General features: G+C 37.7%; 2 protein-coding genes and 2 long non-coding RNA genes across 8 annotated transcripts; 2 read left to right on the top strand and 2 right to left on the bottom strand.

Annotated features, from left to right (window-relative positions):
- Nucleotides 1–8,298: 8,298 nt before the first annotated feature.
- On the bottom strand, nt 8,299–8,723 carry LOC120105990. Its single transcript, XR_005508237.1, has 2 exons — nt 8,447–8,723; nt 8,299–8,410 (listed from the first exon to the last, which is right to left on the bottom strand). It is a non-coding gene; the product is annotated as an uncharacterized LOC120105990 (long non-coding RNA).
- Nucleotides 8,724–28,563: 19,840 nt separating this feature from the next.
- On the top strand, nt 28,564–32,813 carry LOC120105992. Of its 3 annotated transcripts, none has more exons than XR_005508241.1 (5): nt 28,568–28,918; nt 31,309–31,698; nt 31,887–31,948; nt 32,029–32,140; nt 32,298–32,813. It is a non-coding gene; the product is annotated as an uncharacterized LOC120105992 (long non-coding RNA). The 3 variants fall into 3 exon arrangements; XR_005508242.1 differs by having other exon boundaries at nt 28,589–28,918; nt 31,309–31,453; XR_005508240.1 differs by having other exon boundaries at nt 28,564–28,918; nt 31,309–31,948.
- Nucleotides 32,814–34,366: 1,553 nt separating this feature from the next.
- LOC103698581 (polyadenylate-binding protein 7-like) lies at nt 34,367–45,418 on the top strand. Its single transcript, XM_008780614.3, has 10 exons — nt 34,367–34,715; nt 35,910–36,028; nt 36,106–36,299; nt 36,514–36,773; nt 36,899–37,005; nt 37,111–37,300; nt 37,389–37,678; nt 37,810–37,959; nt 44,709–44,897; nt 44,987–45,418. The coding sequence occupies exons 1-10, from the start codon at nt 34,526–34,528 to the stop codon at nt 45,182–45,184; spliced, it is 1,887 nt and encodes a 628-aa protein (XP_008778836.2). The 5' UTR covers nt 34,367–34,525; the 3' UTR covers nt 45,185–45,418.
- Nucleotides 45,419–51,923: 6,505 nt separating this feature from the next.
- LOC103698577 (protein argonaute MEL1-like) lies at nt 51,924–58,438 on the bottom strand. Of its 3 annotated transcripts, none has more exons than XM_039118805.1 (22): nt 57,902–58,438; nt 57,556–57,761; nt 57,154–57,312; nt 56,925–57,058; nt 56,722–56,831; nt 56,379–56,485; nt 56,114–56,252; nt 55,896–56,012; nt 55,642–55,755; nt 55,481–55,552; nt 55,027–55,146; nt 54,766–54,937; nt 54,550–54,671; nt 54,336–54,467; nt 53,965–54,107; nt 53,826–53,888; nt 53,683–53,746; nt 53,017–53,152; nt 52,871–52,944; nt 52,666–52,760; nt 52,519–52,550; nt 51,924–52,389 (listed from the first exon to the last, which is right to left on the bottom strand). In XM_039118805.1, the coding sequence occupies exons 1-22, from the start codon at nt 58,370–58,372 to the stop codon at nt 52,271–52,273; spliced, it is 2,901 nt and encodes a 966-aa protein (XP_038974733.1). In that variant the 5' UTR covers nt 58,373–58,438; the 3' UTR covers nt 51,924–52,270. The 3 variants fall into 3 exon arrangements, 2 of the variants coding, with proteins under 2 accessions (XP_038974733.1, XP_008778834.3); XM_008780612.4 differs by having other exon boundaries at nt 51,924–52,426; nt 57,902–58,437; XR_005508239.1 differs by lacking the exons at nt 51,924–52,389; nt 52,519–52,550; nt 52,666–52,760; nt 53,683–53,746.
- Nucleotides 58,439–60,317: the final 1,879 nt, after the last annotated feature.

Raw genomic sequence — 60,317 nt, 5'->3', positions numbered from 1 at the left:
CGAGTTTGCTAACAATCTTAAGAAGGCAAGCCACTACTAGCGGAATCAATTGCTAAGGTCTAATATGCACCATTCATGCAGTAAATATTTAAAAATATCCATGAGCAATTTAATATATAATTTTCTATGGTTAAAAAAGGATCTATAATTTCTTGAGCATCAAAAAGTAGATGGTTTTTTAATGCAGAATTTACATCTTTTTCCAAAACCAAGTAATCCCTTTTTTCTGAAAATATATATAGTGCCTTTTTCTATTATTAGGACAAACTAGCCCTATAACTCAACTACTAACCGATTTGAATGTTTGCCATCCATTTAGCAATGACTATGGCCTATAATTGTTTATAGGATTATTTTATCGTAATAATTGAAAAATAGCTGCTACATGTATTCAAACATGTAAAAATCCCTCATTTTTGTTGTTGTTGTGTCAATATCCTGTTCATCATCATGCATCGAATACCCTATCATTCTTGTTATCATGACAGAACGAAGGCTTGTGTATTGCTGGCTCAGCCACTTGCATCATCAATAGTAGAGGTTGTGCATACAACTTTTATGTTCACCCTAACCAAGATTAGAGTGTAACCGAACAAGATTGAGCGATTGAAGACCTTATAATAACCACAAGAACTTTAGAATGCTGCTGAAGGTATTTTTAGGCTGTAAACATACCAACTTGAGGGTTGAAAACCTTGGTAGATGGTTTTGCATCACATCTTCTTCAAGATAACAAGAACATTATACTGGTTGGATGGATGGTTTCTGCTTGAACTAACAGAAATGGTAATGCTAGACCTTCTTCACTAGTTATTGTGAGATTGTTAGTTGCACCAACGTTGTAGACCAAAAACAAACAAAAGACAACTAAACTTTGTGGTTATTCCTGTAAACTTATTTGAATTAGCTAGTAAAAACGATTGTTCCAAATTATGGAAATTGGCACAGCCCACCACTGCCTCAGCCCTAGAGATCAGTCTCCAGAAGTTGCAGACTTGTACTAGCTACCGATAACACTGTAGAAAGAATTTTTATTCAAGCAGAGCTGTATATCCATAAAATGCTGCAGAAGCCTGCTAACCTTCCAGAGTATTAATTATAGCCCCAGCATTCCCTAATTGTCATCCATAATGGGAACAATCATCATTTCTATGCTGCCTTAGATAATTAGGCTCTGTTTGAGGGAGCTGTTGGCAGTAGAGCTTTTGAAAGTAGAGCTGTTGGAAGTAGAGTTGTTGGAAGTAGAGCTTTCTGAAGTAGAGCTTTTATAAAAATTTGTTTGCTGTTTGGTAACTATACTTCTAAAGTACTGTGGTACTTTAACATATATTTGGTAAACAAACTGAGAAAGTACTTTTGTATGACAAAATTACCATAAAGGACATTGTATAGTATTATACAGTAGAGCATAATAAAATATAACATATATTAATATATAAATATATGATATAGTATAATATTACTGTAATATAATATAATATTATTATAATATAGTAATATAACATTGTATACTATAAAATAATAATTTAATATAATATTAAATTATTTAACATAACATATCAATATATTATGATATAATGTAATATAATATAATATTTATAGTATAATACAATAATAAAGGTATAAAATATTATAATTATTAGCATACATTAATTTTTCATAATATAACATAATATTAAATTATTTAACACAACATATTAATGTATTATGATATAATGTAATATAATATTATATTTATAGTATAATACAATAATAGGAAACAAGAATATATCTTTTCTTGTACATAAGGGAGCTTGATCCATGGCTAAGATTCTTTGTTAGGGCTCTAGTAGATTTTAGATTTATAAAGGGATAAAGTATGTAATTGTTATATTTTATTATGGATATTTTGATCCAAAAAATAGCTTTCCGATAAAGCTCAAAACAGCTTTTTTGGAAATCTCTAAAATAGAGCTTCTCCCAAAAAGCTATTTTTAGCTTTCTGAAAAAACTAAAACAGCTTTCCAAAATTTTTACCAAACACCTTTTTTCATCTAAAAGTGCTTTTGGAGGGCCAGAAAGTGCTTTTTGGCCCTCCAAAAGCTCCCCCAAACGGAGCCTTACTCTAGAACTATTAAGGTCTTGAGATTGTGCACTCGGTGAGCCATGATGAGATGGCCTTTGGCGCCATAACTGCAAGTGTTTCTAAGTTTTGGTGGAAGCCTTCATTTCATTCCATTTTCATCTCATTGTGCGCTTCTTGTTCATTATGTGTCTCTTGAGGTCTTGGAGGAAAAACCTCAATCACCATATCCACCAACTCATGAACTTTCCCTATGCCTTTAGCCTCATCTTTTGGTAGACGCTTCTCACAAAGCTCTATAATCTGCAGGGGCAACAAGCACAACCAAAATTGATGAAAGATTCAAGAAAAGAAAATCAAGAATAATCATTGGAATACCTTGTGAACCCCGCTAATGCAATGATAACAACTCATCATGATTTAACATTCAAAGAACAGGCAAAAACTTTTCAGGTGGTCCAAGGGATCAATAGTCCCATCATAGATCTCCAAGGTATCTTGAACCAAGGAATGGGTTCCTCCATAATATTTATCGAGAATGGAGGGTCAGTTGTGCAATTAACTTCATCCTCGAGCTCAGCATTCCAGCCTCTTAAGGCCTCAAGATGTCGATCCATCTCCTCAAACCCACGAAGGAGGTCAATCTCCCTCCTGGAGTCCTCTCCGAACGGTGGTGGGACGAATGCCCTAGCATTGGTCCCTGTTGAGATTGCGAACTCGAGGACCGACATCGCCTCACTCGCCCTGAACTTCATGGATGAGAATAGGGACTGTGTTGGGCCCATCATGGACTTCAAGCAAGAGAACCATGACTCGGCTGCACTAGGTCCTCCTGATCTTCGGGTGCATGAGTCTGCTATGACAGCAGCTGCAGCTGTAGTTTCTCCTACTGTTGATTGGAAGTTGTCCACTACAGGTTCTTGTAGTGATAGCAAGCATCTAAACTTGCCACATAAGCAAATGGAACTTTTCAGTGGTGAGGAGGGAATCAAGATGTGGCTCTTGCTAAGGAGGAGCCTTTTGAGGCTCTATAAAGAGCTGTCGGACTCCATGGCTGTATCCTGTTGGGAGGCTGCGATCGTTACTTGAGTTCTCTTTGATTTTATGGTTGTGTCATCTACTATATCGATCAGACCTTTAGAGACGAGATCAAGGCCCTCCTTCCAATGCCAATTTGTTGTCGTTGAAAATTTGTTCGACTTGGGCATCGAGTTGGTGGTGGTCACTAGAATTTCTGACTCATTTGCCATCTAGATCAGAGAAATCAGAGAGGATTGCTGCATGCCTCTGCAGCAATGCTCTGGTGGAGTTGGAAGATGGAGGAATAGCTTCGGGTGGTGCTCCAATGCTGGCTCTAACTTGAAATAGCAAAAATGAGGAAGTCAACCTAATGGAGTGCATCGGGCAGGGGACCTTTTGATGCTTAAGTCAGACATGACTCTCAGAGAACAAGAGAAAGCCTAAGAAGAGTGCAAGGTAGTGCAGAAGAGTCAAAAGAGAACTTACATGGAAGGCCCTTAGGAATGCAATATATAGGCGAGGACGAGAACCGTGTCGCCAAGTAGTTTGAGGGATATATGCTGGTTGATAACTCAATAAGTCGCGTATCTCGCTCATAAATCTCTCTTGCATTTCTCAGTAGCAAGATTTGCTTGGGTGCCATGTTTGTTGGGAAATAGCAAATGATATGGCCGAGTTGTTGCTATCTATGGAGAAAGCTTGAGATGCAGTGGACTCTCTGCATGCCCTTTGGATAGGCTACATGATAAGCTTTAAATGGTCACCTTATAGCTAGGTGGTGAGCTTTCATTGGTTAGTTTGTCTTGTTAGTGTAGGTCAGCTCTGAGATGTATTAGTGATCATGTCAAAGCAATGCATAATGAAATGTTGCTGTTTAGCTTAAAAACAATCATTCTAATTCAAATTGGCCATGAAACTTGAGCTTAAAGAAAAATATTGTTTTCTTGTTTTAGTCATTTTGGGTAAACTAGATATCTACAAAGTATCAAGTGTACAAAAAAGAAGGAGTTTATGGCTACCTCTATGAGCATGCTCAAATGGCACGGTAGGAAACACATAAATGTTCTCATTAAACCTACAAAATTATGAAATGGAAGACAAAGTTTTCATGATGAACCAAAAGGTATGAGAACTTAAATTTCCCAAGAATTCATGTTAGAGGCCTTATTAGATGAGTTGTAAGGTATGAAACTTATTCATATGAAGCACATACAGCAATTATATAAAATTTCTAGGCTATAAAGGCATAAATTGGACAATTTTTAAGAAAATCCTAAGAACTAGAGGCATCAACTAGGGTTTAAATATTAGGGTTTAGTGATGGGGAAGAGATAGAGAGGGACAGGAGATTGGGTCTCATACCAATGGAGATCAAAGAGATCCCAGATCAATACAGATAAAGGTGAGCAACAAAGTTGAGGATGCAACCAGCAAACTTGATGTTGATGTTGTAGGGACGAGGAGGTAGGGTAGCAGTAGGTGCCACTCTATGATGGCTCGAGAGCAAAGGCTTCCTGTGGAAAACTGCTCACTATGGATGGTGTGATCATGGAGAACCGCTCGATGTGGATGGTGTGATCACAGAGACCAGCACACAAAAGAGTGATGGGAGTTGCTGGTTGAAAGTCTGAAGTCTATGAAAGTCTAGGGCATACAATCCTTTTTTTGGCAATAGAAGTCCACATGGGAGTCCGCCTCATAGAGTCCTGAGAAGGAGTCCAATGGTCGTGGATGGTGCCTTCCTTTTGGGGCATTCTTTTTTTTTTCTTGGTAGCAAGAGCAATGCTGGATGGGAGTCTGCCTCATGAAGGAGCCCTATCATGGAGGAGGGAGTCCCAAACCCAGCAGAAATCCGATCCGTCTTTATGGAGAATGGGAATCTCGATACCAGAAAAAGTTTGAAGGAGTCCGTCTTCATGAAGGAGTCCGTCTTCATGAAGGAGTCCATCTTTATGTAGGGCTACGACAGGGATACCCGCTGTCTCCACTGCTTTTCATCATGTGCCCGGATTCATTGTCTAGCGCCCTCCAGTGGGCTGTCGAAACTCAAGTACTACAGGCCTATAGGCAAGGGCTAGAGTCGATTTAGATCTCGCACCTGTTATTTGTAGATGATTGTTTGCTTCTAGCTCGGGCGACAAGGCAGGCGGCAACGGTTATCCGGAGGATCCTCATGGATTATTGTGCAGCCTCCGGCCAATGGGTCAATCTAGCCAAGTCAACTATTTGCTTCAATCTAAGAACCAAGCCTCAGGTGAAGATATTATGCAGATTTTGGGAGTGGGCGAGCAGGAGGGCACATTGAAATATTTGGGGGTACCTATCACCGGCCGCTGCCTTCGATGCAAGGACTACTCCTCTATTAAGCAGAGCATTAGACACAGGCTTCAGGGGGTGGCAGATGGATGCTCTCTCTATGATGAGTAGTGTCACGCCCCCGTCCCGAGATTGCGGGCTGGGGGGTCGCGCCAACCGCCGCACACCCGTAGGAAACTCTCCCCACGAGCATACAAGGCATCTAAACCAAACACCTCAATTATGAAATTCCAAAATAATTTAACAGAATAAATTGAAATCTTATTCCATTGACTAACTCAAGTCATAATGTCTCACAAGTCTAAATATGCAGCGGAATAATCATTTACCAACATGCAGAAACCTAGTTCTTAAAATAATAAAAGTCCACCAATCATAATAAATGTCCATAATAACAAATCAACTTAAATAACCCTAATCTAAGATAACTTGTGCCACAATCCTTCTAGTCGCTCTCCCAATTTGAATCCCCAATAGACTAGTTCTCAAAATCTGTAAAACAACAAGAGATGGTATAATGAGCTAGACAGCCCAGTAAGTAATGAACACTCTAGCTAGATAAATCAAGCAATAATATGTGGAAAATAAATAAATATGCAGTTCCAAAGTATAAGTCAAATATTTCTTAAATTCAAAAGATTCTTTTCGCGGTTTCAGGATTCTTTCACATATTCAATTTATCATGTCGATCCTGGACTATGACCACATGTTCCCTGTGGCAGGGTCATCAACACCGACTAATCTTCTTGCGGTGAGTCCTTCAGGACAGTCAATTGCCAACGTATCTGCCCCCATTGGCGGGCTCCTCAACATAGCCAGGTCGATAGTTCAGCTTGTTCTCTATTTCATATTTCAGTTATATATAAAAAAAAACATACAATGTCAAAACCAAATGTCGTTCATATCTTAATTTCTTTCAATTTATCAGATTCAACTCAACAGCTAGGAACTATGACCACATGTTCCCTGTGGTAGGGTCATATCACCGACTATTCTTCTTGCGGTACCAATGTATTAGCCCCCATTGGCAGGGTCCTCAACATAGCCCGACTGCAAGTCTGAATCTATTTCAAGTCATAATCTTTTCTTATATTATGTTTAGTGTTCCAAGCCAAAAGATACAATGTCAGAGCAATTAAACACAATTCAAATCAGAAGCAAATACGTTCAATCATAATCATATAATATTCTAAAATACACATATAATCCATGCATCAAACTCGAAATCATGAATAATTCGATTCGTGAAACATATATATAGTTTGCTGATAAATCTAGAAAAGAGGTTACATCACTTACCTTGCGAACGCGATCCACAATAAATCTAATTAATTCCGCAAATCCCTCGCAGAACCTAATATTCAAAAACCATTTTCTTCTTTTAAAATTCATCACAATATATATATACAAAGACTTAAATTTTTAATATCCTCCCATGGGTGGCCCTGCAAGAAGTGCCTAGCACTCCGAGTGCGGGTTCATACCCGTAAACCACCCCCCTCTCTTATTCATTTTTTTTTCTTTTTCTTCTTTTCTTTTTCTTTTTCCTTCTTTTTTTTTTCTCTCCTTTCTTCTTTTCTCTCCCGACTCCCCCCTCTTCTCCTTCGGTGAAACAGGGGGTCCCGTGACCCCCCCTTCTTCTTCTTCTTCCCTCTCGGTCGGACTCCGGGGCAACCATGGTGGCCGGCCCCGACGACGGCAGGAGGCGGCGGAGCAAGCCCGACCACCCCCGGTAGCGAACACGCCGACGGCTAAAGCATACAGCCGAAGCAGAGCATCCCGTTTTGGGCCAAAATCCGGCGATCGGCCGGCTCAAAACCCCCATACACCATGGCTAATCACCAAGAGAGGAAGAGGAGAAGGCCTTACCTCAGCCCCGACGCAGGTCCGACGACTTTCCTTTCCGGCGGCAATGAAGGAAAAAGGGTCATCCATGTTCTCGGCTCTCCCTCTTCCTCTCTCTCCGGAAACGCGAAGAAGACCCTCCCCCTTTCTTCCTTGGGTGTGGCGGTCTCCTTCGGTGGACTCAAAGGAGAAGGAGAAGGAGCCCTAAAACAGGGGCTCCTTCTTCTTCGGGATGGATCCCTCCATCCCGTTGCCTCACGTGCGCCGCACGTGAGGCCAAAACTTGGGACTGGGCCGGTCAAGTGGACTGGGCCCAGTTCCAGGGTCTCACATTCTTCCCCCCTTAAAATAATTTCGTCCTCGAAATTAACTCACTTACGGCTTCAAATTTTGAAAGTATAAAAACATCATATCATTCCCGAGCTCCTAAACAATCCCCATCTCGAAATGCAGGCTCACAAGATTTTGGCAAAATTATGGCATCTTAAAACTTAATCCTTTCCATCTATGATTCATAGCAAGTTCTTTTGATCTCTTTCAAAATAAGACTAACCTTCCAGCCTTGGATTAAAATGTCATAATTCCTTTTTTTTTTCAAGAAATTATTTGCTCCAGATTAATTCTACATAGAAATTTAATCGGTTAAATGTAAGTAGGAGAAAGCTTTAGTATCAAATGCTCCTCATTTTTTTTTCCCATGATATAATGATTAACCTTTGTCTTATAAAACCTCAAGCCCTTTCAAATAGCCAGATTAACAATGTTAGAATTAGGAATAGGAGATCCATGTTAAAACTTTCCAGATCTAAGTCCAACCAAGTAACCATCAATCCGTTAATACTAAATTTAAGATGCCCAAGATTCTCCCAAGAATTGTCAACAATAGAAAACCCCACTGATGAAAATTACATAGCTACCTTCAGATTATTCATAGAACCAACAACATTCTTCTCTACTAGAAGACTAACCTCAGTCTTCCAATAGTTCTACTTATCAATATAATTTCATCTTATCATAAGAATAAGGTCCAATACCTCCAGATTTGGTTCTTTTTATAGATGATGTAAATCAAACTTCTCTCTCTCATAAATAAAAATCAACGTCTTAATTTTGAATAAGAACATCAAGTTTCTTTGTCAAAATATCAACTACTCTTGATTAATCGATCTATCACAAGATTAGATCATAATAACTCTAATCCACCCCTAGTGGAATATTCATCAAAGTCACTTGACAACCTCAAGTTCTTTCAAATAGAGGGTTGATATTAATTGAAGAAGTACAAGCTTCAGATTTAGGAGGAAATAGGTCTACACCAAAATATTCCAGATCCAAAATCAAAATCGATGATCTATTAATTCTAGTCTCAAGATGTTAAGCATTTCCTTAGCATGACATAAAATTAGAGAACCTAAGATAGTGCAGCGACATCTAAAAATTCAAAATCAAATCAAGTCTTTTGTTATTAAAACTTGCAAATTAAAGGGATAATACTTCTGACCAACTTAGAAAAATAGTTTAGACCACTATGCTTTCGCTGCGCACTCTGATTTAAACCACCATTTTTTTTTTTTGAATTCACTAATAACTTTTTTTTAATCAAAATACTACCTTGTATTTTGAACTAAGGAGATCCAAAATTTTAATTTTCACGTAAAGCCTAGAAAGAAATCTTTAATTCTCGTCCCCTACTTTACCTCAAGCCATCCGTCTAGATCCACCCTCGGGTCAAAATTGATTGAATCTTAATTCTCTTATCAGTTCAACTAGAGGATTCTAAGTCAAACTCCACGTAAAATCAACCAGAAGAATTCTCTCAATGCTCGTCCAAATTAGAAGGCGTTAAATCAATACAAATGAGTAAAACCAACTCAACCATCTCTCCTAAAGTTTTCTTCATCGAGATCTTTAGCATTTATCAAAAATCCTTCATCATAACCATGTAAGCCTCTAAAATACAAGTTCTTTATGCAAATCTAGATTTTATCAGCAACCGCAACAATATTGACAAAAGACCCTAGATCGGCTTAAATCCAACTTTGAATTGAAGTTTTATATACATCACATAGTCTCCGATAGACATGAACAAGATCTATTATTTGGATCCAAAGACAATAATTTAAATTAATAATAATCCACCGAGATGAATACTTTACAATCTCCAATAAAATTATTTCTTCAAGATTGATAATTATTTCTTAATTCTGTCAAAAGAATAAGCTACAAATTTAAGAGAAAAGAGATCTAGGCTAAAACATTCCAAATCCAAGATCAGCTAATGCAAGAACCATCAATCCTAGACTTGGGATGCCAGATTTCTCTCTCTCTCTCTCTCTCTCTCTCTCTCTCTCTCTCTCTCTCAACAGATAGAAGAACCTATTAATAACATGATAATATCCAATCAAAATCAAAAACACTATTCTTTTCTTTGACAACGAAATTCTCCTTAACAAGGAAACCCATCAGAAAATATTTTCCAATCATAGAGTTAATATCGTTGATGTTGCCCAAGGTGACAACCCAAGAGGGGGGGGTGAATTGGATTTTCTAAAAATTATGTTCCCTAATTTTTACTTTGAATTAAATGCAGTGGAATGATAAGATGTTATTTACTTAAGCTCTAGGCAATTACAAGTAAAGTAGTGGAAAATTAAGCTAGAGCAATTATACTATGGCTTTAGGGTGCAATTGATCTAAAATTAACTTATAGTTGTATGATCAATTTTAATCTATGTGTATAGTAAGAATGGAGATGAAGCTAAGCAAATTCTAAACAATCACTTATAACTCTATAGAAAACAAAGCTAGAGATATTACACAATCAAGAATGAATGTAAGGCATGAAAGACAAGAGATAAGGCATCACAAACACAAAGATGTATAGTGGTTCGGTGCACCCCAGCACCTACATCCACTCCCCAAGACCTCTTGGGAATTTTACTATAATCCCTCAGATTACAGCCGGTTGTTTTACAAGCTCACAACCCAACTTGTTGTTTTGCGAGATCACAACGAACTCGGTCGGTTTTCACAGGCTCACTGACTAGAACCAACCGATTGTTTTTCCGGGTTCACAATCAAACCCAGTTGGTTTTCCCAAAGGCTCACCAACCACAACCTTACAACGATTGTTTTCCGGGTTCACAATCAACCCAGTTGGTTTTCCCAAAGGCTCACCAACCACAACCTTACAACGTTGGTTTTCCCTTTGGCTCACCAACAAACCTTAACCCCTTGATTCAATTCCTTGATTGAATCAAGTTACAAGATATTAGAACAAGAGTTTAAATCAAATACAAGCTTCTCAAATAAGCAAATATAGCAAATATAAACAAGTAAAGTAAAGAGAAGAAGCCCTCAAACAAATTTGTAGATGAAGGACCTCGGCTTCTTCTTTACTTGACCCTATTCTGATTTTGCACGGAGTAGAGGATCACCGAGGCAGCACACAGTTGGAGAAGAAGCTTTGGGATTCACTTGGATGCTCTTCTTCTCTCTCTTTTACTTTGAATGGCCCTTTTGTGCTTTTGAAAGATTTCTCTTGTAATCTCTTTGAAATCTCTTTCCTAAATGTTCTCTCCCACTTCCATACCTTCTCCCCTAGCTCTCCTCTTGATTTTATAGCTTTAGATGGCGTGAAAACAAAAATCTAGCCATTAGAGACAAAAATAAAGCCGTTGGAGTCAAGAAAAAACTAGCCGTTATGCTTCCCAGCGTGCTAGAGTCAACTCGGCTGAAGCAGGAGTCGACTCGGCTGAAGCAGGAGTCGACTCGTGAATAGTAGTCTGCCGGCACTGTAGCTGGAAGTCGACTCGAGCACTGTAGCGCTGAAGTTGGAGTCGACTCGAGCACTGTAGCGCTGAAAATCAACTCTCTGTCTTTTTGTCTGTTCTCAGTCGGAGTCGACTCGTAGAGTCCCGGAGTCGACTCGTAGAGTCCCGGAGTCGACTCGAGCACTGTTCCTTGAAACTCCAGAGTGCCAGAGTCAACTCTGAACTTCCAGGAGTCGACTCGAGAACTATTCTTTTGAATCTTTCTTTGAATTTGCTCCTCCAACTTGAATCCTTTGAACTTGAAACTTGGGCCTATAAAGTGTAGCTTTCTTCCAACTTTTCTTGAGAGCTTTTGAGGTCTTCTTGTATTTTTCCAACTTGCTATGTTCCTTGCAAAACAAATTATTTTTCTTCTTGCAACACAAACATTAGTATTTATACTTCAAGATTTTGTGATCATCAAAATCAATCTTTAAATCAATCTTTGGGTCATCAGTCTCCCCCTTTTTGATGATGACAAAACTTGGAGTATATGCAATATAAAATATATTGTGTTCTAGAAGTAATGCATAGCTAAGTTGTTTGAAGTAGAAAATATATATCTTTAAAATATACTTCATGATAATGCTTTAGATTTAATCAACTTAACATAATCAACACATAAAGCATTATGAGCATATACTTAGATATTTCTCCCCCTTTTTGACAACATCAAAAAGATAGTGAAACATTAAGCACAAAGATAAGAATACTCAAATATTTCTTTTTCTTATTGTACTCTGATTTGCATGTCAAATTATTGCAAGAATATGAATCATATAACTCAAGGCAATAATGTTAGAAAAAGATTAATGAGCATAGACCTGAGCCAATTAAGATAATTTCAGAGAAGAACATATCGAATGTGATTCCAAGGATAGTTTTCAAATCAAGTGTAGGTGGAATCTTTCTTAAGTTAATTCAGGAAGTACCACAAATGATATTCAAGGAAAGCACGAATGGAAATCTAACCTCTCTTCAATAATAAGTATGAAAGCTTGTTCATTTAAGATCTTTTGCCCAATATATTAAGTATTTTAGCAACATGAGAGCAATTTAACTAATTTTCAGAGTATAAGAGCAATATATTAAGTATGATTGCAAAGTTCTTTTATGATGTAAAAATATTGTGGCATAAATACCAAAACATGAATTCATGCAATTTATGATATATCTTAGAGCATACATAAAATTCAAAGGTTTGAAGGTTCTTTTAAAGCTCTTTTAAAGACATTATTCCTTTAAAAAGAAGCACATTTTGGTACACATAATAATGGATTGGCACGAAATTGAAGTTCTAAAGAACAAGCCAATAAGAACTCATTAGTGAATTCCAAAAAGAGATTTTCTAAGAGATACTCAAGAAAATTCAACACATTATTCTCCCCCTTTTTCATTAAATTAGAGGCTCTTAAGATCAACTATTTGAATTGCAATTTGGTTCATGATTGATGCATAAGATATATTAACCAAATAACAAGCCTCAAGGTTCCTTCTGAAATTTTCTTTCTCCCCCTTAATTGATCGTTCCATTTAAGAGTTTAGAATTTGAAGATAATGTTCAATAAAATTGTCAATCTCGAAAATATATTTTCTATAAGTTTCAGCATATTTTCATAAGACTCAAGGTTTGAGATAAGACAACCTTTATAGAACTCATCTTAAGATATAAGCATGTCACGCAATATAAGGAGGTTCATCAAAATCAATCCATAAAATATTCAAGATATTCATCAAATGGATGTAGCCTTTTGCATTTAGATTGAATGTCTAAAGCTCCCCCTCAAAAGATGCATTCTTCTTTAATCATTCTTTTCTTTATTGAATTTCAGATTTTGATGATAAGCATGAATAGAACTGAAATTCTATGATATCGAGAATGTAGAGTGATCTAGAATTATTCAAAATTTGTAGCAATTACTCTTTCTAATCCTTCAAGAACAAGTTATGCTTTCTCTTAATCTTTGAGAAAATGTATAGAAATATTAATTAGAAAATGATTCATTTGAAGCTCAATTTCTCTCAAAAGCATTTACATTTTCTTTCTTTTAAGAATTATTTGAGTGAGCTGAAATATTTCTAGCTTTAAGATTATTCACTCTTTTTTTTAAAAAAATATATATATATATTTTGATGGAAGTCTTTAAGAATGTAGGAGAGAAAAACATATAGATGATCATTAAAGTATATATATTTATAGAACTCAATTTCTTAATCATAGTTTTTTTTTTGGCAATGTATACATGAAGCACAATAAATTTTTTCAATATCAAAATAAAATCATATATTTAAAAATATTTGTTTGCAATCAAGATCATCGAAAGACACATCATTTAGACCAATATTAGTACACTTTAAAGATAAGAAATGATATGTTTCAGATGCGTATCGGGGCAAGCAATCAAGGCATCAGAATTATTCTATTTTTCTTAAACTGTAGTTTTATCTAGAAATTCATATTGAGTTTAAGCTTTTATACAAAATCAGATTCTGAATTTCATAAGAATTCTCAAGGAGGCTTTCAAAGTTGTAATTTGAGATATGTATTTTCCACATTGTAACTCATCTTGAATTATTACGATTGAAAACACATATTTCAAATATATTAGAGCATATTCAGAATCTTTGTATTTAATGTTGAGTTTTGGTACGAATTAGAACATTATATACCAAATTTAGGCAAGTTGAAGAATAAAATAAAATCCATTCATTTTGCCTAAATAGAGATATCCTTCTCTTCTCCTTTTTACAAATTTATTCAACTTTCAGATTTTAAAGATGATTGTGAACGAGAAATCTGAAATTTCTTTTCAATAATACCAAAAAAAAATTTATGTAGTATTTCAAACATTCAATCAAATTGTCCAAGCATGGAGCATTACAAAATATTGAGAACCCATAATTCAAGACATCATGCCACATGCAAAATATATTATATGTTAAGTCATGCATTAAAATATTAAGAACAAGCATGTCAATGATCAAAATCAATTATTTTCAAATAAACTCCCCATATTTAAATATAATCTTGCACTGATTTCATCCTTAAAGTGTGTTTTCAAGTGATTAAAAATTTGACTTGATTCTTCTTATATACTTTCATTTACTTTGTCTTTCATTTTTACTTTCTTATGCTTTATACTCTATTTGCTCCCTATCCGGTGGAGTTGGAAGGGGCACGAGGTACTACCACTAGCCTCCCTTTTGTGCCGTCCCTAATATACCCTACACCGAATAGTTGGGTCAAATAGTGCCGGGTACTACCACTAGCCTCCCCATTGGCACCATCCCTATGATGAGCAATATAGAAAGGTTAAAATGTTCACTTCAAACTCTCCCTGTTTAAGTGTAATTAATTACGGATTTTATCCCTTCCAAAAGAATGCTCACACAAGTCTCACAAATGTGCCGAATATATTATGCTTGTTTTGCTTTTCCTTAAGATTGGAGTATTTGCCTTTACTTTAGATTTTACTTCTCTTGAATAATATCCATTATCTTTTCTTTATCTCTCTTTCTTTTTGTTATTCTCAAGTAATTTACTTGAAAGAGCAGAATAAAGAAATAATCAAATGTATCATATAGAGGTATATCATGCAAACAACATTTTCATTATGCTCAAGAATTCATAGCTTCTCACAAGTCATTTTAAATCAAAGTTTTAAGCATATACTTGTGTATTTCATGGTTATGATATAGCTAAAGAAATATTTTAGTTTGAGCAAACCATGAAACAATTTCCAAAAGCATAAGTCAATTAATACATATATGGACATGATATCAAAAGATTAATAATTAAAAATTTTAATCATGCCATAATAAGATTTAAAGTTATTGACTTTGCTCAGCTAATTTATGAGAGAGGTATCTAAAATTACCAATACATTCTGCATTCTTCAAGTCAAATACCTACTAGATTTCTTATGTGTAAACTTTTGGCTGAAGAAGGTCCTCTCTCTTGTTTGCATGTGAATGTATATTGTACCTTACGTGGAGGTGTCCTTCAAGTTGAAATCTCTCATTTTCTTGCTCAAGGATCCTGCATTATTAACAAACTTCTTTTCTTTCTTGAAAGAAGGTCATTAGTTTCTTCAAGATACAAAACATTCATCCAACATATTTTTAACTAGATGACTCAATATAAGATATGACAATAGTTGAATGTTGAGTCACTTTACTCAAGAGATTGCCTAAATATAAGCAAGCACATATCACTTGAACTAAAGAGATAGTTTCATTAACCAAGATGGTTCAAGGACAAGCATGTGAGGCAATAGAATGATTCATCAAGATCAAATCAATTTTTTATTTTTAAAATCAATTTAGCTTAGATTCTATTTGCTTAAGATAATTATCAATAAGGCATGCTAGCTAAGTTTTGATCAAATTGCCTTAAACAATTATTTCTATCAAAATTCAGATTATGATTCATTTGTTATCAATAAAATATGATTCATTAGAGTTAGATTGAAGTCTTGCACAAGGACACATAATGAGCATACAATCTGGTCTACTAGCTGTATGATAAAATAATTATTTTATCATGCTTCAATACAGCTTTAAAACAATAAATCTACTTTGCTCATCCTTTTCAAATTCTACAAGATGGGGTCATAGACATACCTTCTTCATGCCAATCTTCTATAAGAGTTTTCTTGTGGACTAACTTTGGTCAATGAAGATCCCCTTCCTTGTTTATCTTAATTTGGAGTTCGAGAAAAAATGACAATTCATTCATTACACATATTTCAAACTTACTTTGCATGAACTTAGTAAAATCTCCATATAAATCTTCATTAGTAGAACCAAAAATGATGCCATCAATGTATGCTTTGAGCAAGCAAGATATCACAAATTCTTCCTTTTAATGTATAGATTTATCATTATTACTTTTTATCAAAAAGTTACTCAAGCTTTTATATATCATGCTTTTGATGCTTGTTCCAAATCACATATTGCTTTATCATATTTGTAATGAGTATTTTCAAATAAGGTGGTTATTTTACATAGATCTTTTTTAATGAAATAACCACATAGGAGTGCATTCTACACATTCATTTGACAGAATATAAAGTTCATAAAGCAAGCAAATGATAATGGTGATCTTTACTTCTAATCATGCAAGAATTTCATCAAGATCTATTTCATCTTTTCTTGATTTAGTCTTTTAATAGTTATCAATTTTTCTTCATTAAGTGCATTTCTGAAAAACTCAATTTGGTTCTAATTATTAACAAGTTTTCAGATTGTTATATGTAAAAGATTATCCATATACATATATAATTTGATTTTAGTATCTTGATAATAAATCATTAGTCTCTCATAAAGAATAAAATGAATTGATATTTTTACAACTAGAATCTTTTCATTGAATGTTCTATATGCATTGCTTGATGATATCCAAAGATAGAAATATCTTTATCAGATTTGGCATTATTTTCAAAAGATCATATCAAGCATAACATATACTACTGAAAAATATGAAAGATATGCAATAGATCATTTTTTTTATTATTTTATTTTTCAGAAGATCAAATGGAGTTTTCATCAAAAAAATAGATCTAATAGAAACCATATATATGACAGGCAATGATGATAGCTTTTAACAAAAAATTATTTAAGTAGATGACTATCATACAACATTGCCTTTTTCATTTCTTCAAGGATTCTATTAATCCTATTTTACTTATGGTGTTCTTGGTGCAGAAACAATTATATTCAATATTATTTTCTGTGCACAGCTTAATACAAAATTGGTTTCAAAACTATGCCATGATACTTCTTTATTTTCATAATTTGCAAACCTTTTTCATTTGAACCCTTTTTGTGAATTTGTGCCAATGTAGAAAATATTTCAATTTGAGTGCCAAGAACAAAACTAATGTAAGCTTTTGAAAACTTAGTAATGGAAACAACATCTTTAGATTTAGAAATTGATTTTTGTTTGTTTCCTTAGTTAACATGCATAGTAAACTTTGACCTTTCAGAAGATAATCTAAGTAAGCCAATGGCACGGTCTTTTGAGATTAAGTACATACTAGCATGAGTTGATTTTATATGCCAAAGATGGTTTCTTTAATCTTGGTATTCATAGTGCATATATTCAAAGGCATACTAAGTACACATTTTCATATCTATGATCGATAAACAATAATGCCATGGATCAAAACTCTCAATCAAGCATATAGAGAATTCATAGAGTTATTCTTAATAAATTGATTAATCATTTAGCAACTTATCCAATAGTGAGTAAAGCATACTATAAAATGAAGTGATTTGATTATATTTCCAAAAGTATTTTCTATATCACAAAATTGATCAATACTTGCAATTCATTTTTTAATCAAATACTAAAGCAAAAATAATGATGAGATGCAAGGGTTACTGATTTCATTATTATTATTTTTAATTACTTTTCATAAGTATATTTTAAGTTTCATTTTTTTGACGTGTGTCTAGAACACCCATTTGTATGAAAGTTCTATTTGTTCCATGGGTATCTTGGCACACCTACATCTACATCCTCATATTTTCATTTTGGGTACCTAAGCTTGCTTGGGTCCTTGAGAGTTAGGACATATAGTTTCTTTTGGAACCCAAATTTGTTTAATTGTAATAACTTTACCACTTGATTTAATTATGTTAGAACGATAGGTAAAGTTATTATGCCCATTCTTTTCATGTTTGAAATAAGTTATCTTATTTAATGGTTTGCTTGGTGAATTGATAACCTTTTTCTCTAGAGATTTATTGTTAAGTAAAGGAGTCAAGCCAAGTTTTGATTTATCATAAGCAACATATTGGCTTTCAAACATCATTTTTAATCTTTCTGAACTTACAGTGAATTTATTAATAAAAGATTTTAATTGGTTAATTTCTTTACTTAAGTTTTGATTTTCTTTAATTAAACTCTGATTTTTTTGAATCAATTGTTCTAAATTTAACCTTAAGCTTTCATTTTCAGAATTTAGTTTATCTTGTATTTCATCACTAGAATTTCTTTCTTTTGAAATTTTTAGATTTATTTTCTTAAGATTTTTATTCTTCATAGCTAATTTTCTACATTCACCATACAAATCATGAAAAGCATTTAATAATTCATCATAAGGAAATTCTTCGTGAAAATCATTTGATGTAAAGGTAGATTCAGATTTTACCTTATCTTCTTGTGCCATGAAGCACAAGTTAGTTACCTCTTGTTGTTCTTTGGAGCTAATATCATCATTGTTGCTCCTAGCTTTCATTTTCTTGTTTGACTCTTCCTTGGTCAAGGCTTTCTTCCTTTTTATCTCTTTCTTTCTTTCATCTAGCTTCCTCTTCTTCTTTGTCTTTAGGAAGCTTTTGAATTTTTTTGTTGTTCTTTCTTCCTCGAGTCGACTTGGGTTTACTTGGAGTCGACTCGACTGACTTGAGAGTCGACTCGAGATCTTCGGGAGACGTCTCGCTCTCAGAGGCCTAAAAGATGATTCTCTGTCTTTTGAACTGTTCTGCCTCGGAGTCGACTCGGGCCTTGTTGGAGTCGACTCGGCTAACTTGGGAGTCGACTCTGAAATACTTGGAGTCGACTCGTTCACAGGATCTCCAAGACTGAGTCTCTGCCTTTCAGACTATTTTTCTCTAGGAGTCGACTCGGACAAACTGGGAGTCGACTCGGCTAATGTGGAAGATTCTGCAGTCTCATTGTTAGTATGCAATTGAAGCACATGTGAGCTAATCTGAGATTTATCATAAATATTTCTTAAAGTATCCCAGATTTCTTTAGCAGATAAGCATGCAGAAATCTTATGAAATATAGATTCATGGATAGCACAATATAGAATGTTCATAGCATTAGCATTCAATTGTGCTAAGTCTTTTTCATTGACAGCTTGAGAGAGTGTGTGAGGGCCATTTATAATGATATTCCATATTTTATAGTTTTGTGATTGAACAAAAATTTTCATTCTAGCTTTCCATTGAATATAGTAAGTTCCATCAAAAGGTGGAGGTCTGTTTATGGAAAGTTCCTAGGCAAATAATGTATTATGTGGGGTTGTCATAATCTTTAGCTCTAGTCGGTTAAGACTATAATTAATAGAAGAGCACCTGCTCTGTTACCACTTGTTGCCCAAGGTGACAACCCAAGAGGGGGGGTGAATTGGGTTTTCTAAAAATTATGTTCCCTAATTTTTACTTTGAATTAAATACAGTGGAATGATAAGATGTTATTTACTTAAGCTCTAGGCAATTACAAGTAAAGTAGTGAAAAATTAAGCTAGAGCAATTATACTATGGCTTTAGGGTGCAATTGATCTAAAATTAACTTATAGTTGTATGATCAATTTTAATCTATGTGTATAGTAAGAATGGAGATGAAGCTAAGCAAATTCTAAACAATCACTTATAACTCTATAGAAAACAAAGCTAGAGATATTACACAATCAAGAATGAATGTAAGGCATGAAAGACAAGAGATAAGGCATCACAAACACAAAGATGTATAGTGGTTCGGTGCACCCCAGCACCTACATCCACTCCCCAAGACCTCTTGAGAATTTTACTATAATCCCTCAGATTACAGCCGGTTGTTTTACAAGCTCACAACCCAACTTGTTGTTTTGCGAGATCACAACGAACTCGGTCGGTTTTCACAGGCTCACCGACTAGAACCAACCGATTGTTTTTCCGGGTTCACAATCAAACCCAGTTGGTTTTCCCAAAGGCTCACCAACCACAACCTTACAACGATTGTTTTCCGGGTTCACAATCAACCCAGTTGGTTTTCCCAAAGGCTCACCAACCACAACCTTACAACGTTGGTTTTTCCTTTGGCTCACCAACAAACCTTAACCCCTTGATTCAATCCCTTGATTGAATCAAGTTACAAGATATTAGAACAAGAGTTTAAATCAAATACAAGCTTCTCAAATAAGCAAATATAGCAAATATAAACAAGTAAAGTAAAGAGAAGAAGCCCTCAAACAAATTTGTAGATGAAGGACCTCGGCTTCTTCTTTACTTGACCCTCTTCTGATTTTGGAGTAGAGGATCACCGAGGCAGCACGCAGTTGGAGAAGAAGCTTTGGAATTCACTTGGATGCTCTTCTTCTCTCTCTTTTACTTTGAATGGCCCTTTTGTGCTTTTGGAAGATTTCTCTTGTAATCTCTTTGAAATCTCTTTCCTAAATGTTCTCTCCCACTTCCATACCTTCTCCCCTAGCTCTCCTCTTGATTTTATAGCTTTAGATGGCGTGGAAACAAAAATCTAGCCGTTAGAAACAAAAATAGAGCCGTTGGAGTCAAGAAAAAACTAGCTGTTATGCCTCCCAGCGTGCTAGAGTCGACTCGGCTGAAGCAGGAGTCGACTCGGCTGAAGCAGGAGTCGACTCGGCTGAAATAGGAGTCGACTCGTGAATAGTAGTCTGCCGGCACTGTAGCTGGGAGTCGACTCGAGCACTGTAGCGCTGAAGTTGGAGTCGACTCGAGCACTGTAGCGCTGAAAATCAACTCTCTGTCTTTTTGTCTGTTCTCAGTCGGAGTCGACTCGTAGAGTCCCGGAGTCGACTCGTAGAGTCCCGGAGTCGACTCGAGCACTGTTCCTTGAAACTCCAGAGTGCCAGAGTCGACTTTGAACTTCCAGGAGTCGACTCGAGGACTATTCTTTTGAATCTTTCTTTGAATTTGCTCCTCCAACTTGAATCCTTTGAACTTGAAACTTGGGCCTATAAAGTGTAGCTTTCTTCCAACTTTTCTTGAGAGCTTTTGAGGTCTTCTTGTATTTTTCCAACTTGCTATGTTCCTTGCAAAACAAATTATTTTTCTTCTTGCAACACAAACATTAGTATTTATACTTCAAGATTTTGTGATCATCAAAATCAATCTTTAAATCAATCTTTGGGTCATCAGTTGATCATCTTAAAATAATTTAAACAACCAGTATTCTCATAATTTACTAAATTACTTCCAATCAAAATCCCAATCTATATTGTAATTTGAAAAGATCTAAAATTTCAAATTCTCGGTAAAGCCAAAGAATAATTCTAGAATTTTATCCCAAATATATTCTCCATCTACACAGGAGTTTCATACATGATCCACATACAGTTTTCAATCCTCAAAAAATATTTTAATCAAGCACTGTAAAAAGGTTTCATAGCCCAAATCTTAAACAACTTTATATAAATGGATCTTAATTTGCCTCTAAAAAAATTATCTTCAAAATTAAGCAAAATCATAGTATACCTCCATATCAATTTTTGAGTTTACAAGTTCACTTAAATAATAAATAATCACAATGCATGATAATATTCCATGACTAATACTCTTTCACTTAATTTAGTCAAAATCCAATTAATAATATCTTGGAATACAAATTACTCCATCAAGAAAACTCTCAAAATAGTCTATTCATAATTTGGCTATAAACACAGTTAGCTAGCATTTTGATTTCAGTATCACAAAATTCAGATAAGATAGCACAAATTTACCACTAACAAAAGTAAACAAAGATATTGGTCTTCTTGCCCCATCTCTCAAGCTTTCCGACAAATTCTTAGAATCCTAAAAGCTAAGCTCTGATATGACTAATCATGATTCCCAAGTAATCTTAAACCTAAGCTCTGATACCACTTAAGTTGTCACGCCCCCGTCCCGAGATCGCGGGCTGGGGGGTCGCGCCAACCGCCGCACACCCGTAGGAAACTCTCCCCACGAGCATGCAAGGCATCTAAACCAAACACCTCAATTATGAAATTCCAAAATAATTTAACAGAATAAATTGAAATCTTATTCCATTGACTAACTCAAGTCATAATGTCTCACAAGTCTAAATATGCAGCGGAATAATCATTTACCAACATGCAGAAACCTAGTTCTTAAAATAATAAAAGTCCACCAATCATAATAAATGTCCATAATAACAAATCAACTTAAATAACCCTAATCTAAGATAACTTGTGCCACAATCCTTCTAGTCGCTCTCCCAATTTGAATCCCCAATAGACTAGTTCTCGAAATCTGTAAAACAACAAGAGATGGTATAATGAGCTAGACAGCCCAGTAAGTAATGAACACTCTAGCTAGATAAATCAAGCAATAATATATGAAAAATAAATAAATATGCAGTTCCAAAGTATAAGTCAAATATTTCTTAAATTCAAAAGATTCTTTTCGCGGTTTTAGGATTCTTTCACATATTCAATTTATCATGTCGATCCTGGACTATGACCACATGTTCCCTGTGGCAGGGTCATCAACACCGACTAATCTTCTTGCGGTGAGTCCTTCAGGACAGTCAATTGCCAACGTATCTGCCCCCATTGGCGGGGTCCTCAACATAGCCAGGTCGATAGTTCAGCTTGTTCTCTATTTCATATTTCAGTTATATATAAAAAAACATACAATGTCAAAACCAAATGTCGTTCATATCTTAATTTCTTTCAATTTATCAGATTCAACTCAACAGCCAGGAACTATGACCACATGTTCCTGTGGTAGGGTCATATCACCGACTATTCTTCTTGCGGTACCAATGTATTAGCCCCCATTGGCAGGGTCCTCAACATAGCCCGACTGCAAGTCTGAATCTATTTCAAGTCATAATCTTTTCTTATATTATGTTTAGTGTTCCAAGCCAAAAGATACAATGTCAGAGCAATTAAACACAATTCAAATCAGAAGCAAATACATTCAATCATAATCATATAATATTCTAAAATACACATATAATCCATGCATCAAACTCGAAATCATGAATAATTCGATTCGTGAAACATATATATAGTTTGCTGATAAATCTAGAAAAGAGGTTACATCACTTACCTTGCGAACGCGATCCACAATAAATCTAATTAATTCCGCAAATCCCTCGCAGAACCTAATATTCAAAAACCATTTTCTTCTTTTAAAATTCATCACAATATATATATACAAAGACTTAAATTTTTAATATCCTCCCATGGGTGGCCCTGCAAGAAGTGCCTAGCACCCCGAGTGCGGGTTCATACCCGTAAACCACCCCCCTCTCTTATTCATTTTTTTTCTTTTTCTTCTTTTCTTTTTCTTTTTCCTTCTTTTTTTTTTCTCTCCTTTCTTCTTTTCTCTCCCGACTCCCCCCTCTTCTCCTTCGGTGAAACAGGGGGTCCCGTGACCCCCCCTTCTTCTTCTTCTTCCCTCTCGGTCGGACTCCGGGGCAACCATGGTGGCCGGCCCCGACGACGGCAGGAGGCGGCGGAGCAAGCCCGACCACCCCCGGTAGCGAACACGCCGACGGCTAAAGCATACAGCCGAAGCAGAGCATCCCGTTTTGGGCCAAAATCCGGCGATCGGCCGGCTCAAAACCCCCATACACCATGGCTAATCACCAAGAGAGGAAGAGGAGAAGGCCTTACCTCAGCCCCGACGCAGGTCCGACGACTTTCCTTTCCGGCGGCAATGAAGGAAAAAGGGTCATCCGTGTTCTCGGCTCTCCCTCTTCCTCTCTCTCAGGAAACGCGAAGAAGACCCTCCCCCTTTCTTCCTTGGGTGTGGCGGTCTCCTTCGGTGGACTCAAAGGAGAAGGAGAAGGAGCCCTAAAACAGGGGCTCCTTCTTCTTCGGGATGGATCCCTCCATCCTGTTGCCTCACGTGCGCCGCACGTGAGGCCAAAACTTGGGACTGGGCCAGTCAAGTGGACCGGGCCCAGTTCCAGGGTCTCACAAGTAGAGTGACATTGGTGCTGGCGATCCTCAGCTCGATACCGATATGCCTACTATCGAACACCATCATGCCGTTGGTGCCTCTGAGGTCCCTGGAGTAGCTATTCGGAAACTTCATCTAGGGTAGGAGGGAGGGCAGAGGTGGCATCCACTTGGTATTGTCGACTGGTGAGGTTTGGTGGATTGGGTGTGCACTTATTGGCGGTGAGGTGAAAGATTCTAGCGGTGAGACTTGCAGCCAAGTATATCCTGGAATTGGACATGGAGGAGTCTATCAGCCATGTGCTTCTCAGTTGCCCTTGAGCAGTGCAAGTTTGGAGAAGGGCATCATTTCCCATACCACGGTCCATGGGGTCGGCTGAGGAGCTTTTATGCCATCTGAGGGAGGCCTTGAGGAGACCAAGTTCTGCTGAGTGGGGTATCACTTGTGCTTACTTGGCTTATCACATCTGGCTGGAAAGAAATACTCATTTTTTTGAAGGTAGGAGGACATCCCGAGGGCTATGGTGGATAGAGCTCTTCTACATACTGCAGAGATCATCAACACCACCATGGCAATTTCTTTCAGGATGGCTAGGAACATCTGGGACTCCCACTTTACTGCGACAGTGCCCGAATTTATGCTTCTCTTAGGAGCCCCCACCCTCTAGCCATCTCAAGGTGAATTTCGACGACAGCATGTCAACAGATGGAGACAGAGGAGGTATAGATTTTGTGATCAGATATCATAATTTCAGACTGATTGCTGCGGGAGGGCATCGCACGGCGGAGCTCAGGGTAGCTTGGGAGAGCATCACCTTCGCGAGGCATATTCTAGGGACTGATAACATTTTCCTAGAAGGAGACTCAGTGACGGTGGTTGAGTGGATTCAGGATGAGGAGTAGAGGGATGATGACCACCCACTGCTCAAGGATATCCACAAGATAGCGAGAGACTGTGACTCATTTCAGATTGCTCATGTGTATCGGAAGGCAAACAGGGCTGCAGACAGGGTCACCTCCTTTGCTACTCATCACTCAAAAGAGGTCCTTTGGGCATGCTGTGTTGCTCCCCTCCACCCTTAGTCCATCTCCTTTTCCTCGACTCTGTTGGTTGTACTCATACTAAAGCAGTGTGAGCAGTCGTTGTACCAAAAAAAAGTATTTTTTTATTTTTTGAGATGGCATGTATGGAGGATGGGAGTCCCAATCCTAGCAGAAGCCCAATCTGCCTTCATGGAGGATGAGTGTCCCGACCCCAATAGAAGTTTCGTGTTTTTTTTTTATTTGAGATGGCATTTGTATGTGATGGAAGGTTGGTTCTGGAAGATCGAAAAAATAGGAATGAGAGGTTGCATGGCTAATTTATTTAAATTTTTTTAATTAGATTAAATTGTAAGTATATTATGAAATACTAAGGACTTGTTTGGTTTGTAAAAAGAATTTTTTTGCATACTTGATTGACCATTGAAAAGTTGCACATTCCAAAGTAACTTATGTTTGGTTGAGCATTTATTTTCTTAAGAAAGTTACATAAAATATTTGTTATGCCCTTAATAAAGAAAAATACCTTACCACATTCTATCTAGAAGCTTAAGAGCATTTTTGAAAAAAATAACTCCAATTCCTAGCTGGTGGAAAAGTGACTTTTTTATGTCCCACATGAATTTTTCTTTCCAATGAAATATAAAAATGTATTCCCATGGAAAGCTACTTTTCTAACTCTCCTTTGAAAATTCTAATGAAACATGAGGCATGTCTCTATTTTTTGTTGACAATACTTTCCTTTGTCTTCCTATGAACCAAATGAGTTCTAAAGGTAACATTAGGGAGATAAAAAAAAGTTGCCGACATAGTTTCTAACACCGAGAATGCTCAGGAACCTCTGATTAGGATCCATATGCCCCTCCTTTCTCTTCCTCCTCCTAGGCCTCTTTTTAGGATTGGCTAGCATTAATATTATTTTATTGCTGATATTTTCATTTATGCAGGCTAAACATGCCTTCAAAATTTATTTCTCATTTATCGATAGAGAACGTAAGAATATTCTATGAATTTCTACCTAGCATTTTATCATAAACTGCGGCAAAGTCTAATTTCCTAATATTTTTTAGAAATATGGTTAAATTAATGTCGTGGATGCTAGAATTTCTTGTAGCATGATCACTAGAAATTTTTGTTGACATTAACCAGTGATTGGTGTGGCTGACAATGTGGTATAAATTACTTAGATAGATGATTTCATGGCCCATTGATGATGATGTGGCATTCTTTTTCTTATTGACACTGCTGTCAACATATAGGTGATGATAATGGCATAACAGCTAAAAAATTTTATTTTGATGATGCAGCATATGGGTGATGACACAGCATATAAGTGATGATATAGCATATAGCACATGCCTAGTGGGTCTTTTAGTCTAAAATATTCAGTAGCTGAGTATCACATCATCACCTATATACCATATCATATCCTATATAACACATCATCACCCTTATACTATGAATTATATTTTAGGTCCTCTAAGTTTCGCAAATATATTTATCTGGTCCTTATAATCTAAAAATCTCTAATTAGAAGGAGGAAGGCAGCATGATTGCAATCTCGAGTGGGAGAAGTTGACAATAGGCTTGAGCAGCGAGTTTAACGATGAATGAAGGGCAAGGACCCAATGGAAAAGGTTGGGGTGGAGTGGGCGTAGCACTATGATGAAGGCGAAACAGAAGGAGGATGTCTGCATGAGGAGGAAGCAAAGGGCTTGGATCGTCATGAGGGTGGGGAGCTCGATCATTGTCGAGGGTAAAGGAGGAGGTGGGGGAGGGGGGGATGGGGGGTTGGGTCATCTCGAGGATAAAGGAGGAGGAGGACGAGAAGGAGGGGGAGGATGAGGGGGCTGGATGTTGACGATAGGGAAGAGGCCTAGGAGGTGGAAGAAGGAGGGGCATATGGATCCTAATCAGAGGTTTTCGAGCATTCTCCGTGTTAGAAACTATGGCTAGAATTGGCTAGAAAGGCCACATTAAATCACACTTAAAATTTGAAGAACCTAATTAGAGATTTTTAAACTTAGAGGAAGATAAATATAATTTATGATATATGGATGATACGGTGGTGTATGAGTGATGATGTGGTACTCAACTTTTGGGCAGAAAATTCTACTACAACACGTGCGATGTGTTGTATCATCACCCATATGATACATCGCCTATATACCACATCATCAAAATAAAAAATTTTCATCTATTATGCCATAACATCACCCATATGCTAACAGTGGTGCTAACAAGAATATAATGGCACATCATCACCAATTGGCTACATAATTATCTAAGTAGTTTATGCCACGTAATCGGCCATGTAATCATCAGTAAATGCAAGTAGAGATTTCTGGTAGGAGAGTGGCTGGAATCGGGGGAAGGATGATAATAAAATATTGGCAAAATAGTAGGGACCAAATTTGAGCTCTTTGAAGTTTGGGACTTATTAAAAATCTGACCTAAACTTTGAGGACTAACACCATAATTTATCCTATAAATTAATAGAATATGCTATATATTGATTGTTACTATACTAATTATGATCAATACATTTTAAGATATAGATAGATTATTCACTAGGTTTTAATGATTAGGTCATAGTAAAAAAATAGTATCTAGTATTAAAACTGTTCATTTTTTCACCCACTTGATGTCTAGATAAGAGATCACAAAAATACATAATTTTTAATTCTCGAGCATTTGTTGTAGTGTATTTCACAATGAATGATTTGAATTTTTAATATGAATGGTCTATTATTGATTTTCAATTAGTTATGCTTTTCCAAAGATTTAACACAAAATACATAGTCAATTTATGTAGATGCACTTATGGTTCCTAGTTAGTTTGTTTAATGTTAACAAACTGTTAATGGGATATTAACACGTCATTGGCCTACTAACATTTATCTAAAACTAATCATTCATTTCTTACTAAAATTCTATGTTGCATAAAGCATTCGAGCGTACTATCTTTGATAAAACTTTCTTTACAAACATGAGTTATAATAAATTTGATTGCTCGATTACTTTATATTGATTTTTTGTGTTTATTATACAAAGCCCCGTTGGTAATGGTTAATTTTATTGACTTTTTTTTATATTAACTTTGTTAAGAGATAATGCTAATAATTAATTCATAATGTTCTAAATATCAAATTAATTGAATGATTTTGTTATGTTCTAGGTGTACCTTATTATAGTCGTTATATATATATATGTGTGTGTGTGTGTACGTACATACGTACGTACCTACATATTGGGACTTCCAAATTGATGAATCACCACATTCATAATAATTTACCACGTCCAAAGCATTTATAGATCTATTTCAAATATTGTATATGCTGATTGCCTAGGAATCACTACAGTAAAAGTGTGAAAAGCCGACGCTTAAATGCCGACGCTAAGGGAAAGCGTCGGCATTTCCTGCTCCCGCGCCAACCTTTTCCGACGCTCTTGGGGAGCGTGGGAAATTTGAAGCATTGGACGACGCTTAAACGCGTCGTCGTAGACTTGAGGCTAAAACGACGCTTATAAGCGTCGCCAAGGCCCCCTTAATACGCAGCGCCCGACCCCAAGCCCGCATTCTTGCCCTAGCTACTCCCGATACCCCTTGCCTTCGTCTCCGGCGCTGCCCTTGCCTTCGTCTCCGGCGCTGCCCCCATCTCCCTCCTCTCCGGCGGCTGAAAGCCACGAATCGGACTTCCTTGACGCCAACGGCCACGTTCCAGAAGGCCTACCTCCTCTCCGGCGTCGACCGACCGACCCCAACGCGCGCTCCGCCCGAGGTAGTTTCTCCTACTCCATTCTCTCCCTCCGTCTCGCTTGTTCTCCTCCTTCTCCTCCTTCCTCAACACGCTCCTTCTCCTCTTCTTTTGTATAAGCCTTGATCGAGCTTATTTAAGTGTTATTTTCTCTCGAGAGCTCTTTTCCGATCTGGTGCCCTGCTATCGGAACCCTTTCGCTTTAACGCACCGCTCTCCTCCTCGGCTAGGGCTCCGGCGATCCGGAGATCTCCGTCTCGATCTCCGCCGGCGTCTCCCTCGTCGGGTCCCCGTTCCTTCTACCGATCGGATATCGGCTTGCTGTCTTAATCGCCGGCTTGATCGCTAGCTTGCCGTCGGAGAAAAGCTCGTCGGCGGGCGATCGAGGTCGCGCTCCTCTACTTCCTGGTAAATTGACTTCGTCTTCTAGTTCTATCTTTCTATCTCGTTCGGGGTGAATTCTTGATGCTTTCAATCTCATATTTTCGTTTGCTCTCTTCGCTTGCATTCTCTTCCTGTTCTCTGTCACTTTCTCTCTTCCTGAGGAATGCTCTGTTAATCAGAGCTTCTCACTCCTCTTCTCAGCACAGAGAATGGGTTGGGGGATCTTCTGTAATTGATCTTTTGAGGCCCTGCTATTGGAGCATTGGGATCTCTATGTGCGTTGATAGTTCTAATCTCAGGGGCTTCTCCCCCCGTTTTGCACCAATCAGTAATTCTATCTGTTTCCTTCTCTCTCCCTCTCTCCGGTTTTTTTTGTTTCTGTTTTTAACCCTTTGGAGTTATAGTAGTTGTTATTTGGAGAATATGTCTTTGCGAACTTTTCTATTGATTGATGATGGATTAATTTTTATCTTGGCTTCGTTTCTGCATTTTGAAAAAAAACGAGAAATATTTATTTCATGTGTTTACAGTTTGTTGCTTGTGTTATGCTTTGTTTTCGTAATTTACCGTGGTGACATGCTAGTGTTACTGCTGTAATCATAGTGGTAAGTGGAAACGTACTAGTGTTACTACTATTGTTGGAGTAGTAACATCAAGTATAATTAATATTATTACTATATGTTGCTAAAACAGCGGTGGCTTTATATGCTTGTCTTCTATAATTTTGGATCAAAAGAATAAAATTGTGATGATCTTTGAGTATTATGTCCTAAATAGAAATCATACGTTAATTATTACCATTGTATTTTTGAATCATGTTGTATAGATAGTTTATTGAGAAGTGAAGGTTTAATTAATAATTGAAATACATATAGGTTATTCTATAAATTTTGTCCCCTTTTTTTTTGTCTGGGCAGTCGCCTAATCGCTTGTATTGCCTAGGCTATAGGATGGTCCATCGCCTAGGGTTGCCGAGGCTTTTTGACAAATACGGATAGTTCTTACTTGGTGCTTTCCGAATTCAAAAGCTATTTTAAAATGCAGATAACATTATCAGCATTCTCGTTATGTGGTTGGATGGTTGCTTGTTCTGTAGGTTCATTGGCACTTAGTGCTTGAATTAGGAAGGGTTGTATGACTTATGCTTGGTTATCATAGGGGTTCGAGTTAAGTTTCATGTAATTGGTTAATGGATCACCTAGTTGCCTGAGAGCTGCAACCATGATCTTTCAACTTTTTTCCAACTATCCAGGGTTGAATTTATAGAACATATACTTGCATGATAAGATTGGATTTTTTTTTGCTTGTGTAAAAGACCTGTAAATTTCTCATGGAATCGTTCTACCATTCATACATGGCTCAGGCTTTCGATAAGCAGGTCCAGATCGTTCAAAGAAGGAGACATGGTGCCTATGATCCGAAGACCTATTGTCGTCGCTCGACGCTCGCATGGAAAATGGGATCCTAAGTGGGATTTCTTTTATGGAAGCATGAAAATGAAATCTATGACCCATCTCTCTCTTATTTGCCACTGGTCTTGGACTGTTATATATCAGCTTATAATGTGGTCTAAATTTTGCTTGTTCTGGCTCTCATTAAGATCAGTAGATATTGTAAAATTATATTACTTGGTTTTGACCTTCTAAAGGCTTCGACTTTTTTTTTTTTTGTTTTTTAAATAATTCATAGCATTGGTAAAGCGTAATGTCTAGAGTTGTCATTATAGCAAATCTGCTCTCTTAAGAGCATGCTGCCTGGGTTTGTATTCAAGATTGCAATACTTGGCATATTCAATTGAAGGTGTTGCAAAGTATACATAATTATATATGGATGAAATTATAGTTTATCATTTTTGAAGCTTGGTCTTTTCTTGAATTTATCAGATGCATATGTGTGCCCAATGTGATTTTGGAAATGTAAAATGCCCATCTATATCAGAAAGTATCCAATTCCTGATCTATAGAGAAAGCAACGGATGCTGGAATTACAATTAATAAAATGCATAAGTGGTTCTTCCTCCTTTATTCTCATTCATTAAGATAAAGTTAAACCTAAAATTTACTATTTTTTTATCATATATCATTGAGTTAAATAAGTTTCCCTAAACTTGATTGTTCAGATGGATATAACCTGATTTTTTTTTGTTAGTTATGCAAAAGATCTAAATATCTCTGTATGAGATGCAATCCGAAACCACCTGATTTTGCTTTATGTTGACCTTGAAATGCCGATGACATCAATGTGTTTGCAGTCTTTTTCAGCCTGCTTGTTTTAGTTCTAATGTACAAATCTTTTGGTAATGTGTAGGAAAATAATAGATTGCATGATCATTAGTAACAGCTTTTTTAATTCAATTTGCTGTCACATTACATGTAAAATCTTAGGCTGCTGAAAAGTTGATACTGCACATACAGGTTACTGGTATTAGTGAAAAAACTGCCAGCAGCTTTTTGGGCACCTGAGAGTCAAGAAATTGCATAGAAAGCACCAGCAGCTTTGGAGCACAAGCTTGCAAAAGGAGATTTTTGGAGCAAGAACTTGCTGAAGAAGAAATTTAAGGTTTAACACCCATTTATAATTTACTATGATTAAATCTTGATGCTGCATGTATTTACTTATTGATGCAAAGCTAGTTTATATATGAAAACTTAACACTCTTTTTTGAGTGAGAGAAATTCTCCAGATTTTTGAGTGGCTGAAAAGATGAGTGTTTCTTATGGGAATAACTTTGAGGTGCCGTCCCTATTCCGGGTTTTGTGAATGTATACTTTTTCTCCAGATTTTTGGTTCTCTGCCATAACATGGTATGACTTTTAACAATGTGCGGTGAAATTCTTACAAATTCTAGCTTTTAAAGGTTATGTTTTCCTCTTTGGAGTTTCAGTTAATTTTCGGCCATTGCAGCAATTTCAATGAATATTTTTTTATTCTTTTTCCTCCCTTCTGGGATCTGTGCATGTCAGACTGATTCATTTTTTTTTTTCCAAAGCAGAGCTTTCTATATCAGTTGTGCAAAGGAGTTGCCCATTGTCATAGCCATGGTGTGCTTCACAGGTTGTATTCTCATCTCGATTCGGTTTCCAAATATGTCAAGCAGGAATTATCTGCTATATGATGTTATACCATGAAAACAGGGATTTGAAACCTCAAAATCTTTTGGTTGACAAAGAGAAAGGCATCTTGAAGATTGCTGATCTTGGGCTAGGAAGAACCTTTACCATCCCTCTTAAGAGCTACACCCACGAGGTCTTGCATTATCAGCCTTTATAACTTTTTCTTATCAAGAAATCAACTTCAACCTAGTTTTGATATTTTTCTTAGCTGCGTTGGCTGACTATGATACATTTGTTTACTTATGCTTGTTAGTTGGTCTCTGCTGAATTAGATTCTTTTTTGTTTGTAGATTGTCACACTTTGGTATAGAGCTCCTGAGGTTCTGCTGGGAACCACACACTACTCAACTGGAGTTGATATGTGGTCAGTTGGATGAATATTTGGATGAATATGTGGTCAACATCTCCCCGGAATCATCGTCTGTCGGGGAGTCAATTTGCTCTCTTCATTTTGCTGCAAGGGTTAATTCATGTGAGATTGGGATTCCCGTCGCCAGACCTAGATGCGTCCTTCAGACTCGCGCTTGAGCTATGGTTAAGCAACCTGGCAACTACTGTGCATCCTCTTGCTCCATATGATTACCCGTTGCTGCAGCCGTTATGGCATATTTAATGACTATTAGGCTTCTAACATTGTCTGTCTGTAACCAATACCAAGGAAATGAAATCAATGTTGTGTTGTTGTTGAATTTGTAGAGGGAAGGCATTATGTTGATTGTGGTAATATTCGTATCAAAATTCCTTCTCACTGACGTTATCTCTCTTATAATTGAATCAAATTTTTACATGAACGATTCCAAAATCAATTCAGCTGGAATGGATGAACAGCTTTTCTTTTCTTTCCTTGCAGTCTTTGATCTCCAATGCAGCTATATGGAACTTAAAAAATGGGCATTTATGAACTAATGTATACAGGTTCTGAAAAAGAAGCCAAAGAAGGGCTCAAAGAATTTTGTATACAGGTTTAACATTTGTTTCTACGAATTTGTAAAAAAAAAAAATGCTATTGCCGACGCTTAAAAGCGTCGGCAATAACTCTCCCGGCACAGGTATACCGAAGCACAAAAGTATCGGTAATACAAGAACTACCGACGCTTAAAAGCGTCGGTAATAGACCGACGCATAAAAGCGTCGGAAATAACTCTCCCGGCACAGGTACACCGAAGCACAGAAGCATCGGTAATACAAGAACTACCGACGCTTAAAAGCGTCGGTAATAGACCGACGCATAAAAGCGTCGGAAATAACTCTCCCGGCACAGGTACACCGAAGGACAAAAGCATCGGTAATGCAAGAACTACCGACGCTTAAAAGCGTCGGTAATAGACCGACGCATAAAAGTGTCGGAAACATTGCCTTTGCCGACGCGTTTAAAAGCGTCGGGTTATCTGCCGACGCTGACGACACGCGTCGGAACGAAAAACTTCCACGCCCACCTGCCCGACGATTTTGTCACGCTTTTGGTCGCGTGGGGAGGAAAATTTCCGACGCGTATAAGCGTCGGTAAAAGCTCTGCAAAGCGCCGGAAAAAACTGCTTCTTTTGTAGTGAATCTAGTGCTCATTAAATCAATATATTTTGAATAAAACAAAATACCACTTAAAGTTCTAGGGGATAATTAAACACTGTATGCCATAAGAAAACCAAACCCCCTCAATTTTGTTTAATATATTTATATAACTTCGATATGCATTGAAACTTGAGCATTGTTTCTTTCACACACACACACACACACACACACACACACACACACACACAGAGAGAGAGAGAGAGAGAGAGAGAGAGAGAGAGAGGTTGATCCCCTGCCACACCGCTATCTCGCTCAGTCGTAGGTGGCAGAAGAGAATTGGTGTAATTTGCAAACATTTGGCCATTCACAAGGCCCCACATCAGATGGCTTACGCATTGCGCGTATATCAGTCGTAAGGTAATTGCACTTCGTTAACAATTTTTTTTTTTATTAGGTGGATGGGAGGATCATGTCCTACAGCACTGAGCTAATTGTCTCTCGGAACACTGGGGCTTCGTCACCTTCTTCTAACGGTGATGCAGGCCCGGGAAGAGTAAAACTGGAAATAAAAATATTTGGTGCCCAACCCTCGATTAACAAAAAAAAAAAAAAAAACGATTGCCACGTGCTGCATGGAGATTCGTAAGGGTGGCACGATTGGGCCCCATAATTTTATTTAGAGGTAAAAGAGCCGGCGAGAGTGCGAGGGAGGTGGCCAGTGAAGTGGACCTGGTCACGGTCACCCCAGGTTTCCGTCCCCGTGTATGTCGGAATGCATTAATTATTGTTAATTATATAACCCCTTTTCCCCTCTCCAAACTCCCGCGCCCCATGCAAATCCACCCACCTCTCTCTCTGTCTCTCCCTCGGCCCGCCCCCGATCGAAGCTTAATCCTAATTCAAGAATCCACTGAACAACGACTATAAGCGAGCGAGCGAGGCCCATTTTCTCTATCTCTCTTCTCTTCTTCTGTCAATAGATCTTTCTTTCCTCTCTCTCCTCTCTCTGATGGCGGTGGTTCCGACCGTGCCGTCGCCGGCGCTGTACGTGGGGGACCTCCACCCGGACGTGACGGACAGCCATCTCTTCGATCTCTTCTCTTCGGTGGGCGCCGTCACGTCCGTCCGCGTCTGCCGCGACACCGTCTCCGGCCGATCCCTCGGTTATGGCTACGTCAACTACATTTCATCCCAGGACGGTATGCGTTGCATCACTGAATCGGATCGAAATCCGACCTCTCTCTCTCGCGGATGTTTTCTTTCTCTGTTTATCGATTTCTTTCTTCTATTGCCTTTTGTTATCGATTGATCTTGTTTCGTGTTCGGAGTGATTTGGATTCCTTTAACTTTTTGTTCTTGATAATAGAATTTAGTTTCTATTTTGTTTCTGATGCTGTTGGGATTCTTCGGTTTTAATTTATTCGAGTTGGATCTAATCCTCCATGATTTATTGGCTCTTGGTTGAATTCTTCCAACAGTCTTTTTCATGATGTGTAATTTCGTTTGATTCGAGATGCAATTTTTTTTTTTTTTTGTAAACATCCTTTACCTCATCATCATTATATATTTCTTCTCATCCATTTTAAGTTATTCTTTTATTGATAGGTACAGAATATCTTTTTGGGCCTTGCTGGATTTATAGTTTATTTTTAGCTATCGTGTTCTCTAGGGGATCTAATTTGCTTCTGGCATCTGGTTTATAATTATCCAATTTATTTATGGTAGTTTTCCCTTGTCTTTGGACTTTTTGTTTACCTTTTAAATGATATTCATCTCATTCTGCTGAGGAATCCGTGCTTATTCGTATGCCATAGTAAGTTTTTATTTGTTTATCTTGCATTGTCAATAGTTGCTGAATGACAAAGTAGAATAACAAGAACAGGGATGAAGATCGAGAGTAAGAGAATTTGATTAAAGAATGAAGACGAGAAAAGATAATTGTCACAAGAAGATTGAGAGCAAAAGCGTTGTCATTCTCTTCTGTTCTCAGAATACAAGAACTGAATGCAAGAATTCTAAACTCAGAATACAAGAGCTGAATACAAAAATTCTTCTACCTCTCCTCTGTTTTACTACTCTGTTTACCCTCATTAACCACCGAGTAACTGATGCAACAGTATAACAGTATTTCTAACTGACTCTAACAGTTCTAACTGAAGCTTAACAAACTTAACTGAATCAACTGAATTACAACTAAGTTTAGAACTAAACGTTTTTATCCAGAAACATAGTAAAGGCTGTATAAATAGAACTGTAACATGCATCATGAATTTTTTCTCTGCCTCAGTTTTTACTTGGGATTTTGTTCTACATCTGTAGTATGATTTTTTTTTATTATTTTTTTTTGTTTTGAGTACATGTTGGAATCTTTTGTTCTTGGTATCTTTGGGCAGCCTCGCAAGCTATCAAGAAAATGAATCATGCCTCATTAAATGGAAAACCAATTAGAATTATGTGGTCTCATCGACACCCAGATGCAAGGAACAGTGGGATTGGTAATCTGTTTGTGAAGGTACAGTCGAAAAGACTAGCTTGGGATGCCCGTTTTTACCATTGGAATGTGATGTGAGTTTGGTTCTTTACCTGCAGAACCTTTCTGACTCCATTGACAGTATGAGGCTTCACAAAATGTTTGGAAAATTTGGAAATATTTTGTCTTACAAGGTTGTTACAATGCAAGATGGCAAGAGCAAAGGATATGGGTTTGTTCAGTTCGACTCTGAAGAATGTGCAAATTCTGCCATTGAGAAACTCAATGGATCCATTATTGATGGCAAGAAAATGTATTGAAATACCTTTCCACCCCTTCTTTTATGCTTGTTATGACATGTTTATTTTTATCTAAAAGTTGCTTCGTGTGAAGTGCTAATTTCATGGTTATATTTCACCAATTAGATTAGCTAACTCTATTTAATAGTTTTGTTTCTTACTCATTTTCATACTATCAACACATGAATCTCTTTTTCTCTTACTAAATACTGATTATATGTAACATAGATATGTTGGTAACTTCATCAAAAAGAGTGAGCGCACTTTACCAGACTCTGAACCAAAATATACTAATCTATATATGAAGAACCTGGATGACGACATAACAGTGGAACTTATTCAGCTGAAGTTCTCTGAATTTGGCAAAATAAAAAATGTGGTTATTGCAAAAGATGCTGAAGGTAACTCGAAGGGGTTTGGGTTTGTAAACTTTGAAAACCCTGATAATGCCAGAAGAGCAATGGAGGCAATGAATGGAGCTCAGCTTGGTAAGAGTGAGGGTTTCTCATCCTTGACAATTGGTTTACAAATTTTCACTCAAGAATATAGTATTGCAAATATTCTCTTGATGTCTAATTCCATATGTTCTCATAATCTATTTTTTGCTGATTAGCATCAAAAACCCTTTATGTGGGAAGGGCCCAGAAGAAGGAAGAACGCCAAGAAATTTTACGGCATTTATTTGAAGAAAAGCGCGAGAAACAGCTCAGGAAAAATATGGTAGTTCTCCTTATTCCCATGCCCTGGGCTGCTTCGCTGGAATATCATCTTTCCTGAAGCTTCTAGTGATTGTTCCTTTACTAAATTTACCTCTTCCCTGTTTAGGCTTCAAATGTATATGTAAAGAATATTGATGATGATGTTGATGAATATGCTCTGCGAGAACACTTCAGTCAGTGTGGCAATATCTTATCTGCAAAAGTTATGCATGATGATAAAGGAATCAGCAAAGGGTTTGGATTTGTATGCTATAGCAAACCAGAGGAAGCCAGCAAAGCTGTAAACACTCTGCATGGTAATTTTATTTCTTCTGCAGTTTTGTTAAAAATAGATGTGGCTTCCATTAGCCTTCAAAGATTATGTTCCGCATGGATTTCTTGCAGGATGCATGTTCCACCGGAAGCCCTTATATGTTGCAATTGCACAAAGGAAAGAGGATAGGAAAGCACAGTTGCAGCCTCAGTTTGCTCAACATATGGTAGGATTAGCAGGATCACTGTCTACAGTTATCCCTGCTGGTTATCCTCTTTACTACTCTGCACCTGGTGTAGTCTCACAAATTCCTCCCCGTCAGGGTCTTATGTATCAAACCTTGGGACCCAGACCAGGATGGAGGCCAAGTGGTTTTGTTTCTGCATCAAGGCCACCTTTCCAACCAACGAAGCTTCCAGTGGTATTTATTACTTTCTTTTTTTTTTGGAATGAAACTATTGGCACATGACGGACATGTTTTAGTTTATTAAAATTGTAGTTAGGTTGAAACTATTCAATAGTGCATTTATATTTACAATATTGTCTTTGTAGTTTCCAAATTCTCAAAGGCAACATAGACAAAGCAGAGGCCAGATGAACGGGCACATGCTTTCTCAATCTGGCCAGTCCATTCCACATATTCCTCATTTACAGCAACCAGACCGCTCTCTGGGTCCACTGAAAGACTTTAATAGTCACCAGGCAAGTTTCATACACCAGAAATTATTTTTCATGTATAAATTTTGTATCTTGCTTGTTATTATATGTGTACTTCTTCTTTTGAAGCATTTCTTATTCTATTGGAGTAAGCTGATGCCATTATCACATGAAAGTTACAAGATATCATACAAGATTGAACATCATGTCATATGTAGCGCCGTACATAAATATTTTGATGGTTTTGATGCACTATAGATTTTAGTTGTGTTTTTGTTTTTATTTTTTTGGAATTTGATGTCAGACAATCACATATCTCTTTGTTATCTTTGATCACAAGGAAAAAATGGCATCTGTGCCATTGGAGTTGGTTTAATTGATCCACACTTCATGGTCTGTCATTTAGTGAAATTAGAATGTGGGCAAAACTGGCAACAAGGTGTGAGTTAGAGGGTGACTGGCACTATGATGATGATTTAGAATACAGATGGCTAAGAATGCTGGCTTATTTCATAGCAAGGTGTATTTTGATTGACTACCATGTCTCTATCCTCAAAATACGCATCATTCTACACTGCTCAAGGGGTAAATTGATTTTTCTCTCTTAGTTTTTTTGAGTGGTAGATGAAGACATGTTTTCCTCATCTGGGTTGCTAGTGTGCATTGCAGTACTTCAATACTTTTACTGTATTTAAATGCTTAAATGGAGCTACCTATAAAGTGTAGTTTTATATAAAAGGAAAATTAACAATCAAGTAATAGAGTAATTCGTGCATTGGATGAAATGAAAATAGTTTTATGGAGTCAATTCCTTCTCATAATTTGACGTCATCTAGCATTTAATTGGAAAGAAAAAAATGACCTCCTTTCATTTTTTTTATTTACACTCCTAGTGTTGTTTTCTTTACTTTCCATTCTTTTTTCTTGGTTTCTTTGGATATGTTTCCTCTTTTGGGGAATAATTCAACAGGTACATATTGATCAAGTATTCATGCCAAGGTTTGCCGTACCGGGTCCGGTAGGCGTACCGGTTGCCTACCAGACCGGTACGGTTCTGGTTTGTACCGAAATCGGGCGGTATGAACCGGAAAGCTCTTCCCCGCCGGAGCCGGAGAAGAAGAAGAGAACGAGAGAGAGCACGGGGAAGAGAGGGAGGGGGAGGCCTCCGCTGCACCCTCGCGGGTTCCCCCGCCCCCCGCCGGGCTCTGCCGCCCCCACCGGCCTCTGCCACCCCTCCGCAGCTCTCCGATGGTGGCCACAGGTGGTCTCCCTCTCTCTCTTCCCTGCGCTCTCTCTTTTTTTCTTCGTCTTCTTCGTCTTCTTCGTCTCCGGCACGGAACCGGTTTGTACTGGTTTCCATGGCTCCGGCGTACTGGTAGCTGGCCGGACCGGTTTGTACTGGTCGGTATGGGCCGGTTCGACATACCATGATTCATGCACTTCATACAACACTGCTTTTATAGTATCAGATTTTTCTCATTAAGTCATCATTTGTGCCAAAATCAGCTCGAGAACCTGAAAGTAAGATTATACAAGTCTTATGAAGGTTCTGGATATATACATTTTAGTCAACTTGAGATTTATTTGATTATATGAAAGGACTAGTTTGGTTAATTTTTCTTAAAGCCTAAGCAGATGGCCTGTATATGTAGGAAAGAGTCCATTTTGAGTCTATGGTGAATGTTGAATGGGAAATAGAAGATTTATGCCTCTTACCTTATTTCTTCTTATCTTTCTAATATTATATATCTGTTCCCTGTAATTATTTTCCTACCACCAGAAAATATGGTTAGAAAGTTAAAATGATCAGATTTAATATACAAAGAGATTTGGTTGCAAGATCATTTGGTATATAGTATTTCCTGATTCTTATGGTAAAACAGTAATAGCTTTGCAAATCTAATACTTTGGCAGTGGAGATCTGAGATCCTTGATGTTTTAGGAAATTGCTTCATGACATAAATTGGATAGGGAAGACTGTCTCAGGTTACAAAGTTCAATTCTAGAGCTTGTGAAAGGCGGGTTTTGCTGAGTTTAGGTTATTGATGCAGTTGTTATAAATTGCATTGTCAAGGATACAATTAACCTGCATCAGAGAAAAAGGACACAATTAAGACAAATATGGTTATTGAATAACAAATGGTTAATGTTAGTCCTGATGATTAGACATTGGAAATTTGTCCCTTTATAAATTAATGCTAGCAGACCCATCATGCAAATTCTATGCAAGTAAGTCTTCAGTTGATTAGTCAATGAACCACAGGATGGTTTTTCTCAAAAAGAAAAGACTAGCAGGATGACAATGAATATACGAGGAGGCAGTCTACATTAGATCTATTTGTTAGTTTGCATGAGGAACTTTCATCACAATATCACAAGTTTTTTCTTTTTTTGTCTTAGAAAAGAAAAATTCCATCAAGAGATATCATTGTGGAAAGGATCCATCACTGCTTGGTCATTGATTTGCTTTATCACACAATAGTGTCATCTTGCTTTGAAGGATCCATTATATATTTCATCCAATGGTTCATCAAGAATGATCTCATCCATGACTGTTGGTGTCCATGCTCAAAATTCAATGATCTATCACAAGAATTGCAGTCAAAATGCAAGTTGTGAGACCAGTCATCTAAAACTTGTGAGTTTTTGCTAATCAATTCATTATGGGATTTGTAATTCATCTTATAGTCAAAATGCATGATTAAGTTTACGCTATCAGTTATCTAAGGAAAATCTTTTTCCCCCCATAAGAAAGCTTATTTTGTTTGATTAGATGGTGGTCCAGAAATAGTCAATGTTTCTTCATGTTTATGTTATTTCAGCCTAGCAGGGCATCTCTAGGATGAATTATTTATGACTGATCGCTGGCATATGATGTGTACATTAGGGGGGCATGGATGGCTATGATCCTATTTGACTAAGGATTCTTTTGTTTTTCATCTAATATGATAAATGTGTCCTCTACTTTTTGGCTGGTAAGCTTCTCTTGTTTCTCTCCCTTAAAGAGAAAACTGGATATATGGAGTATATTTATCATAGATGGGAGTGGCTGTAAAGGTGCAAACAGGAAATTCGTGGGATGAGCCACAGGGGGCAAAGAAATGGAGACAATAGGCTCCACCTCCTGGTGTTTGCATATTAGTGGTAAATGATATTTGGATAAAAAGCTAAGGGGCTTTTCTCCTATTACCTCCTTTCATCTAGAATCTCTCTCTTTTGAGTGGTCTCTTTCCCATCTTCAGTTGAAAACTTTGATCAAAATAAAGAAGAGGCTTGATCAACCATGTAAATTTATTTTCTAGATCATTTCTTATTAAATTGGGTTCGACTAAATTCTGAACATTATGCTACTGAATTGGGAAATTTGGTTGTACTACACATTGGAGATTCTTGACAATCTAAGAAGCAGTTATATATCATTCTTTACACACAAATATTTTCTCAATGTATTGTCTCATTTGAAGCTTGTGAAGAAGGTTGGATTGCATGCATGATTTTAGGCTTCCCTAAAATTCTAAACTAAAATATTCTAATTCAAATGAAACTAACCTGAATCTGGAGCTGGGAAGCTTTCAAGAAACTGACATATGAGAGTCAAATTCATTTTATAAGTGTTATTTACGCAATTATATTTTTCATTTATTCAATTCTAAACAAATTCTAGATTAAACTTTGATATTTTGATGTTGAGTCTTGGTGTAATATTAGGGTTTCTCCATTGTGACCTGTGTGTCATTGGTCCGAAATGCAGAAATAGCCTCTTTGCATGTAGGGTAGGGTTGTATATATCTGATCCTCCCTAGACCTTTCTATGGTGGGGGCCTCCTTAGAAATGCATTGAACATTGCATTATTAAACTTTGATTTTGTGAATTTTGAGAAGATATGAATCATCGCACACTTATTTTTAAAGAGGAAGCTTTGGCTACACAGTCAAGACCTCAGTTTATAATATTTTTTATAAATAATTTTATGATTTGCTCATTGTAAAACCGCTGAAATGGTACATTTAAACATTGAAAATAAATAATATTTTTGGAACTTATTTTCTTGATCAACTCTATTTTTCCTTACTCTTTCAACTTTTTCATCATTTTACTTTATATATTTTGATGTATATTTTTGTCCATAGAATTCCTGAAAATGTGAGCATGGAAACTCATTACAATGGCCAAATGTATCTAAAGACGAAGATCCATAAGTTGAATATTGACTTGCAATAATCCATTGAATAAATTGTTGGTGTTAATATCTTGCCATTGACCATGGAAGTCACTAGCTTAACAAGTACTGTGCATTATAAGTTTGTAAGATGAGCCTCTAACATGAATTGGCTTTCAAAAGGGAAATCCCTTATCACCAGTTGATTTTGATGGCACTTTAACTATATGGTGATCCATGATTTCTTGTTCTCCAAGGTCGATCAAAATTGCAATCCAGTATGTTGACAAAGTGTTTTTGCTATTGCAAATATCATGTTTTTGGCCTTTATGATCAAAGCATGGTGATAAGATTGTGGAGCAAGAGTGGATCAATAAGAAGGTATATAGACTGGATATAGTATAAGGTGTAGATGGGTTGTAGTATTAGTTTTAATTCATTTTTTTGGGTTTCCTTTTTCCAATTTTCTGCTATATTTATTTTTTGTTCACTTTTATAATCACATTTTGTTGCTTTTCCAGGGGCATGACTTGGCACTTGTTTAGGATGCAAGACCATTTGTTAGAAAGCTAACTTCTAGTTTTGATTTTATTCTAATGATATCAAAACCTAAACATAAGACTACATATGGTATATTAACCATATTTGGAATCTCTTGCATTTCTTTTTTATTAAGGAAACAAACTATTTGTATGATTTCTCGAAAGTCTAGATGCAAGGTTTGTTGTACTGATCGGCTTACAGTACTGATACCAAACGGATACTCAGTATGTCTCGCCGTCTCATACCGTATTGTATACCGATACTGTAATAGGATGGTACTTGTATGGGGTCCGGTACCAAGACAATAAACCTTATCTAGGTGTTTTTTCTGGAAGTCTAGATATAGTTGATATTTCTTAGAATCTTGGGATCACCCCTATGTTTAAGGTTTTATGATGCTATTCCCTTTATTTCTTGCTTCAAATGTGATCAAATTACTTTTTCACATACTGAATACCGTGAAACTAGAGCTTGTTCAAGACTCGAGTGACCCACCAAGCTTGCTTGAGCATGGAGCCTTTTAGGTAGGCTTGGGCCAAAGTTTTAGGTTTGGCGGGCTGGATTGGGCTTGGAAAATAGGCCTGTGTAGTAAAAGAGCCAATCTTGGGCTTGGGGATTACAGCCTGACCTGAGCCCAGCCTGGCATGATTTTTTTATTTTTGTTGTATTGGGCTTAGAAAATAGGCCTGTGTAGTAAAAGAGCCAGTCTTGGGCTTGGGGATTACAGCTTGACCCGAGCCCAGCCTGGCATGGTTTTTTTATTTTTGTTGTATTATTTGTTTATTTAATGTATTTTTAGACTTAATAGATATGTTGTAGGTTGTTAACAGTATTTAATTATTTATATTTAATATTTTTAAAAATATTTTTAATTATAGTTTAGTATTTTTATAAAATTAAAAATTTACACGAAATCTGAGGCCTGGCCTGAAGCTTAAGGCCCAAGTAAGGGCTGAGCTTAAGCTTGGATAAGCTTGAAGGCCTGGCTGGGCCTGGCCCAGGCCTAACTATATAGTGATGAGTGTTGACATTTGGGAAAAGCTGGCCCAACCCATGAATAGGTTTACAAGAAACACAATCATGAGTCATAACAATGTATTCATTTTATTTTAAGTACCGAGATCTACAGAGATCCACATTTGCAGATTTGTTGTTATCCATAGCTTTTCAGACTGCACCATGATATTGAACATGGAAATAAACTAGCATTCTTTTGTGCAACATTTATTTTCTATCAAATTCAATTTTGTTGGTGGAACTATACTTCCAGTTAAACGAGTTCCATCGTGATGACAAAATATACTAAAATACTAATTAATGGGTTATGTTTTAAGCAAATCCTTATGGATTTATTGGGTTCTTTAAGAGTTTAAACATCAAGTTGACCATCAATGTTTGTATAATTTGCCAATGTTTGTGCTCCATGTTATGTAGTACACAAGCTTGTGTTTTAGGATATCTATGCCATAAACTAGTATGGGGCAATACATAATGAAAAGAGTTCATGTTGTGCACGATTTGCTTATGAAATTAGTCATTTAAAATTTATTTTCCTCTCTTTTATAAGAGGTAGCCGGAAGGGATTTACCTTGATTCTATAAGAGGTTGCAGTGTCCCTTGCTTCGGTGCCTCCACTCCAACACCTCCTTTGCTGGTTCACGGGTTCCTGAGGCCCTAAAGGAGAACCAGGTACAGTAACATGGCTTAATTAGGCATTCTTAAGCGGTGTAACCGCTTTTAGCTGGGGTGAGGTGTCACACTTTCCCCCATGAAGGGCCTAACAGTTGGGCCCTCCTCTGATTCCCAGCTAGCCCTAGTCACCTCCATCCTCAGAGCATGAGGTAGCAGCCATCAAATAGGCTGCCAACCATGGGCCTTAGTTAGCTCATTAGATGTCCTGGCCCAATGCTCAAATATGGGCCCAAATGGGTATTGAGCCTAGTTGATTTTTGGGCCCGGGTATTACATCATATATATGTGAACTCGCATGCTACAGTGTTGTCTATGTTGCAACCCCTTATGTGAGCTTTGCACCTAAGGACACTTTTATTTTCTCTTTAATGTCCAATTATTTTCGCTATGCTTTTGCAGCGCTCTGGGCAGATGAAGTATGCGCCAAATGAACACCAGCATGAGATGGACAATAGTTTGATGGTTCCATCTGCTGCTTCAAACTCACAAGAGATGGAGATTCTCAGTAGCATGCTTGGAGCGGCTACTCCACAACAACAAAAGCAGATTCTTGGCGAGCACCTCTTCCCCCTTGTTCAGAAGCATAAGGTTGTTCTTATTTCCAGATGTTTGCCCTAAAATGCAAGCAAATCAATCTTTTGCTTTGGTGCTGAACTAAGATATTTCTGATTGTGTAGCCTGATCTTGCTGCTAAAATTACTGGGATGCTGTTGGAGATGGACAACTCTGAATTGCTACTGCTTTTGGAGTCGCCAGAGTCGTTGGCTGCCAAAGTAGAAGAAGCAGTTCAAGTGCTGAAGCTGTCAAAAGCTAAATTAGGTGGTCCAGAGAATTCCCATGGCAATTACCTGTCAGCCGAGGTTGCTGTGAACTGAGGGGAAAAAACAAGCTCCTGAAAATAGCATTTTCTCGCAGCTTTATCTGACATTCATGCTGTACATCGAGGCTTTTGGTTTGCATTGGAGGTTTATTAGCACCCATTTTTCTCAACAAATTAATCTCATAGATTGTTGTTTCCTAATTCACTGAAACAGCTGTACGGGGGCACAGCATTCATTGTTCCTAACTCTTCTCATGAGATCAAGTTCAGGGAGTTGCATACTGTGTTACTATTGTTGTTAATATCCCTGCATTTTGTCAATGAGTATCTGAAAATCTTCTTTCCTCTTCATGAGATGGAGGCTGCAAGTTTTGTGGTAAGGCTTCCCTTTATGGTTTTTGCCTATTCTGTATGATTATATGTCTCATACATGTTTTGCACTACAAGAGGCGTGAAGAGATCTAGACAATCATGTTGCTGGAATTAGTGGAATAACTATGGGTTAAATATGTATGGGAAAGATTTGGACTGAACTGTTCAACTATGCTGTTGAATAGGTGCCAGCTAAAGAGGAATAAGTATGTAAAAAAGGTCGAAGTTTTTCCCTTTAACCAACTTTATGAAAAAAGAAATTTATTTTGTAGACTGAGGCGAGACAAGTGAGTTTTACTTGTTTTTTATTTCACATTATTGACAAATTAGTGTCTAAGAAGTTTATCCTTTTGTTGCTTTTGCTATGACAAGCTTAGAATTCTTGTATTAGTAGAAGAGTTTTGAATTGCACGGTTTCCGCCTTGAGCTGCAACTTGCAAGATGTTGACATCGCCTACCGGTTGGCTATTTTTAACATCAGCTCTCTGTTGCAGATATTGGGTTGAGCGTGTTGAGGAGACAAAGTCTTGTATATCCAGACAATGGGTCAGAGGGTTCGGTTCAAAAAAAAAAAAAAAATCCAACCTTTACCCACCTGTTTAAAAAATGCGTTGGTTCAGGTTGACCTATTTTCAATTCCAATTTACAAATGACCAAATGAATACTTTTATTTTGAGTTATGTATGTTGGCTGATCCGGATCACATAAGGATGGCCATGGGTCGGATTTGATTAGGGCTGAAGTTGGTCGAGGTTAACTGTGAAAACCCAGAAAGAAAGGAAAAAAAAAAAAAAGAAGGAAGGGTTGACGGGCCAATCCGAAAAGACCGGGCCCATTCCCCTTATTACGATCGTGCCTACCGGGCCCATTCCCCTTATTACGATCGTGCCCTAGGCACGATCGTGGAAGAGGGGAGTTGCAAGGGGGGGCGGCGGCGTTAGAGGCGATCGATTGCCGGAGGAGACCGAGCGCCGGAGCTGAGAACCGGCCGGCTGTGGAGGAAGCTTTAAAGCTCTTCCTCCCTTCTACGAAAATCTCCACAAATCGAGTGAAGAAGACCTCTCCCTCACGGATTTCCTCCTCCGATTTTCCGCCGGAAAGGCCGCCGGAGTATCCCCATCAGACCGAGGTAAGCATGGTTCCTTCCTTTGTGTTTTATTTCCTGGATTTGGGACGGCGTGGGTGAAGTTTTGGCCGGTGAATCGTCGGAGAAGAGTCCGAAACAGGGTACCCCCTCTCTCTTCCAGATTTGGCCGGGATTCATGGCGGGTGGGGTTGGTTGGGTTTGTGTGAGGGTCGGAGAGGGTTTCTAGGCTTTGTATGTGATGGAGGATGGTGGATCCGAGGTCTCCTTCCTCGTGATCCCGTCCTCCCCTTCTCTTCCTCTCGTCGGTTGGCCGCCGGCCGGCGATGACGGTGAGGTAGTTGCTGGCGGGTGGGGGGAGCCGAGCCACCATCAGGGGGTCTTCGGCTGATGATGGAGGAGGGGGGGACCCTTTGCCGGTTCTTGGGAGGAAGAAGAAGAAGACTTCTCTCTTTCCCTCGGCCGGCCACCATCGCCGGTGACTGCAACAGTGGCGGCCGGCGATGGTTCGGCTAGTGGTGGCCGAGATGCTGTCGGGTGGAAGGAGAGGGCACAGCCACCATGGTTGCTGCCCTTGGACCAAAGAAAATGAAGGAGGGGAGGTGTACTCCCAACCATGAAGAGAGAGGGATCTTCCCTTCTTTTGGTCCTTTCACCGGGACCGGCCATCGTCGCCGGCGTGGCTGCGGCCACGGCTGGCGACGACATAGACCGGTGGTACAAGGGTGGGAGTCGGGCCACCCCGACTGCCCTAGATTTGGAGGAATTGAGATGTTTGGGGACCTGGTGATGGACCCCATAGAAGATGTGAATCATGGTTTAGAATATTTAAATATTAAATAATTTAGTTTGTGATTTATAATTGATGTTATAGGGGAAGAGTCAGCGGTGCCAAGAGATTTTGATCAGGGGACTCAGCACCCTAGCACGTAGGTTGTGATTCGGATCTGTGTTTAAGTCAATCTATAATTTTCTGTAAGAATCCCGGCATCTAAGCACCTCTATGCATATATTTGATTTATCATTGAATTTATTTTATAATTATGTTGTTATTGTTTTATGAGCTGATATGATACCTATGAGGCATGCATTTTGTTTATTATGAAAATATTGAAATAAATTCATTTGGGAAGAAATAACATATTTCTTGAGAATTTATGAAAATATGTGATGGGATGGAAATGTGGTTAAACATGTAAACTAGACATGTAAATTGGGTTGGACTAACCTTATCATGAGATAGCCTCTACGAGCTTATGCGTAGGATAGCTGCCACGAGCTGATGCGTGGGATAGCCTCCACGGGCTTACGCGTGGGATAGCCTCTACGAACTTATGCGTAGGATAGCCTCCACGGGCTTACGCGTGGGATAGCTGCCATGAGCTTATGCATGGGATTTGTGCAGTCTTGAACTGGGACATGATCTTGGTTAGTCCAAAGCCAGAAGTGATAAATTCTAAAACTTGGGAATCAGAGTAATACATGAATGGATCACATAATGTGAAAAAAGATTTATGTATATGAAATGGTTATATATACTTGTTGTTTGTTGAGCTTTTGAAATGATGAAATGACATTTATTTGTTACTTTGATGATTTTATCATTATTACTGTGTGTGGCTGTTGGGATTCTTACTGGGCTGGAAAAGCTCATACTACTCTTCTTTTTTTTCAGAGGCACTGGATTTGTAGAGTCCATCGGGTGGAATGAGAAATGAGATCGATATGGAGTCTGACTGCTAGATAGTTAGAAGTTAATTTATCTTTTGCTTATGGATATTTGAATTTATGTAATCATTTAGTACATTTTAGTTGGTTTGGTTTAAATACATTGATTATGGATTTATTGGAATTTTTGTTTATCTTAGGCCTTGCATGATCTTTAGGGCACTGCTCTAGGGCTCATGCGGCCGGTCACGTACCGGATCCGGGTGATGGGTTCGGGGCGTGACATTAACAAAAAAACTCCCAACCCATGCCAATTCGTTTATAAGATAGGTTGGTTTCTGATTGATACATTTCTGCCCCAAATTTGAAAGTGGCCACTCTGAGCCTGTTTACTTTGGATAGGCTGGTGCAGGTTGGCAGGTTCAAGTCAGGTTTTGGCACCCTTACCCTTTTATTTTCCTACACAACTTGCAAATATAGAATTCTTATAAGAGGAGGATAAAATAAATCATCCTTCAAATTGAATGAATAACCCAAATATTTGGGGATTGTATGCTCTAAAGACGGGAAGGTTTTCCATCTCAACATTTCATCTTGAATGTTCACTATATATGAAACTCTATCTTGAGCATAATTTGTTTGACCAGCCAATCACTCCTTATACTTTCATCCTATATATTGCATATCTTAAAAATATTGGTTATACACTAATCTTACAGACAATATGCATAGCTTGATAATTGTTGCATATCTTTATAGAGAATTGTGCCATATGACTTGCTAGAATTGCATAACTCCTATCTTGATTTCATAGCTAGACTTGTTTCTCTAACCATGCAACAACTATAGAAAAGTACAGAAAATTTATACAAATATGCACAACTATTAGTGTTTAATTGCTTAAATTTCATACAAGGATACACAATAAATACTGTTAAGACAACAGTAAAATATGTGGAACTTGCGCACTCTTATTATTTTGAATTTGTAATTTCATAATAGTACAATCTATTGATTCAACTTACTCTACCATTTTTTCCCTTAAAAATATACAATGAATACCAAGAAAAAAAAATCAAAGAAAAAATAAAGACACACACCAGCTTTGTAAGTCAAGATGAGACTTAAATGTGTGAAAAAGACTGACCTTGAGAAAGAGGAGCAAAGATAGAGGAGCCTACAGATTAATTTTGACCAATGTTAGGTCAGAAAGCCTTTTTGAGTACTTTAAAAGTTCCAATGATTTCATACTTATGATTAGAGTGAGAAGGGATACAAAAAGGAGTTTTCTTTTAATAGTAAAACAATGACTAGCCATCTCATAAACAGGAGATTGTTAGTGGGTATTTTATGTTAAATATAGAATGGAAAAGGAGATTGTTAGTGGGCATAAAAAAGAATTGTCGGTGGGTGTCTCAAGATAGAGGTACAAAACATTGATTGGTGCGAGCATAATTTTGCATTTGTAAATTTTATTAGATTTGAATATACAAAATTTAGTTGATGGAAGACTTACGGACCTCGTTAAACATACAGACGAAAGAGGCAAATAAATTAGAAGATGTCTAGTTTTATGATTTTTCATAAGAAATAGAAGGGCATGATGATTTTGGGGCTCAAAAACTAAGAATTCAAAATTAATGATTTTTCCTATATTTTTCTTAGTCTGGATGGGGCCATTGCATTTCCTCTACAACTTATAGATTTTAACAAATAAGAGTTTCACATTTAAATATAAGGAGTGCAGTTGAAAATAGCATTCCCAATTAATGTCTCACAAACATTTATATTACATTCTGCATTTGCACTATTTTTTGCATAATTTTTTATCGCCCATATAGATTAACCTTCATTCACGAATTTTGCTGCTATGCAATTTGAAACATATTATTCTATTTTTCCTTTTTTTTTTTTTTGAGAAATAAGTTGGGTGGAATCTAGCCAAAATGATGTTCTGCACTTTTATAAAGATTTAGCTGATGAAAAAATATTAAAGTGCAGATCACGTTGTTGTGCTTAATGATAATACATGGTATAGTCCTAACAGGTATTGAGCCAAAAATTATGCTCTATAGGAGCAAGAATATAAGTATTTATGTGAGAAAGAGTTAAAAATAGAAATAAATAAAAAAATATCAATTAGATTTGCAAATCAAGATGATGCCTTTTGCAAATTAGAGGACGTGCTTGGCACTTAGAAAAAATACGGCTAGCAGCAAGATTTTTGAGGCTAAAAAAAACATGGAGATTTCATTAAAAAACTAGATTATAAAAGTATAGCAAATATATTTATTCATATATGTAGATATGTCAAATCATGATTCCGAAAGATAAAGTTTCTTAAAAAGCCCAAGAACAATACACTGTAGGAGAAAAAAATAATTCTTGAATCATAGTTCGTGAACATTTCATAACTTGATTGCAAATTCGTGAACAACAGAATAATTCTTGATTTGTTCAACTACTTGGCATAATTTAATGAAGAAAAAATCAATAATTCAGAAAATACTATCCTCATGCATGAATATAAACCATTTAGATATTATCAAATTAGGATTTGATAGAGGGAATATATCCATGTTTCGACTGCCAGCCCCTAACTTATTAACCACCCTCTTCTTTAATCTTAAGCAAAAGAGAAATGCTGCCAATTCTCTTGTCATGTGGCAAAGAAGACCGCTGTAACTCATAGGATTTGTTACCAAACATGGGGTTTGTTGATTATGGAGTTGTCAAATTGATAATTGTGGGTTTGTCGAATTTTTACATACATATTTTAAGTGAAACAAGCTTTTGTTGGGAGAAGAAAAAGAGAACAAACATCTTGCAAAACCTCTGCTCCAATATCTCACCGATTTACCATGGAGTACACTTTGGGTGCTAATGTTTGGGATATTCCACCATGTGGCCATATCTCATCAAAGGTTCACATTTATTTGTTGCTAGGGCCGCAAATGGATAAGCTCGGCTTGTGACCCAATGCAGTCTCAAATCGATTAGATCCAACCTGATCTTTGAAGATGTGGGTAGGATTGGGTTCAAAAATTGGACCCAATCTAACTTCCACATCAAGTTTGGGTGTTTCTTTTTTTTTTAACTCGACTCAACCTGACTCGGACCATATATTATCTAGGTTGAACCCAATCCAAAAATCAAAATTATATAAACCACCTTCTTCTTTGCATTGAATATTTTTGCCAATTCATTGAATAAACTCTCATTTAAACTAATTCCTTTTTTTAAATCCCAAAAACTATATCTCCCATCTATTTTCATTTAATTACATTTTGATGCTCATACTACATTATTTATTTTGGTACAATCTTATATCTTGATCCTCAAGCACATTAATATATATATATATATATATATATATATATATATATATATATATATATATATATATATATATATATATATATATATATATTAATAATTAATCTTGCATGCACTATATAAAGTGAAATTTCCAACAACTTAGCTCTTATATATCAGCGGAATCCTTTCCTACTTTTGACAAATTTGTATTTCAGCCTAGAAAAACCAGGATGATGGTCCATCTCGGTATCACCCACCTACCAGGATGGCTGAGACCTCCATTCTTAAAACCTAGCATAATCAGAATTCAATAACAAGCAAACAGAAACTTCTACAATGAAGTGCTCCCTTAAAGAGGAATTGCACAGACCATGCCCGCGAATTCCCTTTTTGATGAGGATTCAGAGAAATTCTCTCTTAGTCACACATCAATCATAACGTAAAAGTAAAACTAAAATATGTTAATCGAAATATGCGTATGGGGATAGCAAAAGATATTCTAGGTTCAACTACTCTTCAAAAGTTGTTGCAACATCGCTAGTGCCGGAACCAAAGATTAACAAAGCAACAAGTTAGATGACCTAGACAACTTCTAATGCTAATCTCTCAAAATTTGTCTAAGAATGTCTCCAGAGAAGAATGAGAATTATTCACATGCTGAAATCTGCCACGTCTTTCAGCAGAAGAACATAACATCCTTCACATTTTCCTTGATGCTAGGAAGGGGTCGCACATCAACCCTCCTTTCCCGGGTATTTCTCGCCCCTGCAGATGTTGATCCGCCATCTTGCACATCAGCTTGAGTGTACAATCTTGCCCTGAAAGCAGCTAGATGTGCATAGTATGCAGGAGGAACTGGCGTACAATAGACACAAAATCGTAAGAGACAAATTCTGCATAAGATGTGGGCTACTAACATGTTCCTAAAGAACATGTAAGAAACTTACCCACTGAAACGGACCGAGTGCATCGAGCATACCTGCAATATATAAGCAATATAACTTAGCCATGAGAAGTTAAATATGAAACTGCTAATTAACGTTTCATAAAGCTATTATATTTTTTTCAATAATTACACCAAGAAGTTAACTCACGTGTAACATAGGTTGTAAGTCAGCTGCTGCAATGCATCAGCTGTAAAGCCATTATCATCCCATAGTACATGATAGTGAGTCGGCCTACTTGTTCCCTAAACAGAATTCAAAAGAACATAAAAGAAGCTAAATATTATCTCAAAGAAACTTCAAATATTATTGTATAGATGCAGATGCAATAAAATATCCAATTCAATATAATTACCTGAATACCCGCATGACTACAGAGGTAAAAATCAAACTCTGTTGGGTGACAAATTTTTTTATCCACCACTGTCCCTGAGCACAATAAATTTGAAGTTACAAATGTGTGTAAATAAACATACATCAATCTTAGTCATCGTAGCCTACCAGGTGCGATATTCCCACTTCTGTCTGTTGTATTGGAGTTAGCACGCACATCTGGAAACAAGCGTGTGTGATGCCTTTTCTGTACTACCACGAATGTTATCCAAGGAACATACTTTTTGTCCAACGAAAAACAAGCCTAGCATGGAAAGAAGAATTTGAGAAACATAATTAGTTTAATATGACTGCAATAGATTCTTAATTCTATGCATATATACCTGCATGGCTGCAAAACCTCTCCCTTGGCAGCTGATTTATTCAAACAAAAAACATAATATCACGAATATCCCTAGATGTCTTGCTAATCTGACACTTATTTCATTATATCACAACATGCAGGCTGTACAGGTTCTTGAATTAATATCTCATGATCAACCGTGCAACATCCTCCATCCAATTCGAAAATATCTAGCACCTATCTAGTTTGCCTCTCTACTGTCTCCAAGTCTCCCCTTCCCTTCTACAATAAACCCCAATGGTGAATGTGTCACAGCCTCTCTGTAACCTGTCCCCCATTACCGCTGCCCGGTTCAATCCCAGTTGCTTCCATAAATTCGCTGCATTACAAGTGGGACATGCAAAGAGGGTGCATGACTACATATGTTCCCTAGTTCTAGGAAACTTATGTATCAGTCACAAAACCACAAAGCCATGGGCAATGAACTTTACCTTTCGAATTGCAATTAATTCATGAAGCAGGACATGGTTGAACTGTCCTTCACTCACACCATCCCTATGTATGAAAGAAATTAAGATGCTTCGTTGATAGATTATACTAACAAAGAAGATTTCATTAGTATACTAGCAAGAACCTGTAGAATATGATAGATTGTGGCCACTGGCCTGTTGTACGATGAAAAGCAACCAGAAGTTCCCTGGGAAACAAGAAAAGAACATCAAAATTTAAGATTGCAGGTCTTATAGCTTTTGCCAGCATTAGTTTTCACTTGCCTAATCATTCCTCCATGCACTACACCCTTTTGATGGTCCATCTCTTCTTTATGCAAGTCTTGGATTATTTCTTGCCGATGCGGCTGTGCAGAGATTAGACATCTGTACTTGGACACCTCAGGCCAATCCATTGAAGCAACAACCTACACATTGTTAATTAACTGCATTCATTACATTTTCAAAATACCAGAACCAACTGACATGATGATATTTGGAAAAGAAAGACAATACATATACAAAATTTATGCAGCTAAATAGTATTCCATACTGTTTCAACAAATCATAACTATTGTAGGCATGCAAGGAAGGCATTATTAGCAGGTACCTACTGAGATGAAAGGTAAAGAATAATAATCAATAATGAGACAAACCGCAGCAATCGAAGAAGATGAATCCTCTCCAGGAGGGGGATGTGACACATCAGCACCAAAGATAATGGTAGGAACATTTCGAACAAGTCGAATATTAATGGAATCTTCAAGCACAGTATTTCGTCCTCCAACCTATTCAGTTAAAGAGAAAGTACGTTGAAATTACAGTAGTGCTTACCAGCAAAACAGAATGAAGACAAAGATAATCACATACCTTAACGTTAATCTTCAAAGCCAGATTACCAAGATATTGTGGCTTTCGCTTCAAAATATTTTTCTGTAAGCAGCATTGTGATACTATCCCTAGCTCTGTTTCACATATTCTTTTGATCCTTCCTGCAATGATACAAAGTAGTTTAAGAGTTCTATTTGTACAAATTTGGATCGGAACTAGCTTCAGAACTTCATAGTTGTCCTAGTTTGTGCATACCATAAATCTTATTATCATCAGGTAAAATTACTATTAGCAACTGAAGTTGTTTTCCTGTAATGCCTTGACGAGTTAGTGTTGCATCAGAATATTTTCGTACATCTCGCAGAGCATCAACAAGAGTCTCTGAGGGAGCTGCTCGAATATCAATTATTGGGTCGCGATTGCATACCTTCAAAGTTAATAGCAAAATTAGCTAAATTCTGATATAGTGCAATTAATATTAATAAATGAATATGAAAAAGAAAAAAAGACAAATACCATCCCACAGGTGGAACACATCTCAATCAAACTGCGACAAAACTGGGACGCTGCATCGAGATGGCTTGAAGAAAAGTCTATGCACGTCCAATAGTCGATCCTTGCTGCAGTAACCATTTTCTATGCATATCAAAGCAGGATGCGTTACATCACTATGTGGAATTTGGATAAACAAGGCTCTATTTTTAAGAGAAAGATATATGGTTGCTCGTATATAAATCATTACTGAGCCAGGATGGAGTTCCATCAGGTACAAGCAATTTACTCATAAATGCTATGCGAATTTATAGAATTAATATAACTCCTAACTAAATTGAGATCACAAACTTGCCTATAGAAAGTGAAGCTAATAGAGTGCTCACGCAGCAAAACATGTTTAACAAAGACATTTTCTTCAAGATAAATAAAGAAAAGAATAGTCAAAGTTTAAGAATAAGGAGATAATCTCTATCACCTTATTAATCATGTTCCACTGACCCATCACCGGCCTAACAGTTTTGTCCACGCCAGAATCATGATATTTGAGCTGCAATTCAAAATAGCAACTTAGATATCGGTGACGATGTGCTTAAACATAACATACATAGTTTCCGCCTTTGAGGCAACTGTATTTACCACTGGAGTTGGCAGAATACGGGCTTCAACTGGGGCAAGATCTTGGGCAATACTGATCCCAAAGTCTCCTTCTACACGATCCTCATCACTGATTTTGTTGTTGCATTTCACCATCTGCAATAGTAAGATATGGACTTCAGATATTCTTAACAAGAAATCTGGATTACCAAAAGAAATCTGAAATAACAAGAAATAGCTAATAACAGATTGTTAAGGAGCTTATCAAAATGGGCGAACAAAAGAAGGTTTTTCACCTCTAGGATTCTATCCCGCCTTTGAGGAGGGCGGTGACACATTGACCTTCCTATCGCAGTTGCTTGCTCATCCTTTAATTTTTTTGAATATCTCTGTCCTTGCACTATTTTGCAGACCTACGGTCACAGTACTTAAATTATCAGCATATAAGATTTATTGAGTCCAATTATATGTTCAGCAATGACTGCAAAGGAAGCGCTAAAGAAAACAAGATAACCTCCATGGGTAGATATATTGGCTTGTTATCACTGCCAGCTTGAAGACATGGCCACGAAACAAGCCTCAGTTTATAATTGTACTTTTCTCTGAAGTAATCGAGGACAGGCTTCTTTGTTTCCTGATCATTAAGAGGAAACCTGAACAAGCATAATATAACATAATTGATTATCTTTATATCAGCAGCAATCATTCCTAATAACACCATATATATTGGCTATAAAAGTGCTTAAAACCAGAGCACAATAGAGATGAAAAGGAAATACTTGAGCTCTTTCAGTGGCAAGGAGGTTATCCCTCTAATCCTGAACTGCTGGCGTGAATCTTGTCTATGTGTAACCTCAATCTTCAACCCCTTAAGGGCCTTATTTAGCTGCAATTATGGGTGCACAAAGGGAGAAAGCATGAGAACAACTAGTGGTACAAAAGCTAAAGTCGGAAAACAGATTCCCATTAGTCAATTACATAGCATGAGTCAACTTTTCAGCATGCGAAGATTAAAAATACATCGGCGATCAAAAATAAAAGATAAAAAGCAACATCAGACAGAAAAACATTGACGCAGAGAAGGAAATTTTAGTTGAGGAAATAGTAAAGGGAAACTCATACTTTTTCAATGTTAGAATAAGAAAGGGGGCTCCTGGTATCCTGGATTTCAAGATATTCCAATGCGAAGCGTACAACTTCCATATCCATGTAAAATGATGTTGCAGCAATATCTGTAGATGATAATAAGCTACTTCAACAAAATGCGCAACACCAAGAGAACACACAAAATAGATTACATCGCAGGAATCTTTAAGAGCCAATACCAATATTCAAAGATAATCCCATCTGAGTGGGGCGAAGACTCTGGTAATACCCCCTCCAGCATTCCAAGCCACCACCAATTGGACTACGGTTCCCAAATTCTGGAGAGAAGAAAGACCTTGCCACAGTAACATAACTGTGGGAAAAGAAATCAGACAACTCGGAAAGACTTATCACATTGATTAAAGTAGAGTATGAAATATAAGTTGCTCCTTGGAATTGGTGGCTCACTTCTCAGATGGATACACCCTGAGCACCACATCGAGAGCTTGGATGACTTCTTGCGGTCCCCTTCCATCATCCCCAAAACGTCCTCGCAAAAACTCTCGCAGATGGTGCAGGTCTGGCCGTCCAGCAAACTTGATCAAAACATTAAACTGCCTCTCCCTCCTGCAGCATAAATCAATATACCAAACAATGCACAACAGTCGTTTTTCAAAAACAAACATGGAGGAACTAAAGCTTTGAGATGTGCAAACTGGTGGACATTGGGCAAAAGCTTTAAAATCGATATATAAGATCGAAACAAGATCATAACAGAGATGGGGAAACCAAATCCTTATAAGTAAGCTTATAAGGAGACAAATCGATGAAAACAAGATCAAAACAGGGAAAGATTTTCACGAGGCAAACCTGATGTTGCCATGTTCGTCCCGGTCAGTCAATTTGATGTCAAAATCCTCCATGGAGAAAGGCAAAGGTCCTGCCGTGTACATGCTCTTCCTCCCATCGTAAGCCGGCTTTCGGCCCCCGGGAAAAGATTCTCCATAAAATGTCACAAGCTCAGAGATCACAGCTCTGTTGACTTCCTTCTTTGCAACCTCAGGACTTATGTCAACCTGATAACAATCAAAGGAAAATAAAAGTGGATTTCGAAAGAAAACGGAGTAAGGATGCGATCCAAACAATCACAAATCCAATGTCCAAACCAAGAAACAGGGGATTGAGACGATGATGAAAAAAAAAAAAGACTGCTCACATGATAATGGTGGAAATCGATGTCGGCTACGTTGACAAGAAAGTGGTTGGCGTGGACGATGGAAGACCTTCCAATGGAACCGAAGCCCGGTCTCTGCGGATGCCGCAAACTCTTGCTCGACTCCGGAGCGGTGGCAGGAGCGGTCTCCTCTTCTTGGATGCTTACAAGTTCTTGAAAGCGCTTCTCCAGCATCGACACCGGAACGGGATTCAGAGGAGAAGCAGGGATAGGCGTCGTGTCCTCCACCGCCGGCGACTGTGAAGAGCTGGGGACATTCGATGGCCTTGGTTCTTGCCATCGGCCGCCGCCTCTTCCCCTTCCGCCTCTGCTGCCGCCGCGGTCGCCGCCTCGGCCCCTTCCGCCGCCGCGGTCGCCGCCTCGGCCCCTTCCGCCGCCGCGGTCGCCGCCTCGGCCCCTTCCGCCGCCGCGTGGGTAGTTGCCTCCGGCGTAACCTCCTCCGTATCCGGACATAGTGGTCGTGGTTAAGAAGTAGAAAAAGGGAGACGAAGAAAGAAAGTGGGACTCTTGGGAGAGTTTGGACGGCGTAGAGGACTATATAGGGGATGGAGGTGAAGAGAGGGAAGAGGAGAGTGACGCGGGAGGGGTTCTTAAAATGGAAAGTTTTACTTTCCAATTAGCGCAGTATTTTGGGGAGACTCGAACCGTTACTAGCAAACTTCGGTGTAGTAATTATTATTATATTGCAGCGGTCCCACAGCGTAATTGCTTTTGAGAGGTTTCATATTGGCCGGCTCCTTCACCCTGTGGCTAGTTACTTAATTGAAATTTATTTTTTTTTTAAAAAAAAATCTCTTTTTTCCCTCTATGCTTCACTTGACTTTATTTATTTTTAAAAAATAGAGTATGTCACTATGCCATAATCTCGGGCCTAAACTATATTCACTTTTAGCTAAGCTTCGAGCTGAGCCTACTGAAAATTTGATATTCTTTTTGCCAAATCTAGTCCATAATCAGCTTTAAACATAAATGCCTCATTATGATACTCTGTAGGTCTAGTCTCATTGGGCCAGCCTCTTGGCCCGACCCAGCTTTCGAATGCGGCCCGAAGGCCCATCCAAATCAGAATTAGGGGCAGAGCCCTAGTTAAGCATGGCAGAAGAGGACGAGTCCTCCTCCTTCTCGGGCTTTGCCGGAAACTAGAAACCCTAGTTGTTGGGATGCCGTGCATGCTGCAAAAAATCAGATCCGCAGCGGAAGAAGCATGTATGGCTCCGTTCATCACATGAACATATTTTAAAACTGTTTGTAGATAGATTAGGATAAATTGCATTAGATAAGGACGACCAGATCTTCACCTTGTGCGGATAGATGATCACCACAAACTAATGATCGTGGTAATGTAGGAAGGCTCGCTTAAAGCCGCACATGCGTCCGGCCTCTATGGGTGTGGGATCCCCTCCCACAGTAGGTTAGTCGGGTACAGTACCGAGCAGAGTTTCTATTAGCAGCTTGTGCCGCGGTTCACAAGTTACTATTAAAAACCTGTCAATTACTATATCCAACCAACCAATAAAATCAATACATCCTAAACCTGTCAGTTTAATTTATTTAACTCACTTTAATCATAACTAAAGCAACCCAAGCTTTCATTTATAACTTAAAGTCTACTATACATAGCTCAAAATATAACAAACTTTACATCTGTCTCAAGTTAGTTTACATTCACACCCCAACTATATGCATAATACAAAGGTTTTTCCTTTCACTCAGAGGGGCATGGCCAACCTTCTATGACAAACTTCTAGGATGATGCTGATGCGGTACTTTTATAATGTTATGACTCTGCCGATCTGCAAGAATTTACAGAAAAAGAGAGGGATGAGACCTAAGTCCCAGTGAGTGGACAATCTGTTAATCATGAGGAGATATGAGGTTTCAGCTATGATACTTACATACATCAAATGTAACGTGTTTATGCCACATATGAAACATTTGCATTTGATCTTAAAGCACTTAGTTTCAACCACATAAGAAATCTGCTATTTGCCAATAGTACTACAACTAGCAGGAAATAAAGCTGTTGCTTTAAAATAAAGCATTAATAAAATCGCCTTGCTCAAGTCCTTTTTTTTTTCTTCTGGACCGTAGAGTCCACTTTCCTTCCTTGAAGAATTTGATATATAGAACATTCACATAGGTTCTGAAATCATTATGCTTAAAAATAATACATTTGTTGCTCAGTCATATGTATACATAGCTTAAATATTGAAAATCATGGCTCCCGCGAGCCCTACTGCCGGCCACTCGCATGAGGCACCATTCTCATGAGTAGCTCGACAGTCCTATGCATGGTGCTACTACTACGCCCTCCCGGCGTCCCAATTCTGCCCCACTGGCACATATCATACTACGCCCTCCCGGCGTCCCATTTCTGCCCTACTGGGCACATATCATA

This window comes from Phoenix dactylifera, unplaced genomic scaffold (assembly GCF_009389715.1).
Source record: "Phoenix dactylifera cultivar Barhee BC4 unplaced genomic scaffold, palm_55x_up_171113_PBpolish2nd_filt_p 000415F, whole genome shotgun sequence".
Lineage (NCBI taxonomy): Eukaryota > Viridiplantae > Streptophyta > Magnoliopsida > Arecales > Arecaceae > Phoenix > Phoenix dactylifera.
The sequence above is the reverse complement of the archived record's forward strand: the minus strand, read 5'-3'. Positions and strand labels throughout refer to the sequence as shown.

Bases quoted from the DNA above. Each gene is read 5' to 3' on its own strand.
- LOC103698581 (XM_008780614.3), top strand. From the start codon at position 34,526: ATGGCGGTGGTTCCGACCGTGCCGTCGCCGGCGCTGTACGTGGGGGAC. The intron at 36,300-36,513 runs GTATTGAAATAC...TATGTAACATAG, and splicing joins ATTATTGATGGCAAGAAAAT to ATATGTTGGTAACTTCATCA. The intron at 37,006-37,110 runs GTAGTTCTCCTT...TTCCCTGTTTAG, and splicing joins AACAGCTCAGGAAAAATATG to GCTTCAAATGTATATGTAAA.
- LOC103698577 (XM_008780612.4), bottom strand. From the start codon at position 58,372: ATGTCCGGATACGGAGGAGGTTACGCCGGAGGCAACTACCCACGCGGC. The intron at 55,553-55,641 runs GTAAATACAGTT...TTTGAATTGCAG, and splicing joins GTATTCTGCCAACTCCAGTG to CTCAAATATCATGATTCTGG. The intron at 54,672-54,765 runs GTATGCACAAAC...GTATCATTGCAG, and splicing joins TGATGATAATAAGATTTATG to GAAGGATCAAAAGAATATGT.